General features: G+C 37.1%; 1 protein-coding gene across 2 annotated transcripts; it reads right to left on the bottom strand.

The window, feature by feature from the left end:
* Nucleotides 1–36,872: 36,872 nt before the first annotated feature.
* Nucleotides 36,873–71,467, bottom strand: TMEM244 (transmembrane protein 244). Of its 2 annotated transcripts, XM_079146727.1 has the most exons (6): nucleotides 71,334–71,467; nucleotides 53,384–53,469; nucleotides 49,522–49,595; nucleotides 45,566–45,691; nucleotides 43,989–44,033; nucleotides 36,873–37,116 (listed from the first exon to the last, which is right to left on the bottom strand). In XM_079146727.1, exons 1-6 carry the CDS (start codon nucleotides 71,364–71,366, stop codon nucleotides 37,022–37,024), a joined length of 459 nt encoding a protein of 152 aa, XP_079002853.1. In that variant the 5' UTR covers nucleotides 71,367–71,467; the 3' UTR covers nucleotides 36,873–37,021. The 2 variants fall into 2 exon arrangements, with proteins under 2 accessions (XP_079002853.1, XP_079002854.1); XM_079146728.1 differs by lacking the exon at nucleotides 43,989–44,033.
* Nucleotides 71,468–72,089: the final 622 nt, after the last annotated feature.

Here is a 72,089-nt window from a genome sequence, read left to right as displayed (position 1 = left end):
CTCTTCCCTCTCATCTCTCTCCTTCCTCCATAAGTGACCTGGCTAGTGACCAAAAGGTGAGCAAAGGGCAGGAATAAAGCTGCCCAGGGGTCCAGGCTGGAAGGAAGCCCCCAGGAGGCACTCATTAATAGCCCCTTGTTGGGAGGAACAATTCCCTGGAAGCAGGTCACCTTGACAACAGGTTGTAGCAGGAAGAAGGGCCCTGGAGATATTGTCATTTCAATACCCCAGAGGCAGTTGACTTTGGCCATGAGTAAGGGGGATGTGTCCTGAAGATATTAACATTCCATTCCCTTTGAATCACCTTTCATTTTCCCACCCTGAACTGGTTCACCTATCTTAACTCTGGGTCTTTAATTCTTGCTTCACTTCTTTCTTTGAGTCTACTGTCTTCCTCCTCTCCATTAATATGCATATTACCCCAAATTATTTTGGAAATATATATGTACATTTACACACACATTCATATGTATGTGTGTGCATATTACACATGTATATATAAGTATATATGTGTATTTAAATGTTTGAGTGTATTGAGTATATGTATACGTGTTTACATATTGGATCTATATACACACGTGTATTTCAGAAACTTTACACAGATTACACCTTATCCCTCCCTTATGCTTTTGTCACTTAGCAATTCATCTCAAATATCTTTATTCACACATTATATTACTTTCATTCTTTATTGTAAAGACAATTGTGTACTGTGCCATATTTCACTGTACTAATATAATTTATATAATACTTTTGTGGTTTTATTTTTGTAATCATGACTATAAGGAAAATTATGTATAAATTTAATATATCAAATTTACATATAAATTTCTACATATACATATATAGATAATTGAAATACGTGTGTGTGTGTGTATATATATACACACACATAGTGTAAGGGATCCCACAGAAACCACACAGGAAATCACATTAGGGAGTTTATTAAGGAAACAGAGTGTCTCCCTGCAGGGTAAGAGAGAAAATGAGAGGAAAAGAAAGGGAAAGAGAAAGGGCACACTCAAGAAAGAGTGTGAAAAGTGAGGAGGAGAAAGAAAGTGAGTCATGGGGAGAGAAAAGCAAGAGAGAAAAGATGGTGGTGGAATTCCGCAGGGCTAACAGGGGACCAATATTGGAGAAGGATACTTGCAAGCTGACTGATGAACCAATAGGTAGCTAGGATGTTCACAGACTGACAAGTGGTTGGGAGGCAGGGAAAATGGCTGCACTGGAAAGGTCAGGGGGAGCAGCTTTGTACATTACATTCCCCTGTTTCTGATTTTTTTTTTTTTTGTAAACAAATGGGATACATGTTGTTTCTCTGTTTGTACCTGGCGTAAAGGCACACCATTTGTGTAATCATAAATTTACATAGAGTAATGTTGTTTGATTCATTCTGTTATTTTTTCCCTTCCCCCTACCCCTCCCACCCCTCTTTTCCCTCTATACAGTCCTTCCTTCCTCCATACTTGCCCCCCTCCCTAACCCTAACTCTAACTCTAACACTAACCCTTCCCTCCTCCCATTATGTGTCATCATCCACTTATTAGTGATATCATTCGTCCTTTGGTTTTTTGAGATTGGCTTCTCTCACTTAGCATGATATTCTCCAATTTCATCCATTTGCCTGTAAATGCCATAATTTTATCATTCTTTATGACTGAGTAACATTCCATTGTATATATATATCACGGTTTCTTTATCCATTCATCAATTGAAGGACATCTAGGTTGGTTCCACAATCTGGCTATTGTGAATTGAGCAGCTATGAACATTGATGTGGCTGTATCTCTGTAGTATGCTGATTTTAAGTCCTTTGGGTATAGGCCAAGGAGTGGGATAGCTGGGTCAAATGGTGGTTCCATTCCAAGTTTTCTAAGGAATCTCCACACTGCTTTCCAGAGTGGCTGCACCAATTTGCAGCCCCACCAGCAATGTATGAGTGTACCTTTCTCCCCACATCCTCGCCAACACCTGTTGTTGCTTGTATTCTTGATAATCGCCACTCTAATTGGGGTGAGATGGAATCTTAGGGTGGTTTTGATTTGCATTTCTCTTTTTACTAGAGATGTTGAACATTTTTCCATATGTTTGTTTTTGATTGCTTGTAGATCTTCTGTGAAGTGTCTATTCATTTCCTTAGCCCATTTGTCGATTAGATTATTTGTATTCTTGGTGTAAAGTTTTTTGAGTTCTTTATAGATTCTGGAGATTAGTGCTCTATCTGAAGTATGATTGGCAAAGATTTTCTCCCACTCTGTAGGCTCTTTCTTCACATTGCTGATAGTTTCCTTTGCTGAGAGAAAGCTTTTTAGTTTGAATCTATCCCAGTTATTGATTCTTGCTTTTATTTCTTGTGCTATGGGAGTCCTGTTGAGGAAGTCTGGTCCTAAGCCGACATGTTGAAGATCTGGACCTACTTTTTCTTCTATAAGATGCAGGGTCTCTGGTCTGATTCCGAGGTCCTTAATCCATTTTGAGTTTAGTTTCGTGCATGGTGAGAGATATGGGTTTAGTTTCATTCTGTTGCATATGGATTTCCAATTCTCCCAGCACCATTTGTTGAAGAGGCTATCTTTTCTCCATTGCATATTTTTGGCACCTTTGTCCAGTATGAGAAAATTGTATTTATTTGGGTTTGTGTCTGTGTCCTCTATTCTGTACCATTGATCTACCTTTCTTTTTTGGTACCAATACATGCCATTTTTGTTACTATTGCTTTGTAGTAGGGTTGAAGATCTGGTATTGCGATACCCCCTGTTTCACTCTTCCTGCTAAGGATTGCTTTAGCTATTCTGGGTTTCTTATTCTTCCAGATGAATTTCATAATTGCTTGCTCTATTTCTGTAAGGTACGTCATTTGGGATTTTAATTGGAATTGCATTGAATCTGTATAGCACTTTTGGTAATATGGCCATTTTGACAATATTAATTCTGCCTATCCAAGAACATGGTAGATCTTTCCATCTTCTAAGGTTTTCTTCAATTTCTTTCTTTAGTGTTTTGTAGTTCTCATTGTAGAGGTCTTTCATCTCTTTTGTGAGATTGATTCCCAAGTATTTTATTTTTTTTGAGGCTATTGTGAATGGGGTAGTTTTCCTAATTATTCTTTCCAAAGATTCATCACTTATGTATAACTGTTTCTGTTTTTATAAGAAAATCTTTTGTTCTCCAGTTCTTTCCCAAACCTTCTATCTCCTTTCTGCCTAAGTGACTGGGGCTGGTTTTGCAGGTGAGATGTAAAAAGTCCATTTTCCTTCCAGACTTCCAAAGGCAGATGGTTTTCATGCACTTCATTTCCTCGATTTGACTGATCCCCGATCTCTATACTAACTGCCTGTCCCCAATTCTGACTTCATTCACCCCTCTAATATTAGGAACTCCTTTTCTGTAGGGAAAGGGGGTCGATGACCTCTCTGGCTTCTTCGAGCTAGAAGGGAGCAGCATGGGGCAAGCAGTTTGGAGTTCCCTTTTAAGAAATTGAGTCAATTGAGGGGTCCAAGGTAGAAGTCCGGTTGGGGAAGAGCAGGTTGTAAGGGCATCTGGGGATGGGTGCTTCTATGAGAGAAGAACAAAAAGACATGAGTACTGAAATGAGATTGATATAATATAAATGTTGCAGAATCTGGAACATGCCAATGCATATCATAAAGATGACAGAAGTCAATAATTCCTCACCAGGGTGTGGAAGAACTGAGAAGTTGTTCCCATAACAAGGCCTAGCAAAGGCTAGAGAGGATAAGGTCTTTATTTGGGAACTTTAACATTGTCCAGGTTATCAGGAATGTAAACACAACATTTAGTAGAGATCTCTATACTTCTGTTACTAGCAAACATAGATTCAGCCTACCTGTGTCTGTAGGCCTTAAACTGACTAAAACTTCTACTCTGGCAGTTTCTCTTGATAGTTATCAGGCACATTTGCCTAAGAATCTCTCTTTTGTAGCTTTTAGTCTTTATTCTAGTGAGCTAACACAAGTGTACATCTTAAGTTACATTTAAGTATTATTTCTTTTAAATGCCCAAGAATGGCTATATTTTGGTTTTAACTGTTTTGCTAGGTGTTTAAGATCAAGTTGGTCAAAGTGACCTGTTTCTGTCTGTTAAAGAGTCATTTGAGTTCCCACAGGGGTCACTCATAGAGAACTTAAGAGCAGCTTCTTAGCTCCATTAGTGCTATTGGTTAGGCAGGGTCTCCTCAATGAGGTGGCTTCCCTTGAAAGCCTTTTTCCCTTTTTCCTTGACCCTCCTCTGCAGCAGGTGCACTGAGTGGCTTTTCCTCTAGTGGCCTCATCAATCTCCTTGATCAGGAGGTTATGTGACCCAGAGTTGCAAACTTCCTTAGAGAAGTCCTCTTGTTCCCTGGGTTCAGGCTGACTTTGAGGGCAAGACCCAAATATGGAATTTTCTTGACCTCTGTGTTTAATGTCAATCTCTAAGTTTAATCTTAACCATCAAGCAAGCCAGTCTCACCAGTCATAAAGCAAGAGTACTGGACTTTAACTTCAATATATATAATTTTAGTTATTTACCCCTTTTATCTAATTGGGGTCTACATTATCTGTCCTATAGGTGATGGCTTACTATTTATTTCAAGTTAATCTGTGGTGTACTTCTGCAAAATATTAATCAGGCAACAGTTAGGGTTTAAAAGGAAAATATAAAATTGAATCACCAACAGTAAAACATTCAGTTTATGTAATAGCTATCTTGAATTTTGGCTGAGTTATTCATTACATCCCCTGTTTGAGATCACAGTAATCTTTACAACAAACATCAAACTTTTGAACACAACTTTAAATGAGTTAAAGTCTGGCTTACTTTGGAGCTATCCTAACGTGCAGCAGGGTTGTGAGGCAAAGCCTTATCTCAGGTAAGGCGGGGTTTTTCACAAATCTTAGGTAAAATGTTCTAATCCTAAAGCTAATTTTTACTCTTTGCCATGACCAGCATGACCAAATTCTCAAGTTCAGAGAGGGGCAAAGGAGTATTAGAAAATAAAGGTTTATAAACACAGATTTTGAAGATTAAGCTGAGATCAGATGGAGCTCTGTTCTCTGATGGAAATGCAGATCTAAAGAGTTAGGTTAGCAATCTTTATATATGTGCAATGTTAGGTTCCAAAGTTACTGTAAGGTGGGCAGGAACCAGAGAAGGGAGCTGATGGAAACACTGGTTATCTAGCAAAAGAATTCCTTCCTGCCCAAGAGCTGTGTGCCTGAGATCAATGTACTGCCACAGCAGTTAGGCATCTTGTGCCCCTGCACAGGAGCACTCCCAGGCACCAGGCATGCCATAGCCATGAGGTCATCAGAGACCCCAATCTCAGTCACTGTTATCCCATTTTTTGCTACTGCTCATTACACTCTTTCTTAAATGTTATTTTAAGAAGTTTACATATATTGACTCCTGAGTCTATATGAATATTAGTTAACACAATTTAACATTATATCTAAAACATGAATTAAAGAAAGGCTGAGAGAGCTTTTAAGTTTCCTTTTGTTTGGCAAAGTGGCAAAATGCTTTCATGTTTAACCTTTAAATAAATCAGGTTCTCAATAATTTTTAGAAATACATTAAACAAATTTTACATATACCCTATTGATGACAGGTCCTATAATAGAACATTAAATGATAGGTTTACCATTACAGACAAGTTTAATTTGGAGAATAGCAGCTTGATAAATTTTCTGTTTTAAAGGCTTGTATACCTGGAAAATATGAACACATTTAATATACAAAGAATAATGTTTTTAAGTATGTTACTCCATGGAATAACTTTGTAAATTAATCAGATGTCTCTAACATGTTTGAGTAATCCCATACATGTTGACTCTAATTCACTCATCTTATTGTAAAAAAAAAAACAAGATATCAGATAAGTGTAAAAAAAAAAGATATCAGACAAGTGTACCAACAGTATTTTCTGTCTCTTTCCTGTTGAAGAAAAGTCGTAGAAAAATTGATGTTAGACATTTTATAAACATCAACATTTAATGAGTTTGACCATCTAGAGTCTTGTGAGTTAATTTTAAAGTCATTTTGCTTCTATTAGTTTACCCAATTTAAATTGAACCTTTTAAGTCATGTGAATTCAAAGTATTTGGATCCATTTTTTAAAATTTTAATTTTATGCATGCTTATATTTAACACAAAAGTAAAGGCCTTGTAATGTTTATCTCCATTGCAATGTAGCAGATGTTCAAAAATAATTCTAGAGTTGGATAAAAAGAACTGATCAAAAATCATTAACCTAGCTATGTAGGATCAAAATTGTGAGCTCAAAAATATAGCATTCAAGAAACACAAAAGTCCTAGAAGAAAAATGATAATGGCCATTAATTATAGCATGAGAAAATGGGAAAGAGAAGAGCAGAGGGAAGAGGAAAAGGGAGAGATAAAGTGTTGTGTTGTGGCCAGGAGAAATTTAAAATGGACACTTTTTTTTCCTTTTGGGTTTGAGACTGGTCTTCCACTGAGCATTCTGGCTTCCTCAATTTACATTTCAAAGTAAGCCTTGACTGAGATGTGGATCTGAAAGGGGCTAAAATATTGTAACAAAAACTTGATGCTTATGGCATTTTAATCCTTTTTCCTGGTTAGTAATTAATTTAGGTTTGGATGCAGAAAATTATCAAACAATTATCTCCCACTACTTGTGGGGAATGGGGCTGCTTATATTACATGGGGGAGCAGGGGAAGATGGAGAAGCAGGGTCTGGAGGCGCTTGAGCCTGCAGGAAGAGCCAAGAAGCAAGAAAGAAGAGACTTGACGATAAGGAATCCCTTTCCATCTGCCCGCTCGCTCACGGAAGCTGTGTGCCCTTACACAAATGGATTTTGAGGGCTTTAAGTACCGGGGGTCAGACGAAGGGTTCCCAGGGTGGAATCTGCCAGATTAGAGGACCCAGATTCCATGCTGGGGACTGACACAGCTGAGTCTGTGGCCAGGGTGTCCACGGCCATTTTGGATTGATTATCTAAAGGGTACTGTGGCCAAATATAAGCCGGGAGTCAGGCAAAGTGTTCCCAGGGTTGAATCTACCAGATTGGAGGACCCAGATTCCATGGTGGGGACTGATACAGCCAAGTCTGTGTCCCGGCGTCCCGAGGCCACAGAGTAGTCGACTGGAGATGAGAAGGCGGCACATAGATGGTGTCATCACACAAACATCAATGTGGGACCAGGCAAAAGCCGAGAAGGGTTGAGGACCTGATATCAGGGTTTTCGAGTGGGAATGCGAGTACGAGATGAGCCTGAACCCTGAGAGAGAATCTCCACCATAAAATCAGGAATCCACCTGGCAGATAAGAACCACTAAGGGGGCCAGCCGTGGCTGGGGGTGAATCGGCCTAGGGGAATCCGCCCGGGGGACTCACCAATCTGAAGTCCGGTGAGAGATGCAGAGCAGAGCGTCTGGGCAGAATGGAAGGTGAGACTGTGTCCAGGGGGGCACTGGGGCTCAGATGGGGTTCCACTCGCTTAAGAGACAGTGGAAGATCACATCCGAGTCACGGCACCAATGTAAGGGATCCCACAGAAACCACACGGGACACGGGAAATCACATAAGGGAGTTTATTAAGCAAACAGAGTGTCTCCCTGCAGGGTAAGAGAGAAAATGAGAGGAAAAGAAAGGAAAGAGAAAGGGTGTGCGCTAGAGAGAGTGTGAAAGCCAGGAGGATAGAGAAAGTGAGGAGGAGAGACAGAAGGATGAGAAAAGATGGCGGGGTAGCTACAGTAAAGCAATTGAATCCTGCCGGGCTAACAGGGGACCAATATTGGAGAAGGATACTTGCAAGCTGACTGATGAGCCAATAGCTAGCTAGGATGTTCACAGACTGACAAGTGGTTGGGAGGCGGGGAAAATGGCTGCACTGGAAAGGTCAGGGGGAGCAGCTTTGTACATTACACATAGTATTTGTGTATATGAATATACAGTGTATATATAGTAAATATAGATGTATATATACACATGTGTGTATATACTATATATGTATTATACACACGTGTGTGTGTATATACTATATATGTGTGTATACACACACACACACACACACACACAGCATTTGTGTTGTTCAAAGCCACAAAGTTCATTTGTGGTAATTTGTTGAAACAACAATTAGGAAACTAAAGTGCCATCCCTGTATTCCAGGTAAGGATCCAGCTATGCCCTCTATATGAATGTGTGAGGGAATAGATTTTAAAAAACAAAACTTCCTTAGTGCCCAAGGCAGTTGAAAGTTGAGTTGGCCATGTTAACAACAGGGATGAACCTTGGGGAAGCTAAGGGAATAAGCCAGGCTTAGGAAGACCAGTGGTAAACAGAATCTAAGACAGTGAAGCTAGAAACAAAGAGTAGAATGGTTGCTGCCAGGAGCCGAGAGGGAGGGCTGAGAGGGGAAGTCTTTTTCAGAGAGTATAACTCAAGGGACAATGGGTTAACAAGACTGCGGCCATTTCTCCCCTGCCATTTTGCTGCCGCCATTATTCTGCCCCTCCACCCACCCCCCCCACACCACTTTACAACCTAGTTTGTTAGCCGTGAACTTCCTCCTCCTCAGTCAGTGGTCAGATTGTTAGCCCACAAAATTCCACATGTATCCCATTTGTTTACAATAAATAAATAAATAAAATATCTCCCCCCAACCCCCAGCATTTCCTCTCTCTCTCTCTCTCTCTCTCTCTCTCTCTCACCCTTCAGGGAGAACACTCTGCTGGTCTGCTTAATAAAATCTTCTGAGTGCTTTCAATAACATTTCAGTTTGCAGGATAAATAAGTTCTGGAAATCAACATAGGGTCTGTGATCAACAATATTGTATTAGATTCTTAAAAGTTTGCTAGAAGGGTAGATCTTATGTTAAGTGTTCTTATTGGAAAAGGAACAATAAACAAAAGACCAAAGGAAGTAGAGGCGCTTTTAAAGACAATAAGTATTTTTCACTGATTGTGATGATAGTTTTGAAGCCAGAATTAAGGACAGGTAGTTAGCGTAGAAATAGGGGATCGGGTCAATTTGAGGAAATGAAGCCATGAAGCCATCTGCCTCTGGAAGTTGGAGACTGCCCCTGGGAGAATGGAATGTCAAGGAACTCTGGAACCCATTGATTACCAAATTTACCTGCCTTTATCAAGGACTGTAACCATGGAGCTGCTAATTAATGCACCCTGGGCCCTTGCCTTGCTGTCTCACCTTGGCCCTCCCCCTGCCCATGGCTTTTCACTTTATTCAAAACCAGGCTTAGTCACTTAGACAGGAAGGAGAGATAATGGGGGAGAGAACTGGAGAACAAAATAGACTTTCACCTATAAAAGATGTAGGGTGCCCTCACTTCTAGGGATTTTAGAACATCAGCCATGGCCCCCTTCTTCCTCCTGGGAGAAGTCTGTATTATTAATTTTAAATAAAACCTGTTTAATATGCTTGCCTTGGCGTGCTTCTCTAGTGTTCAGTCTTCAACATTAGAGGGAGCAGAACTCGTCACCGGTAACGGCCGTATCAGTTTCATGGATATATCCTTATTTCTAAACATGTCAAATTGTATGCATTAAACATCTACAGTGTTTTATATACAAAGAGTTATTTGTTGTTGCTTTTTTAAGTTGAGTTATGTCTTCTGTGTTCCTAGTACAGAGGTCCCTAAGTATTTTTATGGAACTCCATAGTATCCTAAGAAGTAGATTGAAAACTAATCCTTTAGTTAATTAAATAAGCTTTCCCCTGCTATTTGAGCACATAAGTGTATTGTTATTTTTTTAAATGCATTTTCATTTAATAAGTTGTATTAGCTTTTCATCACTCTAACAAAACACCTGAGAAAACCATTACTTTGGACCTGAGGGAAGGCAAAACACCATGGTAGAAGAGCAAAACAGAGCTAAGCTGCTCACCTCATGTTGGTAAGGAAGCAGAGAGAGGCAGGAGGGGGACAAGGCCAGGGAGAAGTTGTAGTCTGCAAGGGCACAGCCCCAAGGACCCACTCTCTTCAACTGGGTCCTTCCTGCCTTCTACAGTTCCTACCCACTCCCAATAGTCCATTCAAATTATTCATCTCTCATGGTCCAATCACTTCCCCACATCCCCATCTCTGAACCATGCTGCACTGGGTACCAAGCCTTTAACATGCCTTTGGGGAACACTTTACATCCAAGCCATAACATAAGTACTTAGGGACACCCATTTGGGGGAAGCCACTATCTGATACAGGAGACACAGGGATGAACAAGAGACTTCTTACTGCCTCTTACAGTTTAAATGTGAGGTGTCCCCCGCAAAGCTCACATGTGAGACAATGCCAGAAGATTCAGAGGAGAAATGATTAGGATATAAAAGTCTTAACCCAATCAGTGAATCGATCCCTGATAGGATTAACTGAGTGGTACCTAAAGTAGTAGGGTGTGGCTGGAGGAGGTGGAAATTGGGGTGTGGCTTGGAGGTGTGTATTTGTGTCTGGTCAGTAGAGTCTCTCTGCTTCCTGATCATCATGTATGGGGGTTCCCTCTGCCACACTCTTCCATCATGATGTTCTGCCTCATCTCAAGTCCCTAGGAATGCAGTGGGCCTTCTAGGGACTAAGACCTCTGAAATTGTGAGCCCCTAAATAAATCCTCCTCTACGGGTGTGTTGGTCAGGTTGTTTAGTCACAGCATCAAAAAGGCTGACTAAAACACTGTCCTCCTGTTCTAGTGCAGTAAGGAATACAGTCAATTCCAGTGTAATGTGACAAATGCTTTGAGATAGAAACACTCAGGAGCTGCAAAGATGCACAAAGAAGGGTACTGTCCATGGTCCGACATAAGGAGGAGAAGGTAGAGATCTTCCTGAGGAAGGAAGGGAGGGAGGGAAGGAGGTGTAGGAAAAGGAAAGGGAAAGTAGAGGAAGGGAAGGGAAAGGAAAGGAAAGGAAGGACATCCTAGCTGAGAACAAGTGGAGGTACCCAGGCCAAGGATGAACCAAGGAAGGTAGAGGAAGTGATGAGGTAAGAGAGTGATACCGCTGATGATGAGGATCAGTCAGGGCCAGGTTCTGTTTTCCCAGATGTGAAGATTGAAAACGGGAGAGACACTGAGGCAAGCACAGAAAGCAAGTTTTATTTAAAGGACATGACAGAACAGAGATAGACCTAGATGTCTATCTCTGTAGTGTTCACAACTTCAGTAGTGTTCCCATCTAGGGGTGCTGGATTTGTTTTTTCAACAAAAAACTGAAGAACAGGACACAGAGAGAGCAAGCAAGCAGGAGGTTTACTGCAAAAGTGACAGAGAGAGATTTCTCCAAAGAGAAGGGGCCCCGAGCTGGGAATCCAACAGGGGGAGTTTTGGCCTGTTCTTTTTATGGTCTCTGGTCTCTCCTCCTTTTCTTCTCACCTCCCCTGTCCACATGCTCCTCACTATTATTGACCGGCACCCCTTCTGTCCACGTATCTGTTTTAGTTTTTCTATTGGAGCCCCCACTTAGGAGCATGGGTACAAAAGCGTCTGTCCTATTGGGTCCCTGCTTGGGTCACGAGCACTTTCGTCAAGCAAGAAGTTGACCTCTTCAGAAGACCCTCCCAATGCTCCTTTGTCCTGGCCCTGCCCCTGACCTCCTCACTTGCCCTGGCTGCCTAGACCTTTCTATATCTCCCTCACCATGATGGGGGCTGAAGGTTGAAAAGGGACTGGGAAAAGAGAATGGCAAAAAGTCATGTGATTCAGAGCACTGGGGAAGTCAGATGAGAGAGAGGAAAGTTGCTCCTCTGTAGGACAAGGAAAGGAAAAGGATGATGCTTTTATATCTTCATAAAGAGAATGATCTTCTGATATCTAAATTATGAGAACGGGCAGTTTGGATTTTTGAGTTGTCTCAATAAAAGCCGGACCAATGGGAACCTGCAGGAAGACTAATTTGGCTCTATCTATCTCAGGAGGAACTTGTTAATGATTATGGATACTCACAATAAAATGCAAGTGTTAGTGAATAACAAGTCCCCTGTCAGTGAGATGATTGAAACAGAGGCAACAGCTACTGCAAGGAAGAGTAAAGAACAAAATGGGGGATAGGGAACAGAAGATCAACCACATGCCCTCTATTTTCCCCGCATGTACTTGACATTCAACTCTGCAGACGACAGCAAGTGTATTATGTGTTGAGCCCCACACCTCAATTCCTTTTTGCTATAGCACTGCCTGACTGCTGGTGGTAAAAATTTCAGCCTACTGACTCAGCCTCCAGATCAGAAGCAGACCCAAATAATTTAGCAGACCTAGGAACTGCATCACCTGCAGAGTGGGGACTGGAATTAGTCTTCTGATCTGTGCTAGCTTTGAGGGTGTCTGAGTTGAGCCAACAGGTCCCTGAGTGCCCACAGCACTGCAGTTTCCTCCTGATCACAAGTACCCACCATGTCTAATTTGAACTGGGCATCTTCTCATTCATTACCAAACGTGCTACGTTCCAGGCACTGTGCTAGGTGATGGCTAGAGGAGGATGAAAGTCCATTCCCCAAGGATACAGATTCAGGACTGAAAACAGCTCACTAGTGCATTTCCTGCACCTAATACAGTGCCTGGCACAATGTGGGTCTCAATAAATATTTGTTCAGTGACTGACACAGATTCTGCATTCAAGTTGCTTGACTCTGGTGTACAAGACAATCATATAGACTGACAACTTCAGTATAATGTGGCAGGGACATTTGTGGGAAATCACACAGGAAGCATGGAAGAGGGGCATCTTCCTTAACCTGGGGTTTGGGTTTGTATTTTGGTTCCCAGCTCACATTAAAGTCCAGCCTGAACCTGCATCTTACCTACCTGGCCATCTTTGCATTTGTCTCTGCCTGAGGGCCGGATGGGACCCTTTAGCAATCAAGGTTCTGCTACTGTCATGACCATGAGTGAAAACTGTTTCTGACCAGAGGTGGCACTTCCTCCTACCAGGACAGAGTTCTTAGAGAGGCAAAGGTCAGACCAAATGCACCTTATTAGTCACTGCATCTTGGACTGCTGGACAAACTCCTGGAGGGCAAGGTACAAGGCCAAGGCAATGCCTGTAGCACTAGCCACACTGCTGCCCTGCACTGGCTGCCAAGCCACAAGCCCAGCTCAGTCCCTTCTCCAAGATAGAAATGTCCTCACACAGAGATGGGGACATGGTGAAAAGAGAAGTCTCTGCCTCTTTTGTATGACTTTGGGCAAGTCCATTAAATTCTCTGACTCTCTGTCTCTCCTTTTCTTTTCTTTCTTTCTTTCTTTCTTTCTTTTTTTTTTTTTTTTTTTTTTTTTTTTTTGGTAAAACTTTTCCCTATTTTGACATATCAGACTTACAGAAATATTGTAAGAATAGTATAAAAATTTTCCAGATACCATTCATCCAGATTCCCAAAATGTTAACAGTTTTTACAGTCATTTTATCCTTTTCTCAATGTTCCTCTGTGTCACACACACACACACACACACACACACACACACACACACACACACCATCTATATATATATCTAGATGGTGTGTGTATGTGTGTAAATATGTATGTATATTTTTATACTGGAAATTGAACCAAGGTTGCGTACCACCAAGTTGCATCCTCAGCCCTTTTTATTTTTTATTTGGAAACAGGGTCTCACTAAGTTGCTTAGGGTCTCACTAAATTGCTGAGGCTGACCTAGAACTTGTGATCTTCCTACCTTAGCCTCCCAAGTCACTGGGATTACAGCACACACCACCATGGCTAGTTTATATCATTTTTTCTTAAGAACCATGTAAGGATGGTGCAGACACATTCTCTTTTTCTCTAAATACGTCAATGTGTATTTTCTAAAAATAATTCTTTAACTACCACAGTATAATTTTCAAAATCAGGAAATTGTCATTGAAACAATACTATAATCTACAGGCTTTACTGAGATTTTGTCATTTGCTCTAAAAATGTCCTTTCTAGTGAAAGAAAATCCCCAATCTTACATTTCATTCCTCATTTTTTTTAAAGTCTCTAATCTGGAATAAAAAAATCTGAGATTTGAATCTTATGATCTTGGTATTTTTATAAAATATAGCGCAGTTGTTTTGTAGTGTCCCTAAACTGGGTTTGTCTGATGGATTCTTCAGATTGTTCACTTGGGGCAAGAATCACAGGGGTGATGCTGAATTCTCAGGGCATCATATAGGAGGTACAGAGTGCCAATTAGTCCCTTTCCAAGCATTGTTGACTCTGACTTTGTCTATGATGGTATTGAAAGAATGGACATTTTTTTAAGCTGTCTGAGGTCACCCTCCCAGTTATCTTAACTCCCTAAGGTCACCCTCCCAGTCATCTCAACTCCCTAAGGTCACCCTCCCAGTCATCTCAACTCCCTAAGGTCACCCTCCCAGGAATGGGAACAAAGCCCTTAAAGCTGTTCCAAGAAACAGCCCCAAACAGAGAATAAAAGGGTAAATTGAGCCAGATAGCCAGATAGTGATCAAACAGAATGATTACCAGAAACTATTGACCAGAATCTACGCCCTGTTGTAAAACATTGTGAAACATGTTGTATGTTATCAGCAAACCCAGACCCCCTTTGAAATTTCCCGGCAGCTTTGTCCCCCTTTTCCCTTTCATGTGCGACCCCTCCCGATGTGTGGTTTCTGCCTTTATAAACCTACAAGATTTTCTGCTAGGGACTCAACTCCTTGAGTTGGGTCCCAGCGCGCTGGAATAAACACCTCTTGCGGTTTGCATCAAGTGACGCCTCCTGCGGTTGATTGGGGTTGCCGTCCATCCATGGGACAGAGTTGGGGTTTCCTTTTTGGGGGCCTTACAGTATCCACAAAGCCAGTTCACCATTGGTAGCAGTAAAAACAGTAGTCAACTTGCTTTGTTTCTCTTCTCTTCCCGTTGAGAATGCTGGCTTTAAGGTGAAGAAATATATATGTTGTTATATTAAAAAAGTATTTAGAGCTGAAGAAATAGCTCCATTTGGAGAGCGCTCACCTAGCATGCTCAAGGACTGAGGTTCAAATCCTGGCCCCTCAAACGGGAAAAAAACAAAAAAAAAAAAAACTACAAAAAAAAAAAGTATTCATCAATTCCTATTTTCTTGAGTGTTATTATCAGAAAGGGTATTGATTTTCTGAAGAGCTTTTGTTCAGCATCCATGAAGATAATCTCATTGAAAATTCTAACATGGCATCTTATATTAATAAATGTTCCATTTCTTAAATAACCTTGCATTCCTGAGGTAAATTCTACTTGGTCATGCTATATATATATATATATATATTTTTTTTTTTTTTTAATGTCGAGATAATTTCTTTTTCTAATATTTAGAATTTTTCATTAATATTCATAAGTTCTAGGACTGTGTAAGTCCTAGAATAGGTAAAAAGTAGTTTCAGAATTATTAACCAATTTGTTTTTTCTTCTTGTACTGTCAGGGTTAAGTGTTCATGTTATACTTGCTTTATTGTTTCTCTTCATTTATGATGCTCTGTGACACGTAGCGTTGTGACTATCTGATCTCTGAAGGTTTGATAGTGATTTTCAGTGTCTGTAGTATAAAATGGCAACAATTATAGTATTTCCCTTTAGGGAGTTGTTGGATCAGTTGAGTTGATGGACTTGGAAGTGCTTTATAAACAGCACTCACTAGTCATATGTTAAAAATTATTATAGAGTTAAGAAAAAAGTATAGTGCAGAATGAAAAATGAAATATACCTCAGTTGGGAAAGAGATCGATACCTGGGAAGATTTCACAGACATTTTTAGTTCCATTTTGAATGAGGAGTAGGATTTTACTTAACTAAGAAGTAAATATCCAAGTAATGCAAAGAACATAAATAAGGATATTAAAGCTTTAGATTGCAAAATTTACCATATTCACATAAAGATGCACAGTTTATACTTTTGTCATTTATTAATCCCTTTGATTCTTTGAGGAAGGTAGAGTGGGTGTTATTCCCATCTTGAGATCAGAGAAGGCAAGGACTTCACAGGAAATTGAGAGCCTAGTCGAGTCCTGGTAGAGTAGGTGCTTGATAGACATACACAATAGAATCTGTTTCTCTTGTCCTTCCACTGTTCCTCCATTACTTTTGTGCATTAGGTAACTTCAATTTATCAACTTAAAGTTATTAAACATATTATTACCAATGTATGGTGTTTCTTATAATGCTGTATGGCCTACTCATTATTTTATTTATGTTTCTCTTATTTTCCCAACCAGACTGCAGCTCCTTTTGAGAGGTGGAGTAGACATTTGTCACTAAAATTGAGTGTCTGGACTTGTTATTATAGAAACCCAGTTTTCATTCTTGTATTCTGCTTCCTTCTGGCAGTTCACAGGTTTAGTGGGAAGCTCACACTCTTCTGCCCTGCCACTCTCCAGGCAGGGGTGAGTATTAAGAGCTGCCATAAGCCAATTAGCACTTCTCACTGCCCTGGCCACAGTGATTGGCTCAGGATCCAGTGTGAGCCAAGTAAAACCAGAACCTTCTGGAAAAGAATCATCCTTATTCTTTCTCACTGGTTCTAAAAAGATATATGAGCAACCAAATAGAAAATGAGAGAGGTGAAACTCCCCAAAATGGAACCCCTCCAAAGAAGTAGATTGGAAAATAAACAAAAATAAACCAAATCCTGAGCCACCATGTTAAGCCTTACCTAAAACAAACTTTCTTCTGGGTTTTCAAATAAATAAGTCTATAAATGCCTTTATTCTTAAAATCAGCTTCTGCCATTTTCAACCAAAGGTCCTAACTGATAAAATGTAGACAATGCTGCTTAATCTGAGTAGCTATTGATAGTAAGAAAGCAGGTAAAAATCATTTATTAAGTTTTTGTGGGTAACTTAAACATAGTATTTATTCATTCAGGGAGCATCCACAATATCATTGGCACATAGTTTTTACACATAAACATTTTACAATTGGTTTATCATGATATTGAGTTTAGATTTATTTTCCTACTAGATTTTTGCAAATGATCATTTATTCATTCATTAATTCAATTCAACAAGTATTTTCGAATACAACTGAAGCTAGAATTGGGGACAGGCAAAAATGTGTAAAAATGGAAGGTCGGGTCAGATGGAGGAAATGAAGGCCAAGAAAGCCATCTGACTCTGGAAGTTGGAACCCCTGGGAGAATGGAATGTCAAGGATCTCCAGAGCTCATTGATTACCAAATATACCTGCCATTGTTTGGAACTACAGGCAAGGAGCTGCTAATTAATGCCCCCTGGGCCCTTACCTAGCTGAATCACTTTGGCCCTCCCCCTGCCCATCTGCTTCTCACTTTTTGCATCTCACCTGCAAAACCAGGCCTAGTCACTAGGCAGGAAGGAGAGATAAGGGGGGAGAGAACTGGAGAACAAGAGACCTTAACCTATAAAAGCTGTAGGGTGTGCTCACTTCTTGGGACTCTAGAACATCGGCCCCTTCCACCTCCTGGGAGAAGTCCATATTATTACCTTTAAATAAAACCTGTTTAATATGCTTGCCTTGGCATGCTTCTCTGATGTTATACTTCAACATCTGAAGAAGCAGAACTCGTCACCGGTAAACAGCAGTATCACTACCACATGTTGGTCTTATATTCTCAGTCTATTTCCCTCTTGAGCAGCAGAAAACATTAGTAAATTACAATGAAAGTGAACTCTCATTGCCAGTCTGAATGATAAAGCCAAAACTGCACCACTTGCCCAATCCTTTTTACTATAAAGTAGAACCTCAAAAAAAGAAAAATGAACATATTAAATTTTCATGTAATTTTTGAGGGGTAGTGGGGGTTAAAACCAGGGGTCACATCCCCAGTCCTTTTTTTATTTTTAAGTTTTAAACAGAATCTTGCTAACTTGCTGAGGCTGGTCTCTAACTTGCAGTTTTCCTGCCTCAAACTCCCCAAATCACTGGCATTACAAGTGTGCACCTGATATCACCGTTTACCAGTGACGAGTCCTGCTTCCTCAGGTGTTGAAGTAAAATGCCAGAGAAGCACACCGAGGCAAGTGTAGAGTAGAAAGTAAGCTTTATTATAGAAAAGTAAAAGCAGACTTCTCCCGGGTGGAAGAAGGGGACTCAAACGCAGAATTCATGTATGAGCAAATCTTGTCCTTTTTATAGGTTTTATTCTCCTTCTTTCCCCCTTATCTCTCCTTCCTGCCTAGGTGAGCAGGCCTGGTTTTGCAGGTGAGATGCATAAAGTGAGAAGCAATGGGCAGGGGGAGGGCCAAGGTGGTTCAGGCAGGTAAGGGCCCAGGGGGCATTAATTAGCTAGCAGCTCCTCGCCTGCAATCCCAGACAAGAGCAGGTAAATTTGGTCATCAATGGGCTCTGCAGGTCCTTGACATTCCATTCTCCCAGGGCAGTCTCCAACTTCCAGAAGTAGATGGCTTTCATGCCCCTATTTCCAGGATCTGACCTGATCCCCTATTTGTACACCAACTGCCTGTCCCCAATTCTGGCTTCACACCAATATGCCTGGCTAAATTTTCATATAATTATGATACCACCGTTTACTGGTGACGAGTTCTGCTCCCTCTAATGTTGAAGACTGAACACTAGAGAAGCACGCCAAGGCAAGCATATTAAGCAGGTTTTATTTAAAATTAATAACACAGACTTCTCCCGGGAGGGAAAAAGGGGCCATGGCTGATGTTCTAAAATCCCAAGAAGTGAGAGCACCCTACATCTTTTTATAGGTTCAAGTCTCTTTTGTTCTCCAGTTCTCTCCCCCATTATCTCTCCTTCCTGCCTAGCCTGGTTTTGCATAAAGTGAAAAGCCATGGGCAGGGGGAGGGCCAAGGTGATTCAGCCAGGCAAGGGCCCAGGGGGCATTAATTAGCAGCTCCATGCTTGCAGTCCTTGGTAAAGGCAGGTAAATTTGGTAATCAATGGGCTCCGGAGTTCTTTGACATTCTATTCTTCCAGGGGCAGTCTCCAACTTCCAGAGGCAGATGGCTTCATGGCTTCATTTCCTCAATTTGACCTGATCCTTATTTCTACACTAACTACCTGTCCTTAATTCTGGCTTCAATTATTATATGAAATCATATAATTTCATATAATTATCGACTCAGAGTGTTCAAACTTTATAAGTGATAAGAAACACAGCTTTGTATTTAAGCGTTCTAATTCCTGATCATACAAATATATCCTGTATAAAGTTTAAACCTGACTTTAAAAGTCCAAGTACATGGGTCAACACAATGTTTGTCTTCATGTCACAAAAGAACCATGCGATGATAATGAACAGAAACCTAAATTCACCTATGTTCATTTTTAAAATTTTTAAATTCATTTTAGATCTATATGACAGTAGGGTGTCTTTTGACATATTATATACATGGAATAACTTCCCAGTCTTGTGGTTGCACATGATATGGAGTTATACTGGTCATGTATTTATATATGAACATAGAAAAGTTATGTCCGATTCATTCTACTGTCTTTACTATTCTTATTCCCCCTTCCTTCCCTTTGTTCCTCTTTGACCAATCCAGTGAATTCTCTTCCCCTCCTTTATTGTGTGTTCGCATCTGCTATCAGAGAGAACATTCAGCCTTTGGTGGTTTTCACCTATGTTCATTTTAAACTGTACGATATGTGATCCATTATATTTGCAGCACAATATTTTGAAGCTACATTTGGAACTGAAATTCCTAAGGATTGGAAATTTAAGTTCATTTATGACTTTAGTAACCCTTCAAATAATGATAACTACATGCATATTGTCTTTTTATAATAGTTTCATCAATCAGTCATTCATTTTAGGTATGATGCTTTTTAGAGCTGGTCATGCCTATAATCTCAGCTACTCAGGAAGTTGAGGCAGGAGGATGACAAGTGCAAGCCCAGTTTGGGTAACTTAGTGAAACCCTGTTTCAAAATAAAAGATAAAAAGGTCTGAGGTTGTAACTTTGAGATAAAGCACCCCTGGTTCGATCCCCAGTACTATCCCCAACCCCCCCAAAATGCTCTTTACAACAGACTTCCTGAGACCTTGTTTCATCTGCTCAATTGCCAAATAGATATTTCCATTTGAAAATTCTATTATCAGTTCAAAGTTAACATCTCCAATACGTAATTAATCTTTCTCTGTTGCATTCCCAGCCTCTCGGTGCAACTTGTATCTAGTAAAATGCAAAACTATACATTGATTTTATCAAGTCTTTATTTTATCCAAACTCATTTAGTAAAAAGTAATATTTTATAACCAATTTGAATTAAATTTTCTTTATTTCTAAAATGTAGTTGGACATTTTTTCACAGGTTTATTGGCCTTCTGCTTTATAGTTTGAATCTGAAATGTCCTCTGAAAGCTTATGTGATAAGGCTTGGTCCCCATTGCAGCAGTGCTCAGAAGTAGGGCCTTGGGAGAATCACAGTCTCTGGGGGCAGGTCTGTGTTTCTCCTTTCCTAGCCAAGCAATAAAATATCTTTTTCCTTTTTCTCAAAACTTGATCCACATTATTGGATTGGCATAAGAGCCAAGGACCAAGTTTTCAGTAACAAAATTGGTACCCCAGATGGAACCTGAGAGCACCCCTGCTCCCGTTTTCTTTGGCAGAGGCTCTCCAAGGAACCCCACTTCTATGCTGAGGATTCAAGGTGCTGGTGAACTTGTTGAGAGCCAACTATAGGAGAGGTAGGAGACAGGTGAGTTGGCCTCGGATTGAACAGAAGGAGCTTTTCCTGTGAGTAAAGGGAGGGAATGAGGGACCATGCCAGGAGCTGCTGATGTTCCTTTTGCTTTGGGGAATGCTCACCTTCTCTTCCTGAATGGTACAGGTTGCTCCATCATGGTGCATTTTGAGAAAAAGGAAACTGAACTCAGGAAATTTACAACACCGTTGGCCATCTAATAAGTTCCATGGTGTGCACACCAAGAACCTTGATTCCACACATCTAGTTCTTCTTCATGGGAAGATCTGATCCCTCTTTGTGGTGATATCTATGGCACCATTGGTGTAGGAGTCATGGTTAAGCAGGACTCGAGAACCCAGTCTATTCTGGTCTATTCTAGGTTCTCATCTGTTTGTTGGTCTTGGGCTTGGGAATTCCCTCTGGTTGTCTATGTTCTGTGTGTGTGTGTGTGTGTTTGTGTGTGTATCTGTTTCTCACTCTTTAAGACACGAGTCATGCTGCATTGACCTATTGATCTTACTGGTAGTCTTTGTTTTTGTTGGTTTTTTTTTTTTTTTTTTTTTTTTGGTACTACTAGGGATGCTTAATCATTGAGCCATATTACCAGTCTATGGGTAGTCTCTTGAGCAGAAAGATCTGGACTGAATGGGCTACCTATCCTTATAAACCTGTCTAAGAGAAAGACAGTTTACTATAACACAATCTGGGCTTTAAATGGTTTTTCTGGATTAGCATACATCTTGAAGTTGAAGTTGTTCTCTCAGGGTTTAAAATATATGAGAGAGATTCTGTATGTACAGACATTTGGGCAGTTCCATGATAAGGGTCTGAACAGTCAGGAACTAAGTTGAAGGTGCCAAAAGGCAGTGCCTTTGGTGTGCAAAGATGAGCACACCAGAAGAAAAGGTTAAAAAAGATTTAAATCTTTTAAACCCAGTGGGGCCCTCTCACCACTGTTTCTCAGTCTGGCCCCGGGCAGCTGCAGATCATCTCACTCAAGGGCAAAAGCCCTAAGCTGGGGTGGAGGGATCCTAGAAAATCTGCCTGGGCTGTAGAAAAATGGCCAAAGAGAACCTGGCCTCTGTCCTGACTTCCAGCCCCTCTGCCCATGGTGTGTGGAGACTGCTGGACACAATGGATGTGGCAGTAGATTCCAGCATGGTCACTTTATGACCTAAAGACAGGACTAGTCTCCCCTTTTAAGATCTGATAGGAAACCCCATTTGGCCAGGGGATATTCTTCACTGGGCAAAGCAATTCTTTTGCTATAGCAGTATCCCATCAAACTAACTGCGTGGGGAGAATGGCAGAATAAATAACTGCACCCATAAAAGAAAAAGACAGAAACTAAGGCCAAACGATGTTTCGTAGGAGCCTCTGCAAAGGGATCATCAAGGAAGCCTAAAGAAAAGGATGGAAAGGGCCTCCTCCATTGAATATCAGTATGCTTAGTGTAGGGAAAAGGTTCAAAAGGAGGCTCTGGGTACAATCAACAGTAGGGAACTCATTTAAAGTTGATGGCATTGTGATAATGATAAGGGAGACAGGTCAGGCTCAGAATATCCTGTGCTCCAACCCCTTGAAAAAAGATTAAGGCACAGTTTTTGTATATGCTGGTTTATCCAACCCTATCCTGGGGTGAAATTTGTTGTGTAAATTAAATGCACAGATAACATTCATAAGGATTGTTTCAGAATATAAATTTAAGAAAGGGTCTGAAACTAGAAAATATAAAAGAAAGTTATAGGTATGAAAATGTCTTTTAGTATTAAAAATTAGAAGGTAAAAAAAATACTTCTGGATAAGAAAGTATTTTGTCTGATAAAATAATATTATCGTGTAAAGTCCAAGATGAAAGAAAAGACAAAAATGAGGATGTAATCAAGTTGTGAATGTCTAAGTCACAGAAGGTTTAAGGAAGGTAAATCTCAAAAAGTTTGTGTTTGTGATTAAATTGGCTATAATTAGCACAATCAGTCAATTATTTGAATTTTAATGTCTTGATATGAAACAAAGTCTGAAACATTGATCTGCTCTTACAGATCTTACAGATTATTTTCTTGTATCTCTTAGGTTTTATTACTTAGGGAAACAGTTTTAAAGGCATTAGGATTTGTACCTGTTTTAGTCTTAAATGATTACTTTGTAACTGGTTAAACAACTATTAATTTAGGTTATAACAATCTAGTTGACACCCTAAATAAATGTGAGTAGATATAAGTATATATCTAAGAACTATATCTATCTGAGCCTTGTCTAAGTGTCATGTAAATATTTATAAAATGAAAGTTTATCCAGGTTTACTGGCAAGGTAATCAATAAGTGCTCTCCTTTATACGTGTCTGACACAGAAGAGCCATACTGTCATTTAAAAACTTGTCTTATCTGTTTGCTAAATCTATTTCTGATCATTAACACTGTTTCCTAAATATATAAGAGATTTAAGGCTATTCTTTGATTTTTTTGCTAGTACTGCTAACCCATGCACACAAGTGATAATTGTTACCATCCACTATGGGTTCTATATTGTACTTTAAAAGCTAAACTTACTTAAATGTGAAACTTAGAAGAGCATGTTACCAAGTTGGTGTTCTCCAAACTAAAATTATTTGCATCAACAATCTCCTTCAGATTTATATAGAAATAACAAATTTAGTTAGTATTTATTCATGTTATTTGATGTTTTATAGCTGGATAAAGTAACATCTTCTCAGTAAGTTCTATATACAATTTTGTTTTACTCTTCACACTGGAATAGGAATTTAAATGTATTTTTGGAAGGTAATAAGGAGAGCTTGATCTCTCTAAAGATGACACTGTAAAACCTGGGAGAAATTTACTACTTTTTCCACAAAAAGAAAGTTAAAAGCTCTCTTAGCTTTTGTTTGAGTCATGTTTCAGATCTAATATTGTATTGGGTTATTTGTCAAGAGCACTGCCTTACCTGAGATAAGGCTCTGCCTCTCACCTTACTTCATGTTAGAATGGTTCCAAAATAGGCTAGACTTCACCTCATGTAGAGTTGGGTTCTAAAGATTGGTTTTTGTTATAAAGATTACTATGATCTCAAAATAAACAGGGATATAATGTATAACAAAGTAAAAGTTTAAGATTATAAAAATCATTTTTCTTGTTTCATAGCTGTTACATAAACTGAGTTTTTTTTTTTTTTTTTGGCTCTGTTAATTTTATTTTGTATTTTCCTTTGTAAACTTTATAACTGTTGTCTGCTAGTGTTTTGCAGAGGCACTGCATCTAATAAAACATATTGAGTTAATTTGAGATAATATACCATCACCCATTGTGATGGGCTGACAGAGCTGATTCCATGAGAATATTATAGGCCAGACTATAAGGGAAGTGACTAAACAGACTCCATTTTGCTCTGAGACTCCATGTTATGTAGGAAATAAGCTTCTCCCATAGGAACACCCCGCCTCTGTACCCATCGTCAGTTACTTGGTATGACAAGTTTAACAATACAGAATGATAATTCCTATGTAAAGAAAAATTGCTGTCTTTTGATTCCTATTGCTCCTAAACAATGTACCATGTAAACAGTGATTGTGTGGATGTTAGTAACCATTCTTTAATTTGTACTAGGTAAGGGTCATTTTGACCTACTTCCCCCTCTGTTGATGATCTCATGATGTTAGTTTGTAATTTCAAATCATAGCAACAGACACTTTACTGGTGAAACTGGCTTGGTGGGTGTTTAAAACCCAAAACTTGGAGACCAAAGTCAAGGAAGTAAAAGGATCAAGGAAAAAGCAGCCAACATTTTTGCCCTTGCTTTCTAAGGTGAGCCAGGACTCAGAGAATGATGGGACCCCTCTCTGGGCCCTGTTGTTCTGGTGAGTCACCTGATCTGCTGATCAGGGAGATTGAGAGAACCCTAAAGAATTGGAAGCCAACCAATGCACATTCAGCAAAGAGGAGGGTCATTGGAGAGGAAAATGTCCCTGATGCTTCCAAGAAAAGCCATGTATGGTAACAAGACCCTGAGCCATCCTGGCAGATGGCATCGCTGGTAAAGAAAAGCTAAAGGAGCCAAGAGGTTTTGCACACATCCCCAAGAGTGATCTCTGAGGAATCTCAGCTGACTCTTAAGAGTAGATAGGAGGCTGGAGATATACCTTAGTGGTAGATCACTTGCATAACATGTACAAAGTCCTGGGTTCAATCCCTGACACTACAGAAAAAAAAAAAAAAAAAAAAAAAAAAAGAGAGAGGGGGGGGGGGGAGAGATAGGAATAAGGTTGATTAACCAACTTGGTTTTAAACACCTGGCAGGAAAGTATAGCCTAAGCACAGTCCTACATGGACATTTAAAAGGAAAGGAAAAAAATAAATGTTTTTTCAATGTAACTTAAGATATACCCTGTGTCAGCCCTACCAAAATTAAGTAGAGCTAGAGGTTATAAAGGAAGGGTTCTTGGGTAGGAGTGCCTAATAATAATGATCACAAAGGACTCTAGTCACAAGTTTGTCCTGAGTTAATTTGATCTCATAGACCTACAGATCTTCCTAACCTCTTACACTGATAAACTTGATCTGTTTTTCACTGAGATGACTATGAGTCACTGTCTTTATGGTTTTCAGAGACTGGTTGAAATACTAATTGCTTTTATACTGATTGTTTACAAAAGAGTAATGCTTTGCTATCTTGTTTATTATTATCTTAGCATGATCCCTGCCCTACCTATGCCTTGTCCAGTCACCTGCCATCTGTTATCTGTGGGCCTCTGGACTGCTTTAATGCTGAATGCCCTTAACTGTCCATGCCCCACCTGATAGAGAACAAGGACTTTGGGTTACTTCTCTCAACTTTGCCCTCTTTCAGCAGAAAGCAGCTTGGAGATGTTGTCACCCATTTTCCCATAGAAATGTAGAAATTGACAGTGGTAAAATGTAACAGTAGTCCACTTGATGGTTTGAATTTATCCCTTATTGCTCTGCCACTACCATTTAATTTTAAAATGGACATGTTTCTTTATCTTCTTCTCTTTCTACTCCTCCCTAATATCTCCCCTCTGTAATCTCAAAGGGGAACAGGATAACTTTCTTCCCCATTTTAGGCAGATTTGTCTGTCCTTGAGCACATACCCACCATAGGAACAAAGTAATCCAAACACTGGGGATGATACCAAAAGATCTTGGAAATGATTATCTCCCAAATTAACAAGTGAATTACAACTCCAACTGAGAATACATGGAATGCAGCTTTTGAACCACCTCTTTAAAAGCCCTTATTCCTGCTGATGGGTAGACGCACAGCCTCAGGAACAGCAGTACCCTGTGTTTCTCCTTTGCTAGCAAAGCAATAAAACTTCCTTTACCTTTTTCTAAAAAAAAAGAAAAAAGAAAAAAAAAAGGTAGGGCCTTGGGTAAGTGGTTTGATGATGGGTTCTCTGACTTCATTGGTGGATTAATCCATCGATAGATTCATAACTTAAAGGACTATTGAGAGGTGTGGGTGGAAACTTCAGGAGGCACAACCTAGTAGGAGGAAGTAGGTCACTGGAGGCATGCCATTGAAGGGTATATTTTTGCCCCCTTCATATCTCTCTCTGTCTCTCTCTCTCTCTCTCTGTCTCTCTCTCTCTCTCTCTCTCTCTCTCTCTCTTTATGCTTCCTGGTTGGCATGAGTTGAACAGCTTTGTACCACCATCCACTCCCTGCTATGATGTTTTGCCTCATCATAACCCAGAAACAACAGAGCCAGCCAACCATGGACTGAACCCTCTGAAACCTTGAACCAAAATAAATTTTTCCTTCTTTAAGTTGACTTTCTTAGTATTTTGTCACAACAATAAAAGGTTAACACACTCTGTATGCATCCTTTTTTTCTTTTCTTTTTCTCTTTTGCAATACAGGAGATTAAACCGAGGGTCTTGAACATGCTAGGAAAGCCCTCTACCACTGAGCTATAACCCATATATTACCTTTATTTGTTTTCTTTCTTTTTATTTTTTCCTGGTTCATAGTGTTTGTTCATTTGCCTTTTGAATTGTTTATATTTTCTTACTTATATATAACAGTACTTTATTCAGGTCACTATTTCTTTGTATGTTATATAGATTGCAAAAAAATTCACTTTGTATAGATGTCTTTTAATTTTGGTCATGTCTTTTTTTGGCTTGATACTTTCTTCTTGTTATAAAACATTGTTCTTTTTTAAATTTAGATTTTTATACAATCTGTAATTTTGTATGATATAAAGAAAAATCCTAATTTGTTTTTTTTCCATGTGAAAAATTATTTATTGAATTATATCTATTTCTCTACCAATTTATGTTGCCTGTATCTTACACTGTTTCAAAACCTAGTTGGGATTGTGCATACTTTATTCTCTCCAATTGATCTATTTGTTTCAAAACCATTATCACATTGTTTTAATTCTATAGTTCAACACTAATTTTGATATTAAGCACAGCAATTCCTTTCACTTCCTTTCAAAATTATCTGGGCTATTCTGGGAATTCTATTCTTTTATATGCACACTGGTATCAGTTTAGTGGAATTTGTTGAAATTCCATTGGGAGTATTTTTTGAATAAAAATTGATTTTAGGAATCAATATTGGAAAAAATTGACTTTTTTTTTTTAACAACATTATATCTCTCCATCCATGGATAGCTATTTAATCACCCAGTGTCTATTTAATGTATTTCATTATAGTTTTACAAGATTTACACATAAACAAGCAGTTTTATTCATTGTAACTTAAGATTTTGCTGCTATTTTAAGTAAAATCTTTGTTTAATTGGGATACTTTTCTAATTGACTGTTGAAGAGGGATGTTATCAATTTTTGTACATTATTTTTCCCCACAACCTTGCTATACTTTCTTATTGATTCTAATTATAATCAATCAGTTCTTCATGTTATACCTCATGCCATCTGCCAATAAAAACCTATTAACTTTCTATTTGTTATTTATTTCTTAATTAACTAAAATTATCAGTAGAATATTAAATCATAGGAGAGGGATAGTAGATATTCTTGTCTTGTTATTGATGTTATTACTTGCAAAGTAAATGTTTTTGTTTTGTTTTGTTTTGTCAATTTTTCCAATATTGAAATTTTGTTTTGTTTTGTTTTCAGGGTTGGGTAGACCCAGAGTCATTTTACCATTGAGCTTACCTTGCTCTGGTTTCCACACAGAGGGAGAACATTCTATCCTTGATTTTCTGAGTCTGGCTTATTTCACTTAGCATGATGTTCTCCATTTCCATCCATTTGCCAGCAAATGTCATAATTTCATTCTTCTATGACTGAGTAAAACTCCGATGTGTCTATATACTACAGTTTCTTAATTCATTCATCTATTGACAAGCATCTGGGCTAGATCTATAATTTGTCCATCATGAATTGTGCTGCTATAAATTTGATGTGTCCATATCATTATAGTATGCTGATTTTAGTTCTTTGGGATAAATATTGATGAGTGGAATAGCTAAGTCATGTGGTGGTTCCATTCCTAATTTTTGGAAGAATCTTCATATCTTTCCCAGAGTGGTTGTACTAATTTGCAATCACACCAACAATGTACCAGTGAAACTTTTTTCTTTTGAGAAATGTCTGTTTGATTCTTTTGCCCATTTATTGATTTGGGCTATTTGTTTTTCCTGGTGTTTTTAAGTTATTCATATATTCTGGATATTAACTCCCTGTCAGACGAGCAGCTGGCAAATGCTTTCTCTCATTCTGTAGGCTCTCTCTTCATGCTTCATATCATTTCCTTTGGTGTGCAGAAGCTCTATAATTTGATGTCTCTCATGTTAAGTGAAACAAACCAGACTCAGACAATCAAGAGTCAAATATTTTCTCTCAAACATGGAAGCTAGAGCAAAATAAGGAAAAGAAGGCAGTGGGACAGGGAGGATCAGATATCATAAATATATAGGGAAGATCAGTGGAGTAGAAGAGGAATGAGAAGGAGGGAGGGAGGATGCAAAAGGAAAGGAAATATGAATGAACTTAATAAATTCATGTCATATGTATATGTCAATGTACCAAAGAGAATTTCACCTTTATGTATGTATGTATAAAGTATCAATAAAAAGTAAACAAATGAACAAAAGGATAACCAGTAGAGGAAAGAGAACAGGGGGAGGGAAATGGGGAGGGAAAAGGGGTAAATGGGGTTCAAAATAAAATTATTTGCATTTATAATTTTGTCAGAATAAACCCAACTGCTATGTATAACTACAATGCTCTAATAAAAAATTATAATTTCATGTTTCTTAATGTTATGGTTTCGATGTGAATTGTCTCCCAAAAGCTCACTTGTGAGACAATGCAAAAAGGTCCAGAGAAGAAATGTTTGGATTTCTAGAGCCTTAACCCAAACAATAATTTAATCACCTGATGGGATTAAGTGCACTGAGGGAGGTAGAGTCACTCTCTCTGCCCTCTGATCATCACGTGAGCTGCTTCCTTCTGCCACACTTTCCCACCATGATGTTTAGCCTGACCTGGAGCCCCTGGGGAATGGAACTGACTGTATATGGACCGAGACCTCTGAAACTGTAAGCCCTCAAATAAATTTTTTCTCCTCTACAATTGTTCTGGTTTGGTCTTTAAATCACAGCAGCAAAAACACTGTCTAAAACAATTTCTATTAAGAAAATCAGTTTTCTCCTTTAATCTGATATATGGTACTTCACATTGATAGAGTGTCAAGTGCTTAAATTTTTTTTTTTTTTTTTTTTTTTTTTTTGTACTGAGGATTGAACTCAGGGCACTTTGCACTGAGCTATATTCCCATTCATCCTTTTAAAAATTGTTTTTTTTTTTTTAAATTTTGAGACAAAGTCTCATGAAATTGCTGAGAGCCTATATCACTGAGCCTGGCCTTGAACCTACTGCCTCCTGCCTCAACTTCTTGAGTCACTGGAATTACAGGTGTGCACCACTACTCCTGGCTCAAGTGCTGAATTTCTGTATTCAACCCTTTTGTGCTGCTATCTACAGAATAACTGATGCTAGATACTTTATATAGAAAAGAGATTGATTTAGCTCACAGTTCCAGGATTCAAGAACCCAGTGCCGGCATCTACTTGGTTTTGGTGAGAGTTTCATTCATGGTAGATGGCATCACAATGAGGTGTGTGTGTGTGTGAGAGAGAGAGAAAGAGAGAAATAAAGGGGCAGGTGGCACCCATTAAAAAAAGGATTCAAAGGAGGTATCAACTCCTTACAACAACCCATTCTCTCAGAAACGTATCAAGTTCTCAAGATTGGCATTAATCCTTTCCAAGGGTGGTGCCCCATGACCTAACCACCTTCCCTGGGCCCACTTCTGAAAGGGTTCATCACCTCAGCATGGCAAAGCTGGGGACCAAGATTCTTGCACGTGAACCTTTTGAGGGACACACACAAACCATATCCAAACCACAGTAACTCTCCTTGCATTCTTGGAATAAACTTATGGAGATGAGTTAATATCTTTAAAAGTGCATAATTGGGATTAGTTTGATAATGTTTATTTTGATATTCAAATATATTTTCATAAATGAGATCAATCTGCTCTTTTTCTCTTTAATTGTATTTGTGCAGTTTTGGTATCAATTTTATACCAAATTTGAAAACTAATTGAATTCTTTTTTCCTTTTTCTATTTTCTAATGTAATTGATCTATGAAAGGGATTATCTGAACTTTGACAGTTTGATATAATTTACAATCAAGACTGATATACTTTTTTCCTTTTTTAATTATTATTATTTTTTTCATTCTACATGACAGCAGAATCCATTCTGATATAATTAATTATATAAGCATGGAATATATCTTATCTAGTTAGTGTTCCATTCTTTTGGATATATATGAAGGTGGGATTCATGTTTTCATATATGTACATAGGAAAATTATGTCAGATCCATTCCACTGTCTTTTCTTTGTAGGCTAATATACTTTTAGAAAAAGGATTTTTTAAAATTTTTACTACCAAATTAAGTTTCTTTAATAATTACTGATTTCTTTAGGTTTATTTATTTATCTTCTAATTTGTTTATTATTCATTTTATCAAGTTCTCAATTTTAATTATGTGATTTCTAAAATCCTCCATTCTGTCTGAATTATTTCTTTTTATTCATAATATTTTTATTTGTGCCTTCTCTGTTGATCAGCAGTACCTTATACACAAAGTGGATGTTTCTCAAATCTGGAGAGATCAATTTCTTCCAGAATCAATTTCCCTTTTATATTTAGGGATTGCAGTGTCATTCAAAATAAATTTACACTAACAACCTATTTTCTTCCTTTAAGGGAATCTTAGGATATACCAGGATTTGTTTATGAACAATCTTTACACCATGGAGAAGTTGGGGTACAGATGGCTGGGAGAAGGCAGAATCAGTACCAGATCTGCCTGGAAAATCTCCCTCCTCAAGCTGGCCAGCATTCTGGAAAGTCTACTTTACTCTATTGGATAAACTATTTCTTATCTTGGGTTATTTCTAAGAATTTAATATTTATTACTATTACTTTTCAATTTCTGTATGCTTTGTCGAGGTCTGGGTTATGTCATTGATCTGGTTTGTCATTGGTTAAGGACTTTTAATCTGGAAACATTTAGGTCTCTGCAGTTCCACAAACTTTTCAGCCTTTGTATCCACATATTTTCTCTTCCTCATTCTTTTTTGTAGACTCTAATTAAATGGGTGTTAGGGCTTCTCAATCTATCTTTCATATCTCCATATATCTTTCATATTTTCCACCTTTTTTTCCCACAGTGAATTTTGAGTGAATTTCTCAGTTATTTCTTCATGTCATTAATCTGTCTCTTCAGTTGTATTTAGATCACTGATTATTTTCTCTACTTAGCTTTTTATAGCAGCAACTATATTTTCATTTCTATGATTTCTAAATACACACACACACACACACGCACACACACATATATATATATAAGCTGCTTTTGTATGATTACCAACTGTTCTCATTGCAGAGATGGTATTTCACTAATAGAAGGAGAATATGAAGTATTTATATATTTGTCTTTAAGTCGTTGCCTTATTCTTATCTGTGAGACTGAAATTCTTCCATATCGTGAATGGTCTGTCTTCCACAGAGGAATATTTTCTCAATTTGAAGTGTCTGTTTTGAAAGGTATGTGTTGTGTAGGAATGTTTCCATGTGTGCTATGCTCTGATTGGTGGGATTGTTTTCCTCTAACTGTTTTGCATAGCCTGATCGAGTCTCCAGTAGAGTTAGGAAGGATCCTCAATGTGGTGAGGGGAGGGGGTGGTGATGGAGCAGAGGGAGTCAAGGAGGTGCCCCTTAGAGATGCCTTTCACAGAGGGCACTGTCTGGTATCTCACCATTTCCTGTAGACTCTGTATTTCTCTCCAAGCTGTGGGGTTCCTGGAAAATGAAAAGTCCTTCACTCACTTCAGGTTTTCAGGGAGATCTGAAATATTCCCCCAAAGTGGGGCCAGGAGTGATGGGAATAGTTATATTATCTCTTCCAGAGGATGGAGCAAGAAGGCAGGTCAAGGCCATCAGGAGGCATTGCCTACAACAGTACCCAGGAAGAGAGCACCTTCTAGGTAAAGTGAGACTGTTGAGATGGGAGGCAACTGCATTGATCTGAAATCTTATCAAGTCCTTCACCAACCTGGACTGGTCTGAGGGCAGCTTGTTTAATGGTATGTTCCTAATGATCACAGTCTCTTTTGTAGTGGAAACTTCCATGGTCTCTGAGATCTTGTGCTGGCTTTGGCAAAAAGCTTCCTGGCATTTGGCAGGAATTAAACTATTTTCAAAGGAATGATCTTGCCCAAAGACCTGGCACAAAGGAATGGAGGAACTCAGCAGTGGTCAAATAAACATAAATTCATAGTGGAAGCATGTTAATAGTTGTACCTGTCTAGAAACAAATACTGTGTCTCAGTGCATTTATAGAATAGCATGTTATTATGCAGTGCTTAACATATTACACCATACTATAGTTAACAGAAAAATCTTGGAGTTTTTCAGAGGGCACCAAATTTTTCTGCCTAACACCAGAAAAAAATTTTATTAGCATCCTAGGCATCTTATGATAGCAGTTTTCTAGAAGGAGATGCTTATAATTCACAACCCAGTACCACTGATACACTCATTAGAGGACTTGCTGACTACTTGGATTTTGCCAGAAAACAAACTGCAAGTCCAACTGGATAACTCCTGTATAAATCTTTATTACTAAAATTATATTTAGTGTCAAATAAAAGACTGAAACCTGAAATTTTTTGAGAATAAAAGAATGGCAAACTAAGAAAAAACCATAAAATATTTTAGGAGAAAGCAAAGGAGGTAGCTATTAGAATAGGAGTAAATATATTTGTCATTGCCTTCTGGAAGTGATCAAATATTGCCCAATCCAGGGATAGGGGTGTAGTTCAGTGGAGTGTACCTAGCATGCACGAGACCCTGGCTTCCATTTCTAGCACCACAAAATAAATAAATAAGTAAATAAATAAAATGTAATTTATTCTCAGAGTTACCGAGACTCAGAAGTTATCCTTAGGTTCTCAAAACATTCAAGGCATAGAATGATACTCCATGGTGAAAGCCATCATGACCATTAAAATTGTCATATAGTATAGTAGACACCTCATTAAATTCCTGTGGTTTGGAATACACTGCCATTTAGTAGTCCTCCTAGACTGCAAATTTGGTGTTAGTTGTCCAGGGGAAGACTAAGAGGCCTATAAAGGAAAGGGAAAGAGGAAGTAGATTTCTGCAAGATTACAAATCTTCATGATTATTTATTGGGTATTTTTTTCTCTCTTTTTAAAGCAGGACAAGCTCATTTTCACATTTAAGAGTCATCAATACAAGATATTCATGAAAGAAAAAACAATCAAGTTGCAGTTATAGCTCCAAGGTATATGTTACATTTTTCATATAAAAGAAAAGAAAGATACCAGCACACTGTGCATTGCTGGACAATGTCCACATAGAACGTATGCACTGTGGCCTGCATGAGAGTCTCTGGGTTTTCTTTGGAGAAAGAAGAAGGTCAGACAGTAACTAACTGTTTTTTTAAGATATATTGGGTCCTGTCATTACTGAACTACCAGGAAATTTTATTAAGAAGAAAAGAAAATTGAAAAGAAATCGCTAAATTAAGAAATAGTGAATGAAAAAAATTTAATGTTATTGTTCTGTATTAAAATTGTGCAATATTCTCAAAATTTTACCATCTTCTATGAGGACCTTTTTTCTACAGTAGTAATTTTATTTAGAAGAATGACATTATATGAACCAAACTGCATTTCCTTCCTTTTTTGATAATATTCAGCACAGCCACATCTTTGGATTCTTTTGTTAGGTTTATATTTTCCTTTCAATTCATTTTCCTAAAGTTTATAGAGCAACAACTTTTTTTTTTTTTAATTGGTTTATTCATTGTTTTAGAGCAACAACTTTTGAAAGTGGTTTTATTTTTCCTTGGGATGTTTGCCATAAACAAAACTCTCTATCTCATTGTATATAAGTTCTCACTTTTTAAAGAATAATTTCTGTAGGTTTAGTAATTCTAAATAGTTCCAGAACGTATTAGTTCAGTTACTAAGGTAAATTGATTGAATAAAATCCACAATATTTTAGATAGGATTCTAATCTTCAGACAGCAAATGTGTAAATAGTGTTGATGTGTATTTTGGAATCATTGTCAGCACAATTCTTTTAAACATCATTCTTTTAAGTAAAGCACTATTAGAGAATGTAAATGGATTTAAACCATAAAATAACACAAAGGCATAATAACTTCAAAGTATATTTATGAAAAGTTATACATAATATAAAAGTATTATCTTTTTTAAAAATATAAAAATGTTAGTCCTAAAAAATATGCAAAATCCTGGATAGGATTCTACCAATTTGTGATTCCTTATGGGACACTGGAAAAATAAATGGGCATGATACTTGGCCTTTGAGAAAGTTATATATAGTTTAGGGCAAGTGGATTATTAGTTGGTATGTTTAATGTATAATTTTTTGTGCTAAAATTTGCACTCATTGTATTTTTAATTATTGTGTGTCAAGAGGTACCATCAAGTAGATAATAGTAATCATTTTAATGAGGGAAAAAAGAAAACCACAGATTATTCTTGTGCTTAGAAGAAAAAATAAAGAGTAGGATTAACACAATAGTAATTACCTGAGCAGATGGATTTCTAATCCTAGAAATAAACATGCTAATTAAGCTGCACTACAGAATGACAAGATATTAAGATCCTCTGAGTCTGGAAATATTGTTATTCTAATTTACTAGTGATATTCAATTCTCATTATATTAAAAAATACTTAATCAACCAAATCTTTTTTAATTAACAAATTTATTTAGGCAGTTTTAACATTTCTGTAAATTTCTTCCATGGGTGTGAGTTGTACAGAGCACATTCCCTTATCAGTAGATTCATGGTTTATATGGTCTTTGCACTTCTAGAACAGGACTGAGTTCTATCTAATCTCTAACAAGATGCTTTCTTGTGTGCTGTCAGTAGGGTTTTAACTGGGGACTCAAAGATCATCATTAGGGAGTTTTCATAACTACCTATGTTGCCTTCCTTTAAAGATGAAAAAAGCTTATTAATAATTGAAATTCAGAGTTTCTTGATTGATCCAGATGAGTTACAGATTTTTTTTTTTTTTTTTTTTGTGGTGCTGGGGACTGAACCTAGGGCCTTGTGCTTGCAAGGTAAACACTCTACCAACTGAGCTATATGAGCTATATCCCCAGCCTGAGTTACAGATTTTGATACCTCCATGACCAAACATTTTGGAATAATTAACAGGAAGAACAGGAATAATAGATGGGACACAAATGGTCATGTGAGTGAATAATGAGAGAAAGAAGCAGAAGAGACAGTATCATTATTTTTGTACTTACAGTTTCCCAATAAGTTCAAATTTTCTAACCCAGTTACTGATCAATACAACATAGCTTTTGGAAGGTCATCTGAAATATATAAAATTGCACAGCACTTCTTTGTAGGTGAATGGATGTCTTTATGAAAGAAATGGATTTTTAGGGTAAAAAGTCTCATCAGGGAGAAAATTCTAAAAGATGGTCTAGTTTAGTTGCTAATTGTTTCCTCAAATGTCTAAGTATCAATGTGTGGGACTGTCCCTTTTTTGTATGTTCATATTATAGTATTATATCACCAGATAAGTTTAACTATATTGAAAGTGGTAAATATTTACCACAATTATATAAATTAACTTACCTCAGTTTAAATTCAAACTAATAAGTACTTACTGCATGACAATAATTTAAGAACTATCAAATAGAACTATACATACTCAAAAAAATATAATTCAAACCATTTAGATCCTTGCTACTCAAAGTGTGGTCCATAGACCTATAGTGCTAGCATTTCCTGGAAACTGTTTTAGAAGTACATGATCTTGAATTCCATCCTTTTCTGAACCAAAATCTGCACTGTAACAAGATCCCCAGACAAATCAAATGCACATTAAATTTTGAGAAGCACTTTGTTAGAAGACCACAGTCTGAAGAAAGAAATAGATACAGATGTTAAAAAAATCAGTAATTTCATAAGAAATGCTCTAACCCAGAATAAATAATGTGGGACAATAATAGAATCTAATTCTGGTTGCAAAGATTGGCAGCAGTTTTGAATCTTCCCTTTTCTGTGTTACACTTTCCATACTATCTACCAGCATTTTCTAAAATGTGTCACTGTTCAAATACATTGGAGAAACAGTACATAATGTGTATTATACGTAAATGTTTCTAAATCAGTGATCGATCAAAACAACAAAGGCCAGGTTGTGGCTCAGTGCACTTACCTAGTATGTGTGAGGCACTGGGTTCAATTTTCAGCACCACATTAAAAAAATAAAGATGTCGTGTCCATCTTCAGTTAAAATATTAAATAAAAGACATAGTTTTTGGAAGGGTACGAGGAATACATAATACTAGCATGATATTTGGTATTCATTTCTTTATCAAAGAAATGAATTCAGTAATTTCATAAATGATTTCATAAAGAAATGAATTTCTTTATCAAAGAAAAGAATTCATTTCTTTATCAAAGAAATGAATGACTTGTCAAAGATTCCTGGAATGTGCTGAAATAAGTAAGTTTTGTTCTACTTAAACCCAGGATTCACAAATATACTTAAACATGAAACTTTCCCCCCTTGTACAGCATTATTAATGTTCTTCATAACCTGTGTTCTAAGGAACACACTTTAGGAAACACTGCATTTTATAAGTTTGCAACACTTTGCTCTTAGATTGTTTATTAGAATTGTTCTGCTCTCCATTTAGTTCTCTTTTATTGTTATAAAGTATACAAAACAAATTCAACCTTGATTATAAACAAAAAGTAAAATTTAGCCCTGAAATATGTTACAGTATAGAAACTCTGAGGCAAATTAATCCATCTGTATTCTTAAAAATTATCCAGATCTGGATATATAAAGTTGTCTTTGAATAAACAGTATGCTAAAGTCTGGCCTCCACATATCATTGAAATTAAGCCGGATCCTGCAAGTAAACAAAACGAAAGTTTTGGTTAACTACCAGTAATGAATAATTCATAGGTAGGATTATGAATAAGAACAATTGCCATGACTTAAATAATATTCTTGTAACTGACATCGCATTTGAAATAGAGTAGTTTATAGATTCAGCTAAGAGAGGGGCGGTATATATTCCAAAGCTGATAAACTGTTAAAATTCAGAACTTCCTTTGGAGAGTATGTGCAGATCAATAGTAAGGAACTCAAACTCAGATGTTCAAAGACAATGAAGTCGAAGCACATGCCAAGGAATTCACAATTCCCAATTCTTTCTGTGGGTCAATGTGTGGTTAATTTGTATTGTTACTGTGTGTGTGTGTGTGTGTGTGTATACAAATTAAGGTATTTTCCCTCTAATTATAAGAGAAAGCATGCTTGCTAACTTTTAAGTATAGAAAAGATTTTCAAAACCAGAATTCTACCTCTCTGAGCTACTTAGTTTTATGAAAATGCCTTTAGTTCTGGTTTCATTGGCCCAGTGATTCTTGTTTGTTTTAAAATATTGATCCAACCAATATTGATCCAATTACAGAGCTTTCATAAATCTGTTGTTCCTTGTGTGGCAGTAGCAGCATAATGCCGTTGAAAAGGAGAGCTCCCTGAGGTAAGAATGCTGACAGGATTGCTAACTTCCTCTCAGAAAGACCCACGTCCAATGGAAGACCATGAGACAGCATTTTGAAGATGGCTAACCATTGGTCTCTTACATCTAATTTTTTTTTGCTCAAAGAACAACAAGGCTATGTCAGATGTCATGTGGTGCCTGTACTTGGAGTAATTCAACCCCGGTTACTGAAACTAAAATAGTCACTCCATCTAATCCTCTCGGCCATTCCATCATGTCTATGATGACTCTCCTTGCCATCCAGGTGGCCTCCGTCATGTGACTGCTTCAGCGAGGGCAGGGTAAATTGTCTGGTATTGCCTATATAATCCAAAGAGACAGGTTCTTAATTTTTAGAAAGAAAAGATAATTTCTTCTTATAGTTCAGGTAATATTTCTTTTAGAACCTTTTCCTAATATATTAAAAGTTTACATTTTTGAAGGACTCACACCAAAGAAAACATCAGTACTTTCTACATGTGTACTGGTGTACTGAACAAAACTGGAGAAAAATTCACATCCAAGACTGATGGGATGTGGAGAATTAAACACTCTGTGAAGGGACTGATGGTAACAGAAATTACACTGGAAGAGATAACTCAGTATTGTGGTTAATATCTGACTGAAGCTAAACAAGAAGCTTTTACTTGGTTATTTTTTGTACTAGAAATATGATCGATGGATTCATTTCAATCTGTGAGAAGAAAAAAAATAACTGAAGTATTTTCACTTCTTCTTGTACTACTCTAAAGACAGTGGTACCAGCCATGAAGAAAAGAGAATGTGTCACAAACATATGTCCAGTGTTTTACTCCCCATAATTTTAGAATGATAGTCTTTGAGCAGTCTTCTGGTTTAACTACCCGGTCCACACACAAAAAAATATTTTTATACCACCATTTTATATGTGTATGCTTATATTTACATTATATAAATATTTTATATAATATAAATAATATGATACAATAACGTTATACTATATAGTATTTGCATAAATATAAAATGACATACAACAAATAATGTGTTTGTTTTGGGTTCTTTTGGATTTATTTTAATTTTTTGATTTTTTAAATTTTCTGTTTCATTTTTTAACCCTCTCAGGGTAAAGATTAAACAGACTCTCTTGGTAGTCCACTGGAGTGTGTTCTCTGTCAGGAGCCCGAATATACTTATTACATGCCAAGAAAACCTCTGCTACTTCATTTCATCCCATTTAATTCTCTGCATGCCGACATAACAAATGCTTACTGACACTCTACTACCGGCTACTAGTACTGTGCCGGGGACTGAAGTTTTCTTATGAACATGGTAGCTTTTTAAATTTTATTTTAAATATTGAAAAATGAAATATAGCCATTCTATAATTTACTTTTCCAAAAGATAAGCAGCAGCCTTGTGCTATTTCCAACTGAGTTTAGACACAAATACTTTGACCTTTTGTATGCGTGTTCTTTCTATGTTACGTCTTACACGTTCACTTTGTTTGATGTGAAAACATCGTCATAGAACTAGAAAGCAATGGCGAAGTCCTTTCAGAACTTGTGATTCCACTTGATCTGTCTATATTCTCTTCAGTTTCCGTTTACCCTTTCCATTGCCTAAATGGTGGCTATTTCCCAAAATTTTTTAAGTTTTGCTATTTACCTGGTGTATTTTCTAACTTAGTGAATCTACTTATCCCAGAGGCAGCAACCACCACCCCCCTCCAGGTGTGAGAGCTCCAGGATTAATACTTAGGAGTATCTCTGGGTAGCAATCTAAGTCAGAAGAATATGCTAGTTACAGGGCCCACTTAGTGACTGCAGGAACCCTACCAAATCATCCAATTCAATAAACTTTGGTTTCCACATTTGCGGAATTAGAATATAATAGTTATCTCACAGAATTGTAATAAAAGTTAGTGAGATAAAAACAATGTGTCTGGTTCATATTAACTGATCAATAAATATAAGTATTATTAATATTGTTGGAGTCATTAAAATTGAGTGGCAAAGCCAGGCATGGTGTTGAAGGCCTATAATCACCACTATTCAGAAGGCTGAAGCAGAAGGATGGCAAGTAAGAGATCAACCTTGGCAATTTGGTGAGACCTCATCTCAAAAAAGGGCCAGAGATATAGCTCAGTGAGTGGTAAAGCAACCATGAGTAGTTCAATCCCCAGCACCACAGGGGTGGGGGAAGCACTTGAGAGGCATTACTAGAACATGCTTGGGTTTGTTTTCAAAACAGATTGAAGATATTAGACAAGACTAGTATTGCCAAATCAAGAAGAACAAAAAATTTAAATATTATATAATCTTTATATTTGGAAACCAAAGGCAACAGATTTATAAATAAATAGTTTCCATACTTGGCAAATATTGAAATCTGTTTAGAAGCATCCAGCCTTTCTTTATTAGCACAAATAAATAGTAATGTTGTAATGCTGCTTTTGCTTCCTAAATTTCTAATTATTACATAATATGATTAAGAAAGAATATAAATAAAATGGTATTGTAACAATCTCATTTCCTTTATCTTTGCTGTTTCTCATCTTGATTTCCTATTTCATAAAAGAATAATCTAAGGAAAACAACATTTAGATTGGATATTTATAACTAAGAATGAGCAAAATGTGGATGGCTGTTTTACTTCTAGGAAAGGATGTATCAGGACACAATAAGGGAGATTAGATGTAGATGCCTTGAAGAACTTCTCAATTTTAAGAACTGAAGTCATAAAATGTATTGACTTTGCTTCAAATTAGATATTATGTAAGAATTTTAAAAGTTCAGAATGTTCTCTGTATCACTGCTACTCAAAGTATATTCCTGAACCAGCAATGTCCTGCATTACCTGGGACCTACCAGGTAGAACCTCATGATGGGCACACGTGAGAAATTCTACGCTAGGTCACGATTCTAGGCCATTTGTATTAATAGGCGGCAAAAAGGGACAGAAGCTAATTGGCTTTTGTATATTTTTACGTTCTTTTTTTCTTTATATAAAAGCTATTTTCACACTTCACTACTTTCAATACATAGTCATTTTTAAATTCTCACTCTCTTCACTGTAATTTTGTCTTTAGATAGAACATATCTTGGGTCTTTTGTTTATCATGGAAGGATTTTATTTCATCGTCAAATCTGAAGGTAAGTTTTGCTGGGTATAAGATTCTTAGTTGGCATCCATTTTCTTTCAGGGCTTGAAAAATGTTGTTCCAGGCCCTTCTAGCTTTTAGGGTCTGGATTGAAAAATCTGCTGATATCTGTATTGGTTTCTCCCTGAATGTAATTTGGTTCTTTTCTCTCACAGCCTTTAAAATTCTGTCTTTATTTTGTATGTTAGGTATTTTCATTATAATGTGCCTTGGTGTGGGTCTGTTGTAATTTTGTGATTTGGAGTCCTATAAGCCTCTTGTACTTGATTTTCCATTTCATTCTTCAGATTTGGGAAATTTTCTGATATTATTTCATTGAATAGATTGTTCATTCCTTTGGTTTGTTTCTCTAAGCCTTCCTCAATCCCGATAATTCTTAAATTTGGCCTTTTCATGATATCCCATAATTCTTGTAGATTCTGTTCATGATTTCTTACCATCGTCTCTGTTTGGTCAACTTTGTTTTCAAGATTAACTATTTTGTCTTCAATATCTGAGGTTCTGTCTTCCAGGTGTTCTATCCTATTGGTTATGCTTTCTATGGAGTTTTTAATTTGGTTTATCGTTTCCTTCATTTCAAGGATTTGTTTGTTTTTTTTTTTCAATATCTCTAACTCTTTATTGAAATGATCTTTTGCTTCCTGTATTTGCTCTTTTAACTGTTGATTGGTGCGATCATTCAATGCCTGCATTTGCTCTTTCATCTCATCGTTTGCTTCCCTGATCATTTTAATTATGTACATTCTGAAGTCCCTTTTTGTCATTTCTTCTGCCATGCTGTCATTGGATTTTATTGATGTAACATCTAGATTTGTTTGGGGCATTTTCTTCTCTCGTTTTCTCAATTGTTCAGGTATCAGTGGATCACTGAGATATTGCAGATTTTCTCTATTGACTTATAATGTCCCTGAAGATTTCTAGTATATCACCTCCTAGCCTTGAGTAGCCTGAAGTCTTGGAGTGCTCCACAAGGAAGCTGCCTCTCTAGGGGTGGTGGCCTTCAGGTGGGGTATATTCCCTGCTAGTGGGCAGAGGCACCTCCACTTGTTGACCAATGGTCATCCAAAGGGGAACTAGGCTACGGGCTGAGGTAAGGCCTGTTTGGGCCTGTGTCTCTGGTTTTACTGTCTTTGTGGGAAAGCCTCGCCCGGCAGGGAAGACTCACCTGGTGAGCAGGTCTTGCTGGTCAGCTCCCGTCCTAGAAGTTCCCCTCAACCCACAAATACCGCCTGGGCTGGGCAGCCTTCCTCTGCAACGTTCCCAGGGGCCCGGACCTACCTCCTGGGCCTGGGAGCCTTGCCTTGCATGGAAGAGTCTCCTTAGGCTGCTCTTCCTCAGAGGAGAAGTGTCTCTCTGTGCGGCTCCTCCACCAAGAAGCCACCTAGGGTCCTGGGACCATGCTCTGCACCTAATCTTCTGGCTGTGCGGCCCCTCCTCCAAGCAGCTGCCTGGAGCCCTGGTGCCATTGCTCTGAGTCCAAGCAACTCGCTGAGCGCCTCCTCCTTCGAGTAGTCACCTGGAGCCGGGGCAGTTGTTGAGAGTCCCAGCGTTGCGCTGAGCGGCCTCCTCTGCAATGCTCCCAGTTGTCGGAGTTTACCGCTCCAGGGCCGGGGGGGGGGGGGGGGGGGGAAGGGGTGTCTCGTTGGGCAACTCTACTTCACAAAGTTCCCTGCAATCCGGGACTACCGCCCCATCTGGGATGCCTCCCCAATGGGAGAGACTCACCTGGCAGCTTTGAGTTGGTTCCAAGTTTCTCAAAACCTCGTCTTCTTGAATCCTGAGTCCTGGAGCAATGTGAAATGCAGCCACCCTTTAGTCCACCATATTGAAAACCCCTCTTGGGTCTTGACTATTTCGCTTGAATCATCCCATAGAAGGCAGGTCTCTCCAATGATGTATACATCAGTTTTGAGCTTCTTTGTCCCACTAAAAGTTCGACCTTTCGAGGATTTATGAGTGTTGAAAGAGGATTTATTTTAATAACTTGTGTCCAATAAGGAGTTAAAGGGAGCTGTGTCTCAGACATAAGAATAAACGAAGGATGGTTCCATGATGGAACATGAAGATCTGCACGAAGTGTCGAGTTCTGAGAACAGACTCCACATCAGAGAAGGAAAAAGGCAGAACTGCATAGTTTGTCCTCAGGCCTTGCGTGCACCGGGGTCTGCTTTTGGGTCTGCCAGCTGGCTCACTTGTACAGTCGAAGAGTTGAGGCACCTATGTGTGTGCGTGTGTGTGTGTGTGTGTGTGTGTGTGTGTGTGATCAAGAGTCTGTGGATTCCAATAAAAGGCAAAATGTGTCCTTGAAATGCTTTTTCAGAATAAGTAGATTGATTCTGGTTTCCCTACTTATAGTGGCTCAGTACTTACTACCTGCTGCGAGGGGAAAATAATGGAGAAAGAAAGGGAGAGAAAAATAGCGTAAGTCTGACTTGGAGGCAAGCTAAGGAAATCTACAGCTTAATGAAAATTTTGCCAGAGGTCTTTTGGGCTTTCATGTCCTTCCACTTTATATATTGCTCAATATATAAAGTAAAATCCATGTCGTTCCTTCATAAATTCAAATTTTATCTCAAGGAGAAGCTGAGTATAAGAAATTTCTTTTTCTTTTTTTTCTTTTCTGTTTTTTTTTTTTTTTTTTTTTTTTTTGTGACAGGGACTTGCTAAGTTGCTGAGGCTGACTCTGAACATGCCATCCTCTACCTCAACATCCTGAGCTGTGAGGATTACAGGTGTGTGCCACCGTGCCCGTCTAGGAAATTTTGTTTTATGTCTATGTACTGATCTACTTTTGGTCTCAAACACATACTAAGATGGCAGTACCTCTGCTGTGGATTGTTTTTAAGGTTGCCCCAAAAGTATATTTGGGCCAAAGAGGCAACCAGTAGAGTCCATCTTCAGTAAAACTGAGAGGTTTTTATTGACTTAAACATTATCATCATCATCATCATCATCATCATCATCATCATCATCATCATCTTAGGAAGAGAATAATATAATGAACTCTATGTCTAAATAATAAAATCTATTTTCTAAATTTACTCCAGTTAACATTGTACATTAGAGAATCTAAACTACAACAATTCCAATATACCTAAAGCAGCCCACCAATGTGATGTCAAGGGGAATTCCAACATGACTGCAACAGGGAAAAAAAATAAAATAAAATATAAATAAATAAATAGCTGTTGCATATTTTCAAAGCATGCCTTATTTTCTCAAAGAGAAAGTAATACTTATTTCTGTTTAGTCAAATCATACCCATATAACAAAGAAAAATTTTACCCACATTCGTGAAATCAGGTAGTCCTGAATTTGTTTTGAAGTCATGGTCTAAAAAGTCGTTTGTTAGGAATGCTTCTAAAAATGGTGCTCTGAATTGTCAAAGTCTCAGGTCAGCTCACAAAGTTGATTTGAAGTAGCCTGCAGCTGTCTCATTCTTGTTTAGGCATCAAATCCTCAATGCCTGGCTCTCTCTGGAATTATGAATCACTTTACTCTGAACTCAGTTCTGTCAAGCAATTATTTGTTAAGTATTTTCTGCATGCCATGTGTTAGACTATTAACTAATAACTTCTGCATCCAAAACCTATGGTTTATTTCAACCTTGAGGGGTGGACTACTTTATGCCCCCAAACAGATATCCTGTGGCTGTCTTGCAGGAAAACTTGAGCCCTAAAGTAAAACAGATAATCTGAAGTGGGGGGAGGGGATCAGTGATTCTCTGAGTTACTGGGGGGTCGGGGTTTGTGTCTGAGGAAATTGATGCTAGAGGATCAATATACTGGCATTCTCTAATAGCAGTGAAGCTGGGAAGTAGCAATTCATTTGGAAATTGTATGCTTCTAAGGGCACTAAAAATATGAGTGATTTAAATTGGTAGTAGCAATAATAAATACTGAATTCTACCTTGAGCTTGATATCACTCATACCTTGACTAGTATGTTTTTTCAAAAATAAATAAATACATAAATAAATAATGTTGGATAGTAAGAGAGAAAAAGTTAGACTGGAAGAATAAATTTTGAATGATCAGATAAATGGGTGGATAATGAGTTGCTGCTGCTATACTCTAGATGCCATTTCATACAATTTCATGACTTCATTGAAACTGTACCAGGTTCCCCACTTTTGTAGTGAAAAGAACTGATGGAAGAGATGTGACTTGTTGAAGACTACACTCCTAGCAAAAGGTAAAACTGAAATTACAATGCATTTTCTTCTGACTCTAAAGATCACAGGTACAGAGTAAAAACTTCTTAGAACTTGTATTTTTGTTAAAATAACCATTGTTGGCAAGCTCCCAGGCTTGCAAACAGTCTAGGGTTCCTTGTGTCCTACGTCCCAGTCTTTGGTCAATTTTTACCTGAATGAGGAATTAGGACGAAAAATATTCCTTACAGAGGGCAAACAGACCCTTTAATAGTGAATGGCAAGTTGAATGTGAAAAGAGAATTGGAAACATTTCAGTAGGGCTCCAAATCAGAAGATGGAGCTGTCAAAGCTCTCTAAGAAAGGTGGTAGGGGAACTGGGTGGGGAGAAGGAGGAGCAGAGGGAGGAACCTTCATCATCATAGGAGTTTATGTGTATAGCAAAGTTCTACTCTTAGAAGTGATTTAGAGACAACATCAGATTTAGTACATTTTCTGTTTCCATTCTATTTTGCTTACCAGTTGAAGTGATGGCAACATGAAGAATAGTTACTGAAATAGCGTAATCCCAAACCCACTCTTCCACAACTAGAACAAAAAGCAATCCACAAACAAAGTAGGTGACCTCTGTTGAGAATAAAAGAACTGCAAATAAAAGGAAGAATATCACTACTTGGAATTAGAGTGATTAACAGTTCTGAACTACAACTACGAATGAGAACATGAAAATGTATTCTGTTTTTGGTAAGGACTTTTGTGATATTCCTTCTCTTACCCAATCCTCAAATAGGGCTAACACATTCTATCTGTTAATCAAATTTAGACTTACAGAAAAATAGCTAAGAATATACAATTTGCTTCATATTCTTTGTACTTGGCATTTTAGAAGGTAAAATACCATAAAGAAAAGTTATGATATATGCTATACATGCTGATCTATTATTGTATTGCAAATCTCATTTCAAGAGACACTAAAAATTAATGAAATTAATGAAAAAATTTGTTCTGAATTATTAGAAATAAATTCTATATAGGAGTTTATTGAATTGTAACCTTTCTTTGGTACCACGCTGTGCCAAATTTAGAAATAAGCTCCTTTGTGTTTTTTGTAATAATTTGATTTGCTCAGATAGTCATATCTGGGACACATAACTGATCACCATGAATGAAAGAAAGCCTCATAAACGACAGGTGTGGGTGGAAACACTTCTAAATTCACCGGTTGTCACAGAGTGGTAGTTATTTACAGATCAGGACCACAAATCTCTAAGAGCCCCGAACACGAGAAGGGTCAAACTTTTGCCTCTTGTCTTTTATATTGCTCTTTAAAACTACATAGTTTCAAAGGAGAAATTCATCAAACTTTAAAGTGACAAGTATATGTGATATACCACCAAAGTCCCTTTGTAAATAATTCCACTTTCCATAAAAGTTACTTTTCTTTCCTTTTCAAACAGCAAATGATTGGTATGTTCATATAATTCAGGAACCAATAAATCTAGGCAGGAAAACTATATTTTTCAAAGCAGAAAATAAAATCATCACCTTATTTCCTATTGTGCAGAAGTAATTTATTAACCAGCAAACCAGAGATTGCCTAGTGGTTAAGCAAGACATCAAGCAAGCAAGTTCCAGGCACCATCTTTTTAAAGGCATCATGCTTGTTTCTCTTCAATTGTATTAACAGGTTTCAAAAGTCGAATGGAGAATTCATACTGACATTCTTTTGACCAATACTGATCAGTTCAGCATGTTATGCTCCCTAAAATCAAGGAAGGAGCTCTTTTGCCGTATCACAGTGACATCACCCCACCTGTCACCCTCTACTCCTTTCTCTAAACATGGTTCACAGAGCCTCCACATTACTATAAGAAAATAAAGATACCCTTTCTGTCAGCATTTAGGAATTTTTTAGGTTAACTAACAGCTCCTTGGAGATAGTAATTTTAGTCTTGCACAAGTTGTATTTGCATATATTGATAGAGAATATGCATGTAAACTTTGTTTATAATATGAAAGAAAGCATGGTTTAAAGGACACAGTACAGAATTTGAGGTAAGGATACCAGTAATCTGGTCTCATGTTTACGATTTAAGCGTTCTAAGCAAGGTTTTAACCTCTGGATCAATCTGTTTCCTTCCCCATAAATTGGAAATGGATTACTACCTTATCTACCTCAAAAAATTGTTGGAAGGTTTTTAGTTTAAAATGAAAGAACTTGATAAGCTATTCTCTGCCATGCAAAGGAAAGAATTAGAAATCAAAATAGTGTAACTGGGCAGTTCTAGTGTCCTTGCTCAAAGTGCTCTCCTGAGTGACAAAATTATCAAGAGAAAGAAACCTGAACCTAAATTCGAGCCTGAGGCTCAGAGATTCCTCTTATATTTTATCTCCAAGATGAAACAAGTAGTCTAGATTCTCAAAGCAAAAACCCTCAAGAGTCAGGGCACTTATCACCCGAAGCCCAAAATTAAAGATGTAATAGGCTAAGGTCTTATTGATATCTTTGTACAAATGTTCATGTTTCATAACAGAAAAAGCAATGTAAACTGAGCCAGACTTCCTGAGGATCTTCACTAATCTCTGCTATGTATAAACATAGCCTTCTCCAAAAAATTGGGACGTCCTGTCTTCATGGGCTGCCTCAAAGGCAAAGATTAAAGAAATAAAAGGAGTTTTAAATCTCTCCCTGTATCCAACACACACACATGGCCCACACTTGACTCTACTATAACTATTTCCTTATCATTTGAGGAGAGTCTTGATTTTAAAAAATGTTAATTTAGTCTTCAGTAGTGAAAAGCATGAAGAGAGGGTTAAGATAAAATGTTAGACCCCTTGTCTCTCCTCACAATAAGCATCTCTTGTTCTCACATATTTATTTGATATTCTAAATTGAATGAATAATGGCACCAAACAAGGCTCTTCATTTGAGGAGGATGTTTTAAAGTTTTTTTGTCTGAATTCAGTGACTTTTAACTGACCAAGTTTCCTATGCAAATCATATTTAAAATCTTGTTTCTTCAGGGAATAAAACAGGGTATTTTTCCTGATGACAGAGACTTGTTTATCATTTAATCCCTAGTCTTAATTAGCAAAGTTCATAATACATTGATATTCAATAAATATATGCTGAATTAATTTATAGAAATAATGGAATGGGGGAAGCAAGAAGTAGGGAAACAAATCAAAAAGCAATTATAATAACAGGCAGAAAATGTGGGGCTTATAATGATCACCTAAACTTATCACTATTTATAAAAAATAAAATAAAATAATATAATAAAAATAAAATCTGAATTCTTTGGCCTCGGGTAATCTTGAATATTTGCATATTTTCCCCAAGAAAAGATTATCCCATGGTTTTCTAATGAATTTTAATGTTTAAAGAATTGACAGTTCATCTTTTAAAAAGAGTAGGGAGAAATTTAACAGATTATTGAGAATATACATAGAAAGTAAGTTTGTGATTTACTTTTTCTTCCTTCTACTTATATTTTCTAAGCTATCATTAATGTGTATTATTTTATAATGGAAAATGACATTAAAATTTTACTTTAAAAATGGGACAAATTCACCATGAATACCCCTCAAATAAGTATGACATATATTCAATACAAATAGGTGTTTTCATTAACATACACATGGCTTATGAACATATGAGGTTTTAGCTAATTATAAATTCAGCAAAAATACTAAATTTAAAAGATAAGTTTTGTCTTACTTGGCATATTCTTTCTTACTGTTTTTCCTGTGCAGTGAATTATTTATATACTCTTATTTGTTAATTGACACATAGTAACTGCACATATTTATGGGGCACAGTGTAATATTTAAATACATGTATAGAATGTGTAATGGTCAGTTCAGGGTAACTGCTGCATCTAGCACCTGAGACATTATGATTTCTTTGTATGGGAACATTCCAAATCCTCTGTACTAGCTATTTTTCAATATTCAATTAGTTGTCAACCTTAGCTGTCTTCCTGTGCTCTCAAACATTTCCTCTGCAACAAATTCTATACTATTTTGGGAAGAAAAGTAAAACAAAACAGAAATGTGCAAGTAGAAAAATGAAAGTCCTCTGTCATCCCAGATGGGAGGTAACAGTCTGTTGTATAATTTTCCAGACTGGTACCATGCATTTTACCCTACTCCTCACAAATAAAATTACACTGTACAAACCCCTTTGTAGTCTTTATTTTCTATTCATATCTCAGGAACAAATTTTCCTACATCAGTATATTGTCATTCTTTTTTTCTTTAAAATATTTATTGCACACAACTTTACCCATAATACCAGGAAATAAAAATTCATAAATGAATTCTAATTCCTTTTCTTCACTTATGTCATCCTACCCTATGTCCTAGGAATAGCCATTTAAACATTTCCTGATGGTACTTTTCCTAATTAATTTTTGAAGTCAGAAATAATATACAGATGATGGATAAGGATTAGCATTTAAAATAATTACCTTTATAATTTGTGTCGTGCCATGAAGGATTTGTTTTGAAATCAAATGGTGCCAGGACATCCAGTTCATACACCCTGAGATGTTACAAAGGAAAATGTTTACTCTGGAGACAGTTCATAACTGCACATCACAGCTTTGCACACCACTATTCACATACGAGTATATGTCATTATATTTACTGAGGATGAGCACATTTAGAAACTTGTCAATTTGGATGGCCACCCACAAAATAATATTTTGTTCATGTTGTCTTCCTTGTCTAATTAAGTTCATTTAATCCACCAATGGACTTAATTGCCTTTGAAGACTCAGCTGTAATCTTGATGGTCCCTTCCACTGCATGTTTGAGGGGAGGGAACTCACACCTGGGAAGAGCAGGGTTCAGAAGCCATGAGACCTAGGTTCTAAACCTGGTGGTGTTTTTACTGTGAACTTGGACAAATCAGTTAACCTCTCAGGGCTTCAGTTTCTTAACTGTAAATTGAAGAGATAAATCTCTAAGATCCCTTCCTGTCTAAAACATGAGTCTATAAAATACATACTTGGACTTTCTACTGTGCCCAAGTTTATAATTATGTGCAGTTGGTCAACCAGTTAGCTGCCACCTGGAGTTTTAAGGTCCAGTTATTTCAAATTTCTCACCACTGACTCACGTTAACTACAAACTTTGAAATTTCATGCTCAGAGAGCCCTGAAGAGTCTTTCCTCTTCCCTGCTCCAGGCATTGTCTCATCATCTCCAGTGTCAGGCAGCACGTGAGACTGCGTGGAAGCCCTAGAAGCTTCCTCATTGAGTTCACCTGCAAGCATGCTGAATGACATTCTTTCTCTTGCACAATTCAGAATAATTATTTGGTGGTATTAATTTACATATTAAAATGGAGATTCCTTGTTTGCACAATGAAATTAAATTATATGAACACTCAGTTTGTAGGAAATGATTGACAAATATCCACAATCTATTTCAAGGCAATGAATGTGTTGGCAACCTAAATTTGTAGAGAAAAATTTCAGTCATCATGACACAAAAAATTACCTGAAAAATACCTCATACTTACGTAGAAATGATATCATTAAAAACGTGTATTATCTCATTTTGTCCTAATGATAATCCCTTTTTTGGATTATTATTTCCATTTAACAAAAGAAGACACCGAAATAAGAGAAACTCTATTGTTCAGTCAAAATGATTCAAGAAATTAGTAAGAACCCGTGCCAGAACACAATCTCTGACTTACAGTCCAAAGCTACTTCCTCTATATCTGGGAAAATATTTACATTGAATGTAGGTTTTCTCTAGGCTCATTCTAGTCCAAACCTGTTCTGATTCCATACATTCGATTGCCATGTATAACCAATTAAAACAAATATAAATAATTTTTTAAAAAACTTCATTTTCTTTCCATGACTCTCCTTAAAGGGATAAGAACCATCCTGCCTGATTCTATCTATTACATTTCACAATGGTGATAATTTTCAAGATGGAACATTTATTTTTTAAAGACAACAGTGAAAAAATACACTATTAAAATATCTTCAGAATCATATGATTATCTCAATAGATGCAGGAAAAGCATTTGACAAAATACATCACCCTTTCATGCTCAAAACACTAGAAAAACTAGGAATTGTAGGAACATGCCTCCCTCAACATTATAAAAGCTACATGTGCTAAATCCAAGGCCAACATCATTCTAAATGGAAAAAATTGAAAGTATTCCCTCTAAGAACTGGAACAAGACAAAGATGCCCTCTTTTACCACTTTTATTCAACATATCCTTGAAACTCTAGCCAGAACAATTAGAAGAAAGAAATTAAAGGGATATAAATAGGAAAAGAAGAACTCAAACTATCATTATTTGCCAATGACATGATTCTATATTTAGAAGATCCAAAAAATTCCACCAGAAAACTTCTAGAACTAATAAATGAACTCAGCAAAGTAGCAGAATATAAAATTAACACCCATAAATCAATTGCATTCCTATACATCAGTGATGAATCCACTGAAAGAGAAATTAGGAAAACTACCCCATTCACAATAGCCTAAAAAATAAATAAAATATTTGGGAATCAATCTAACAAAAGAGGTAAAAGACCTCTATAATGAAAAATACAGAACACTAAAGAAAGAAATTGAGGAAGACCTTAGAAGATGGAAAGAGCTCCCAAGGTCCTGGATAGGCATAATTAACATTGTCAAAATGGCCATACTACCAAAAGTGTTATACAGATTTAATGCAATTCCTATTAAAATCCCAATGGCATTCTTCATAGAAATAGCAAAATCAATCATGAAATTCATCTGAAAAAATTAGAGACCCAAAATAGCCAAAGCAAACCTTAGCAAGAAGAGTGAAGCAGGAGGCATCACAATACCAGACCTTAAACTATACTACAGAGCCATAGTAATAAAAGTGGCATAGCATTGGCACCAAAACAGACATGTAGATCAATGGTACAGAATAGAAGAAGATAGAGACAAACCCACATAAATACAGTTTTCTCATATTAGACAAAGGTGCCAAAAACATACATTGGAGGAAAGATAGCCTTTTCAACAAATGGTACTGGGGAAACTGGCAATCCATATGTAATAAAATGAAATTAAAACCCTATCTCTCACCCTGCACAAAAATCAACTCAAAAAAGTGGATCAGAGATTTAGGCACTACAATAGAGAACCTGTGCCTAATAGAAGCAAAAGTAGGCCCACATCTCCACTATGTCAGCTTAGGAACTGACTTCCTTAACAAGACCCCTAAAGAACAAGTAAAATCAAGAGTCAATAAATGGGATGGAATCAAACTAAAAAGCTTCTTTTTAGCAAAAGAAACAATGGAGAATGTGAAGAGAGAGCCTACAGAATGGGAGAATATCTTTACCACATTCACCTCAGATAGAACACTAATCTTTCCACTGTGGAAAGCAGTATGGAGATTCCTCAGAAAACTTGGAATGGAACCATCATTATCACACTCCTCTGTTTATATTCAAAGGACTTAAAATCAGGAGACAACAGTGAAACAGCCACATCAATGTTATAGCAGTTCAATTCACAATAGCTGTGAAATAACTATGGAACCAACCTAGGTGTCCTTCATCAGATGAATGGATAAAAAAAAATATGGTATAGATTCCCAATGGAATATTAATCAGCCTTAAAGAAGAACGAAATCATGGATCTGGAGAATATCATGCTAAGTGAAATAAATCAATCTCAAAGAACCCATGGCTGAATGTTTTCTCTGATATGTGGACACTAATTCACAATGGCAGTCGGGCTAGAGAAGAACAGAGGTACTTTGGATTAAACAGAGAGGAGTGAAAAACGAGGGGTATGGGGATAAGAAGGACAGCAGAATGAATCACATATATGATTATAAGACTGGAGTAATTCTACATCATGTACAACCAGATGAATGAAAAGTTATACTCCATTTATGTATGATATGTCAAAATGCATTCTACTGTCATGTATAACTAATTAGAACAAATAAAAAGGATTTTAAAAATGGTCCAAACTATAGTAGGGCCTGTCTCCTCAAACAGGAATACTGTTTCTCCCCTTCCTTCCTTCCTTCCTTCCTTCCTTCCTTCCCTCCCTCCCTCCCTCCCTCCCTCCCTCCTTCCTTCCTTCCTTCCTTCCTTCCTTCCTTCCTCCTTCCACATATTCTCAACAGTTGTAAACAAGTTTCCGACATTTAAAAACCATATTCCAATTACAACCATTTTAATAAATTGTTAAGCTAAAAAAAAAAAAACCCTCATTTTCTCATCCATAGAGATGTATCAAATATTAAATACCAACTCCTTTCATATTCAATATTAACTCTTTAATTACAGAGAACATGCTACTTACTGTAGTGTCAGGCAGCACATGCTCAGAGACACATAGTACACAGTGTAGAACAGGATGAGGCACGTGAGAAGGTTCTGTAGAACAACCTGTGGAGAAGACAAGCATGTGGTCCCAGAGCCTGCGCTGTCTCATGTGGTTGTCATTAGTGACTCTGACAAACAAAATATCATGAATGAATTCTACACAGGGCTGACCAGCCTTGTGTTGGATGGGGACCCATGAGGTGGGAAGGACTTCAAGGTGCACAATGAAAGTATCACTGACCAAACACGCTGGTATATTATACGTGCATTTGCACCAAGGATTAATGCAATACACAATTCCATGTCATTAACCTCCATCCACTAGAACAAACTCCCGAAATGCCAATATTTATATCTTCATTTGATAAAATTAGTCCAAATGTCAGCTACAATAATAATAAAAATAGGAGAACTGGTGGGAAATTTTGAAATGCAAAAAATCTACAGAATAATACAACGATTAGGTCTGCATGCAAGAATTTCCAGAGCAATTGGCTGAAACACAATAGATGATCCTGAAATGGACTCTTCCTCATCTGAGACTTAAGCACTGCAGATGAATGAGACCAGATGGATTCTTCAACAAAGGTGGTGTGAAAATTGTCTGATTTCTAAATGGGAAAAAATTCCATTAGATTTCGGTCTTGTGCCAGATACCACGATCAATTTTAAATGGATTAAATACTTAATGCCAAGGAAGAGGTTGGAAGAAAATATTTGCAACATATATGTCACAGGCAAAGGTTGATATATATAATATATAAACTCATACAAATAAAAAAGGTAAACAAACCAAGAGAAAAGTGAGCAAGTTATATAAATATATCAGTATTTCATGTGAAGAAACACTTAAAAAGTCAATAGATAATCAAGAGCATATTGAACTTCACTATTAATCTTGTAAAATATATTCTTATGAAGATAACAAAATGTCTGTATTTTGCATGGGAATTACTCAATTTATTTTGATCATTTTTGAACCTTTTTAAAAGTCGTTTTTGTTTAACCAACACTCTTAACACTTTAGGATGATTTACTGACTCTGAATGACCAATTCACCAAATTCACAAGTCCTTGAATGGCTTGGGGTGCAGAAGTTGCTCTCCACTAGAAGCAAGACAAGATCATTAGCACAGAGCACCCCACATCCAGGTGCCTGAATAAAACACATCACAGATTTACCAAGAATTTACTTCCTTCGACTACTTAAAAATGGGTGAATTGTGCTGAGGTGTGACTCGGTGGTAGAATGCTTGCCTAGCACACCACCAGGATGTTTTCCATCCCTACAAAGAAAAAAGAACAAGAAAAGGGTGAACTGTCAGAGCAAGAGGATCATGGGAAACAAGAACTGTCAGATGCCGGCATCTTTGGAATCTTCCCACACCCCACCCACCAGCATCCTCAGCTCCTCCTAGCCTCTGTCGTATAATCGCTCTCTCCCCACCCACACCCCCGTTCTCATCTTTCCCCTTTTCTCTCAGTACCTCCTTGCCTTATCTTCTGATCTCCCCTCCCTTGGAGTCCTCAACTTCTCTTCCCTCATCTCTTCATTTTCTTTTATCCTCTTTATCTCCCTACGACCTTGTGGCTTCAACATGGCTGACACTAAATGTTCTAAAAGAAGATATAAAAGAATGGGGGCTGGAGCTGTAGCTCAGTGGCAGAGTGCTTGCCTGGCATGTGTGAATCACTGGGTTCGATCCTTAGCACCATGTGAAAATAAATAAAATAAAGGCATTCGATCCACCTACAAGTGCAAAAAATAAAAATAGAAAAGAATGAGTGCAAAAGGCTCTTTCTTTTATTAGAAAATAAAAAATCCTTTCTAGAAGTCCCTATCAGGCTTCTCATTATACCTTATTGACCTTCCCCATGCCAGGTGACCATGTACTAAACAATCACAGGCAAAGAGGCAGGGGGGCTGCCAGAATGGGTTTGCAGTACTGTGACTTCTTTGCTCCTGGGGATGGACAGCTACTGCCTCAATTAAAAAAAAAAATGAAGTTCTATTAGCAAGGCAAAAGAAATGGGCACTGCAACAAGCAGTGTCTTCCGGATGAAGGAATCAAGGTGGAAAGAGCTAAAAGCCCTTATTTTGTAGAGATTATTCAGAGCTCAGGAGAAAATGGGAAAGCTTTACTTGAGTTGAAGGTTCAAACATGCCCACAAATAAACTTACTCAATTTCTCCCCAACTCTTGGGAAGAGAATCTGCTGATGACAGATGGGTATGTGATATGGAAAAGCTTCTTCAGCCTTATAATTATCTAAAGAGTCATGGATCTTTGGGTTTCCTTTACTCTTTATGCTATGTGTTAATATCAGTTAGTTTTTCTATTAATCTGAGCATTAGTATCCTCTAAGTTGAAATATTTCTAGATGATTGGTTTATTTCAATTCAAAATAAGATGAGTAACATAGTCTCTATACTAATATATACTTTTAAACAAACAGAACTATTTTTATTTCTATATTAATATTGAACTTTAAATGTTATTTTAAGTCTTAATACCCATACTTTCCGTAAAATTTTATTTTTTAAATCCAGAGAATTGTGCTACATACTTAGAAAACTCAGAAATACTAGATCTGTTCAAGATTTTAGAACTATTTTTGAAAATGAAGTCATAATTTGTAAGAATATATTTATTGATGGATTTCACATGTATACCTACTTTTCGCAACAAGTTCATAAAACACTTCACATAATTATGATGTTAAAATAATATATTTAAGTTTATAAGGAATATTATTAAAAGGAAGGCATACTTTTTATAAAATTACTTTTTTCTACCTGAAGTGTAAATCCAGATTTTCAAATGATGTTTGGTCTGTTGTTCCTGTGATCACACTTTGAGAACCACTGATCCAGAGGCAAGAATGGTGAGTAAGCAGATGACTACAACACAGAGAGAGGAGTTTTGATCGAGGAGAGTTCAGAATGCCGTGGAGCCCAAGAGAGAAACCAGCGGAGGATGCACAGGGCGCATGTGCTGTGGGGAAGGGTAAGGAACTTTTTTCCAGGAAACCCTGAGCAATAACATTTATCATAGGTTTACGACGCATCAGGAACCATATGTGCCTTACCTCCTTTGTTCCTTATAATAAGTGAGTGGCAGGTTCTATCAGTAATCCTTTTTCAGGGAGAATAAAAATGAAGCTCAGAGATGTTCAATGACTTTTTCAGTTTGAGGATAAATTACAGAGCTAGGGCTGGAATCTTGCTTTCTGACTTGACCATCATGCTATTTGTGATGAATCGGGGCAAGGGTGAGGGCTTGCTACAGGCAGGAGAAACACTTGTGAAGACTTGACTGAAGCTAAGCTGGAGGGGAAGTAAGAGTATTTAAAAAGAGGAGGTCAATTGTGAAGAGAATTTTATGCCTTGATGAAGAATTCTGAATGTCTCTAAAGGCCACGGGGAGTCTGAACGATTGAAGGAGCAGTGTGGATCGGAGGGGCCATTAGGTAAGGAAATCATTTAAATGGGATTTTAATAACCTGGGCAAGCAGGGGAGCTGGAAAAGAGGACAGATGCGTGAGCGACTAAGGAAACAGCTGACAAGTGGCCCGTGTTAAGGGACGGGGGGTCATTGATTATATGTCCCAACCTGCTTGACTAGATGAACAGTAGGAAAAAGAGTAAGATCAGTTTTGAATGGTAGAAATGGCAATTTCTGATCTAACCCAGGGCTCTCTGAAGGAAATATAATGCAAGCCATATATATAATTTTAAATTTTCTAGTAACCACATTCCTAAATGAAATTGATACTTATTTAACCCAATATATCCAGAATATAATAATTTCAACATGTACTAAAAACTAACAATTGTTAATGAGATGTTTTCCATCTTTTGTCATACTGTGTCTTAGAGATCTGGAGTGCATTTTACTATAACACAGCTCAGTTTGGATGAGCCATATTTCAAGAGTTCAGTTGCCCCGTGTGGCTAGTGAAGAACATATTGGATAACAGATCTAAGCTCTGCTGACCCCTCATCTTCTGCTCCCAACAGTCTACAGTCTAATTATATTGACTGTTTATTGAGGGATTACTATTTAACAATCCTTGGACTCACATTTTCTTAATCTATTCAGCCTTCTCTATACCCTACTACTATGTACATACACTTAAAAAAAAAAAAAAAAAACTTTGGTTTTTTTCTAGGTTTGGTTGACTATTGTCTGCATTTCATAGATTCAGAAACCAAGGAAGAGAGAAGTTAACAAACTTATTCCAGTTCATGTGGCCTGGATGTCAGCCCTCTTCTTAACCTTGTGCTGGCTTGCCTCCCACTCGGAAAGTAAAACAATCAATTCTATTACAACACATTCTTTTTAATAGGATTTCAGAAACTACAATTTAGGTTGAGTTAATGGTCCAATGGTATACTTTTATTTAGTGGCAGAATTGAGATTAGAGAAAAAATTGTATCAGTTACCAAAGGAAAGACATTTAGTAATGCTGTCCAAATGACTGAACACATGACTTCATTATGATATGAATATCATTATGGCACTCTAAGAAAATCCAAATATATGTGAATCAGAATTCATAGCAATCTAGATATTCATGTACTGCCAAAATTTTTATTGTTCTTTCAGATAGATATTTGGATCCTGGACCAAACAAACTGTAAAAAAATTATGACATTTATGAGACATTTGGCTATTTAAACTTGACTGGATATTTAATGATACTAAAGAATTATCGCTAAGTTTTTAAGGTGTGATAATTGTGGTGTGTGTGTGGTTTTAAAGTCCTTCAACTCTGGATTAGCTTCAAAATAAAAAGCTGGAATAAAGGTGGAAATAAAATTGAACATGAATTAATAATTGTGAGGGTAGGTGACAGTTAATAGGAATTCATTATGTTGTTTTATTTTAATTGTGCACATTTTACTTTTTTCATTTTTAAAATACTCTTAATTTCTTTAAACACTGACTATCTTTTTGATCTTCTTCTCCCTCCTCCTCCTCCTCCTCCTCCTCCTCCTCCTCCTCCTCCTCCTCCTCCTCCTCTTCTTCTTCTTCTTCTTCTTCATGGGTCTCACTAAGGATTACAGGATTATATGCATGTGCCATTGTTGTTGTTGTTGTTTTACAAACTTTAAAATGTGGCTTTATTAATGAGAAATAGGATAAGGGGTAACTTGTTTAGGGCCTATGCACACAAATTGCCAAGTTCTCCACTTCGTAAACCTTGTCCCCTTTCATCCTCACAACAATGCTGCCAGATAGGAATTGTGATCCATATTTGTAATAAGAAAACTTGCCAGTGCTTCTGTGCCCAGGGCACATGATTTCAGGGCATTGCAAGTGTTCTGGGCCATTGAAACGAGGTGGGAGTGAGGGAGGAGGATAACTGGGCAGTTCCAAGTTTTCGGTAAAGTGTCAGGGACCAGAGGGCATGTTGTTCTGTTGGACCATACAAGGGCAACGAGGAGGCCCTTGGCTACGCCTACCAGGCAACAGGAACCTGCCTTCCATGGCCACATAGCACAACAGTGGAGATCTGTGAAGGATTCGTCTCCATCCTGGAACTCGTCTTCCTTTTGGCCCTCTGGAGCCAGTGATAGAGTTCTGGGTGGTCTTTCTCTATGGACTTTGCTCTTCTCTGTGCATCCCACCCTTGCAACTCCATCTCACACTTTTCCCTCTGCTACCACCTCATCTTCTCCCTCTTCTCTCCTTCCAGATCTGCTGCCCCTCAGCTAGAGTCCTGTGGAGGGGAGCCAAACTCTCTCTGGTCTCTGCTTGTCAGTCTACTGCTGGAACACACTTTGGAAGCCAAAAAAAGCAAATACCCCCAACTCCGAACGTTCCTTTTCATTGCCTTCTTTCTGCAGCAAACCTAATCTTCCAAGACAATGTCACCTCTAACAGAAGAACTGGTGGAAAAGAAAGACAGAAAAACATTTCACAGTAGTATCTGTATGCAGATGAAGGTCATTCCTGGGTTCTGCTGCTTGCTTTGTGTTTGCCCTCCTTTTTGGCATGCCAGTCATGCTTAAGTACTTTCTATTCCTGGGAAAGGTCATTGCCACTCCTCCTGTCTAGAACTAATGCTCCTTTCTTTGGAAGGCTAACTCCCACTCATCATTATAGGTCTCAGCTGACACCTCACTAACTTCAGAAGTTTTCCTGACTTCTTATTCTCTATTGGGAACTCTCTAATTCTCTTTTCTTCCTAATATAGTCCTCATTAGTCTGGCTATGGGGAGTAATTAATGGTAACCAAAGATTTATTATATTCTCATAAAGATCATTATAAATGCAATTTCTTTTTAAAAAAGCTTCCACTCATTCTTGTTTGTGCACAGTTACAAAACTATTCTGAAAGTGGAATAAACATGCACAAGTCTGCAACTTATGCGTATTTAAGATATGACAAATGCTTTACAAGTTGCTTTCCCAAAATTGTCAGCTACAACTGGTCTTTACATTGTCATCTCTTTTGATCAAAAATATTTTGATGCCAGCCTTCCTTCTACTGCCCTAAACAATAAAGAATTTTTAATGAGGTTACTGTACTTATGTGGATATGTCTCTGTGTCTTCTATCCTGTACCATTGATCTACCTGTCTGTTTTCATGCCAGTACCATGCCTTTTTTGTTACTTTTGCTCTATAGTAGAGTTTAAGGTCTGGTATAGTGATACCTCCTGCATCTCTCTTCCTGTCCAGGATTGCTTTGGCTATTCTGGGTCTTTTGTTCTTCTAGATGAATTTCATGATTGCTTTTTCTGCTTCTATGAGGAATATTACAGGGATTTTAATTGGAATTGTTTTAAATCTGGATAGTGACTTTGGATATATGACCATTTTGATAATATTAATTCTGCCTATCCAAGAACATGGGAAATCATTCCATCTTCTAAGTTCTTCTCAATTTCTTTCTTCAGTGTTTTGTAGTTTTCATTGTAGAGATCTTTCACCTCTTTGGTTAGATTGATTCCCAAGTTTTTTTTTTGTTTTTTTTTGTTTTTTTTTTTTTTTTGAGGCTATTGCAAATGGAGTTGTTTTCCTCATTTTCCTTTCAGATGTTTCATCGCTTATGTATAAAAATGCTTTAGATTTATGCATGTTGATTTTATATACTGCTATTTTGCTGAATTCATTTATGAGGTCTAGAAGTTTTCTGGTGGAGTTTTTTGGATCCTCTAAATAGAGAACCATGTCATCAGCAAATAGTGACAGCTTGAGTTCCTCTTTTCCTATTTGTATCCCTTTAATTTCTTTAGTCTGTCTAGTTGCTCTGGCTAGTATTTCCAGGACAATGTTGAATAGAAGTGGTAAAAGAGGGCATCCCTGTCTTGTTCCAGTTTTTAAAGGGAATGCTTTCAGTTTTTCTCCATTAAGAATGATGTTGGCAGTGGGCTTGAAATTAAGAAAAGACCAAATCTACACAAATAGAGGAAAAGTTGATTAGTTTGCAGTTTCAGAACCTCCTCCAACCAAGAACAGTATCTTTGTAAGGGCTAGACTGGGACCCAGAATGAGTAGGAGTATGGGCAGGTGACATCCCTGAGGATTCAGAGCTTCAGAGGACCTGGAATACTTCAGTTGGCATGATTCACTCAACTGTCTTTTCAGTTTCTAAGCTGACTTGATTGGGAATAATTCAAAAAGGAAAGGTTTATATTCGTTCCATTCTTCTGGAGATCTCTTCATTTATCACTCTTGTGGCATTTAATAATGTAAATTGTGATGTCTTGCACATATTGTTTTATGGTTCTTCAAATAATGGCTACAAATACAGGGTCTAATTGTATCTTAGAAGGGATTGGAAGGGAAGAGGTATGTGCCTTCGGCTCACTGATACCGGTGTAGTGTCTTGTGTAGTTCCTGGAGATATTCAGTAAAAATAAGTTGAATGACTCAGCATAGTTCAAGAACTGAAAGAAGCATGACCTTCCAGGACATTCTAGCTCTTTTAGCAGTAGCTCTTATGATTGGTCAGAGCCCCAGCCACACCTAATACCACCCCATATAAAAGCAATCTTTTATATAATCACCACAAAATTGGTGTAATAATTACCACAAAATTAGCAAATATTAACATTCTTTTCAAAACTGTTTCAGTCTTTTTTAGGATACAAAGGAAGAAGTAAATTAAGATTTAAAAAAATCACACGGTAAATAATGAGAAAAGGCAAGTATATCCTATATTTATATGAACATTTAAAGTATACTGGTGTAGATTAGAACACCCTTCAAAACAAATTCACAGACTAAGATTATAATGCCCTCTTTGTTAATGTAGAAACAGAGGCTTAGAGAAATTAAGTCATTTTCACAAAGCCAATCATTAAAAGAAGTATTGCAGTATTATATCGGGTTTATTGACTCTCGATAGAAAGTAAACTTTGTGATTCTGATTATAAGGGCAAATGACCTCATCAAGAAGAGATAACTTGACTTCATAAAGATTTAGGCTCTTGCAAAACTCATAATAGTTCATACACTTCATATTTAGGATCAGTCTAAATATCATTTGAGAGCTTCTCAAACTTTATTACTCTTAACCCTGGTATCTACATTTTAACAAATCTCTCATTGACTACAATACAAAGACCTACTGAGGACCTAGGAACTAGTCTGGGTGATAAACAGGAACAGGCTTCTCTAGAGTTACTCTCTGAGGCAGAATTTCTGTATGAGAATTGTATGGATGGTTGGGATATTGGAGTTCTAAACTAAAAAGGAAAGCCACAAATTTCCTATTGAAATGAACAAATATAATATTTTATTTTACTACAAATAAAGAAATGCATGTTAAAACAAAAATGGGACACCCTTGCTCTCCTATTAAATTAGACAAGATACTTTTCCTTTCAGAAATTGAATAACTTGTTCTGAAAAATGAAGTAAGACATGGTTGTAGACTGCTGGTATTAGTAGAATTTGATTCAAGTCTGTGAGAAAGCAATATATTAGCAATATATTAATCTGCATTTTAAAACTGTGGTTCTGAATCCAAAAATATGTATTTCTGGTAGGAAATAGAAAAATCTTAATGATCTTTACGGGGTGAAATCATGCTTTCAATTTTGTAGTGAAAGAGAGAGAAACCGACTCCTTAGTAGTTAAAGCTTGCATGACTTTGGGCAAGATTTTCTGAGTAATGTTTTTATCTGGTGTTTTTAACCCTTTCTTGCTCATTTTCTTTTTGCATATTAAATGTAAAATGTGGAATGGGTAGAAAAATTCATATACTCACAAATACACAGTGTGCAATTTCAGTGTTTTCAGAGAAACTGTAAGGCCCATCCATGGATCCTAGATTAAGAATCTCAAATCTTACAGGATAATTCCAACTCTAATTACATGGATTCCATGTAGAGCACATTTAAAATTCTGCAGGGAAAGATTATCCTCATTCTCATGTACATGCATGACAATGTGATCTTGCAATACTTATAATCAGAAAAATGAGAGATTACACTCTCAGATTTATGTATGATCTATCAAAATGTATGAAAGCATTCTACTGTCATGTACAATTAATTAGGACAAAGAAAATTTTACAATTTTTTAAAAAATTAAAGATTTAGTCATTCTATCTACAACTATGGCATGTGCTGAAAGTTGCATAAATATTGTTCGTAGGGCTAGTATTTTAAATTATCTTTCAAATTTCAATGTGTTCATTAGACTCTTTTAAGTTGTAGGGAATACAAAATTCACTCTACCTCAATGGAGATAATAGAAAATTTCAGAATCCATTAAGACAACTGTCTCAGCAGCCACTCAGCTTCACTCTGCCACCATTCAAGATTCACAATAACTCAATGGTTAGGTGCATAGTGGTGCTGGTGACCTAGGGGCGATTGCAATAATCTTTCATGCTAGGACTGAATTTTTCCAGTCTCAGATTTTCTGTTTGTCTTTCCTTCCAACTCTACTACAAATTGACCAACTCTTTCTCTTATGCAAATGCACAAGAAGAGAGAATTTCATTGAATAAACCAATCACTATCTGGTATTTGATACCATGTTAGATGGAGTTCTATTAACAGGTGCTAGTGGGCAGTTGACAGGATCATGGATGGCTGCCTTTGAGTCAAATATACTTCTGTAAAGCAAACAGGTGGGTCTCCATATCAGAGTTCATCAGATACAAGACATGGTGACCAAAGCAAAAGATACTCCTTTGAAAGTGCTAAGGTAAGGAACAGTACTCAGAAAATCTCAGAAAGAGCCAGAATAACAGACCAGTTTTCTGTTATATTTGGTGCTGTTAAACTATGAATAAGACAAACATCAGAAAAACAAGTTCAGATATTTGGTTCATTAAAACTAATATGATTGAATTGGTCATGAAGGTTGAAGTAGCTCTGGGAAGTGAGGGGGAAAGTGAAATAAATATTCCTGTTTTCAGCTACTGATTAGTCATTTCCAGTCAATTCGGGACTTTGAAATTTCTTCCCCAACCTGTAAAGTTCAAAAAAGTCTAAAATACCTTAGAGAACTAATTGCCTCTTTGATTTTCTAAAGTCTCAAAATAATATAAGTTCATTAATTCAATTCTCAAAGCATTCAATAAAAGTTAAGAATGTAAAAAGTATAAAACATGAAATAAAACAATAAAAATAATTCATAACCTCAATACTCACTACTGGTCTCTTTATTAAAATAAACCCAAGTTAAACTACTATTAATTATCAGATTCTTCTGTTCAACATATTTAGCTTTCAAAAACCAGAATCAAATGGGAACTTTACCTCCCTCCCCTTACTTTGGTATCTAAAAAGATGTGTCTTAATGGTGTTTGTTTTTAAAGGTTGAAATTATGGCTATGCCTTTCCCTCTTTTATGTATTTTGTAAGTTTTAATCCAAGAAAGAGAAAGACTAGGTATTTTATTTTATGTTATAATAATAGCGAGTCCTACTTAAAATTGTACCAAATGCAAATTATTAGCAAACAGACAAAAATATTTGTACAAACTGCTCTTAAAAACTTAGTGAAGTCCCCGTTTCTGACCTGTACCACTTTGACAACTATCTTCCCTAAAGTCAGCATCAAACATCCTGGCAAGATGACTGACACATTTTTTCCATAAAGTTGAGGAATAGCCCAAGAGCATGGAGTTTGAGATCTCGGAATCTTCTCTAATGGTATTTAAGTTACTGGACTTTCCAAATTCTTGTAATTTGTTCATATAAGAGACCTGATCAATTTTTCATGTTTGGAACAAAATTAATTTCTTCAGTGAAAAATATAACTTGTTTCTGATGTTCATTAACAAAGTCTTTAGTATACTTTTCAATAATATTTTTTGAACTGCCTGAGAACCTAGTCAAGTATGAATTCCTAATAAGGGTACTTTAGATGTTAATCAACAGCTCCTGGGGTATAGATTAACATTAATTTATGTACACATATTTTACACTATATTATGATAAAGTATTTTGTACTTCACACAAAAATGTATTTCCAAAGTAGATCGGATTTTTATATTAATATTCATTTGTTTCCCTTTTAAAAGATATATAATTTAATAAAAGTCTTTGCAAGAATATGACTAGGTATAATATGTAAAGTTAATGTGAGATCGTAACACATTTGTTTTTTAGTGGCAGAAAATGAAGACGAAACTTTTGTTTCCCACAAAGTCTCACAAAAGCAAGTCCAATTTCCTAGAAAACAACCACAGGAAATTTTATATGGATATGAAATATAACTGCTACAGAGTCCATATTCAAATTTCCTCAGTTATCTTCAAAATCCGAGAATCCTGGAACCAAATTTTCCTGTGTTGCATTCTGCTGTCATATCTGTACTGTGTAACTTGAAATTTTTCTGATAGTTTCCTCATAATTAGATTCTTTGGGGAAGAATTCTACAAAGGTAAAATTGTGTATCTCCCATTGCTTCTCATAAGGAGATGCATAATATGACTTTGTTTTGTTATTAGTGATGGTCAGTTTGATCCTTTGATAAAAGTGATAAAAGTGATGTATTTTCTTATAAATGAAAGGTACCTGGTAGAGATGTGTTGTGGGAAGGTCAGTAAAAGGATGGAATAAGATATTCTGTTCCCCAACATAACATCAATCTGTGACCATGTGACTTTTCCCTGTTGAATGTTTTTGAAAATTAAATTTGATCCTACATAGAAAAAAAAAGTGATGTCTATCAGATCTTTGTATTTTGTACTATTAATTACTGATGTCGTACTTGAGATTTAGTGAATGTCCTGTTCCCCTGAAACATTTTGCCCAATGCTTTTAGCATCCATTAACAGATCTTGTCTGAATCAATTATTTACATTGATGATGCAGACTGATGACTTCATCATTTCACTTTTTTCTACTTTTCAGTAGCCATTCTTCCATTAAAAGATTTCCTCTTTTACTCTTGATTTAGGTATTAATTTATACGTTTGTTATTTATTCATTTATTTTTGATAACCTATCCATTATTTTTTGTATCATAATGTATCATAATCCATTGGTATCATGACCTTTGGGACTGGGAGTGTAGCTCATTGGTAGAACACTTGCTTAGCATGCATGAGGCCCTGAGTTCAATCCCCAACACTGAAAAACACAAAATAAACCACAAAAATCATGATTCTTATTGATGAGAAAATGGTTCCAAATTTGACCAGTTGGAAAACTTTCAAGACACCACCTGTGTTCCTTTGACATGGCCTCATCAATGGCTTGCTTTCTGTGGCAACCTGACATTCCCAGGGAGCTGTACCTTTTTTTTTTTATATTTCTTTATGCATTTTTGTCTGTTCCTATTCTCTAATTTCTCCTGTTCTCTTTCTATGATTCATGAATCTATACCACACTGTGTTAGTTGTAGAAGCTTTATACTATGTTTTTTATTCGTTCGTTTATTTTTGGTACCAGGGATTGAATCCAGGGGCACTCAATCATGGAGCCACATCCCTAGCCCTTTTTTTGGTGTACTTTTTATTTTGAGACAGGGTCTTGCTGAGTTAAGGCCTCGCTAAGTCGCTGAGGCTGACTTTGAACACACCATCCTTCTGCCTCCTTCTGCCTCAGGTTCCTGAGCTGCTGAGCTTGTGCCACTGCAGCTGGCTTATAGTATGTTTTAATACCTGACAAGGCATGTGTTAAGAGGTTGAGCTCAGGTTAAGTATTCTTACCACACATGCGCAGACTGACAAAGAGGCCCAAGGACAACTTAGGGGGTGATGAGTATGTCTAATACCTTGATTATGATGATGGTTTCACAAGAGTTTGCATCTGTCCATATTCATCAAATTGTACACATTAAACTTGTTCCATGTTTTAAATTTATACCTCAACAGAGTTATTTTTTAAATAATTGAAAATGCTAGTCCCCTCTCATCTCTTTGTTTTAGGGTTCTCACAAGTATATGTAAACTTCAAAATCTACTGCAATGGCTTCATAAAACAATTATGTTTTTTTTGTGTGTGATTATGCTAAATTCACTACTAAGATAGGAATAAGTGACAGCTTTATAATGTTTACTCATACAATCTAAAACCAAGAAAAATCTCCAACTCTATTTAAGTCTACTTTTGTATCAATCGGGCATTCTTTAATCTTTTCTCATACAGCTTTCATATACTTCCTGTTAAGTTTATTATTAAATTACCTTCTTGGTACTAAGTTTTACCTTTCCTAACATCATCTAACTAGCTACCATTTGTGTCTAGCAAGTCAACTGAATTTTGTATTTTAAGTTCATATCTAATTAACATACTGAAATGTTTTATTGTTTGTGTTAGCATTTTCATTGATTTTCTTTTTTTTCCAAAATAGTTATCTTTATTTAAGATTTATTTTATGTTATACCAAATTTAGCTGCTGCCAAATCACAGGATTACCTTTTTTTAGAACTCAATATGTATTTTACAAAAATTTTAAATGTATCTTCACAGTAGTAAATTTTTTGAACATACACCCTAATAAATATGTACTAGTTAATTTATAAATGATGCATGTAAATGTGATATGAATATATTACCATACTACCGTGGGATCACATTATAAAATACACACAAAAATAAAATTTTAAAAGAATGAGATACATTCCTCATGATTCAGGGGCTGGGACTGGGGACTGAACCCAGGGGTGCTTTACCACTGAGCCACACTCCTAGCTCTTTTTATTTTTTATTTTGAGACAGGGTCTCCCTAGGTTGCTCTTACTAGCATCAAACTTGTGATCCTCCTGCCTCAGCCTCCCAAGTCACTGAGATTATAGGTGTGTGCCACTGTACCCAGCCAAAAATCAGAATTTTTTTGTTTGTTCTTTTTAGTTATACATGACAGTAAAGTATATTTTGATATATTCATACAAACATGGAGTACATCTTATTCTAATTAGGATCCCAGTCTCGTGTACATGATGTGAAAATTCACTGTTATATTTATATATGTACATAAGAAAGTTAAGTCAGATTCATTCCATTGTCTTTCCTATTCCTGTTCCCCTTCCCTTCCCTTCATTCCCTTTGTCTAATCTACTAAGCTCCTGTTCTTCCCTAACCCACCTTGTTATGTGTTAGCATTCACATATCAAAAAGAACATTCAAACTTTGGTTTTAGGGGATTGGCTTTTTTGGCTTAATTTTACATATATCTATAAAAAAGAGTTAGTTTCATTTCAGTTCCAATTCTTGTGGCTGTTTTGTTTATTATGGTCTAATTGGATTGACTGGTATCTCCAGTATATTTTAAAATAATAGTGGATTTAATTTATATCCTTGCCTGTTTCTTTGCCTTTCTGAGACTGTTCCTGGTTTTCTCCACTGAGTAATATACCCACTTTAGGACTGTGTGTGTGTGTGTGTGTGTTTGTGTTTACCAATCTTCTTTAATACTAAAGAAAAAAATCAGTTCCTACTTTATTGAGTATTGTAACAAAGAATGACTGTCAATTTTAGTCAAAGACCATTTAATCATCTATGAAGATGACCATATGATTTTCTACTTAAATTTTATATATATGGTTAATTATGCTAGTAGATTACCTAATACTAAACCATCTTTACATATTTAGGATAAATATAATTTGGCCATGATGCTTTATTTGTATGATGTCTTCTTAGATTCTGTTTGCTTATATGTTTATTTAGATTTTTACCCTTACACTCATGAGTGAGATCAATCTTTATTTTTTGTGCTCTTTAATTTCTGTTCTGTTAAAATGTCTTGTTTTTTTGTTTTTTTTTTTTTTCTTTTTCGATACTCAGAAACACTTTAAGTAGCATTGGGAGTGTGTGAACTTCGAAAGTTTAGGGGAATTCCCCTGTGAAATCTGAGCCTGTTCCTTTTATAACAACCTTCTCCATTTATCCTACAGAAACTGGAGGCCCCTATGTGATTTTGCAGAGCAGAATGCTCCTGTTGCCTACAATAGCTTTACTCTTAGAGCAAATAGTTGTACATTCTCAAGGTCTGGTTCATTGCCATCTTCCCACTCCATCCCCCACTCCAGCACAAAATCAGTCTTTCCCTTTTTTTCCTTTTTCTCTCTCCCTTTCTCTCTCCCTCCTTCTCTCCTCCCTTCCTCCTTCCTCCTCCACTTTCTCTCTCCTTCCTCCTTCTTTTTCCTTCCCTCCTTCCTTCTTTCCTTTTCTCCTTCTTCCCTCCCTTCCTCCCTCCTTCCTTCTTTCCTTCCATTACATTATGCATATGCTTTACAGATCTGACCACATTTGTGCAGTAACACACTTATTTATGGAGGTGCTCCTATCTTCAGCCTCTCTGAGACGTGGATCTAGTCATGTTTAATTCCTCCGCTCCCCAAGTAACTGTTTATTCCTTGGTAGATATTCCATAACCACATTTCGAATACTAATGAAGAAAGGAAGAAAAAAAAAATAATGAAAGCCCAGCCCAGTGGGAACCATAGTTCATTAATGAAAAACATGGACTCTAATGTCAGATATGCTGGAGTTTCTCTCCTAGGTCCTCCCCAGCAGGTGCGGGCCATCAGTCAGTTACTTTCTGAGTTTTTCTTCTACTTATCTGTGAAACATAGGAAAGCTTTCACAGGGGTTCTGTGTTCAGAACATGTGTAAACTTCCTAGTATCCAGGACTGCATGTGATCAACAGACAATCCTTGCCCTGTCACTTTTCTCCGTGGAAAGCCTGCCTTTGAGTTCTTATGGCAATTCCTAGACAAACCATCTGCTGTTGGTCCATAGCTCAGGATCCAGCCTCCTGATAGTAGTTCCCGTGGAAAGGGCTTCTTCCAAGGACAAAATTCCCTGGTCCAAGGAAATTCCCAACTGAGTTGTGCCTCTGAAATCTTTCCATCCATTCATTTTACAGAGGAAAATTTACATTAGTTTAATGTAGGAATGAAAAGTGCATTTTGAACATCAAAACACTGTATTCTGAACAACAAATCAGCAGTCCTCATACCTGGGCTTTCTTCCCAGTTTTTTTTTTTTTCTTTTTTGTGCTATTTTCCCAGACAGCAAATTAATTAAATGGGCTTTGGCTACAACTCTTTCCCTTATGTCAGCTTTTCTCTCTTTTAACACATAGAGATGGGGGATGTCATTAGCCCAATGCCTGGCACACTGTGTGCACTCAATATGTTTGTTGAGTCTTGGACTGATCTTCAGATGAAGGTCACTTTTGCTATTACTATTAATTTATGAGCATATAAGCAATTCTTGTGATGATAATACTGATGATAAGCAAAGACTGAAGAAAAGTTAACTCATAACCCACAGAGATGTGCCCTGAGAATTCAGATTGTCATCAACTTACCTGTATTGAACATATTCACAAGGTGTAATGTTCTAGGGCTGCGATTCTACACATAAATTCTGGTATTCTAAAAGACTGAAGATCTGTACCAACTACCTACATATTTCTGCTGCAAGGAATACGTGTGTATTTGTGTGATGTGTGTGTGTGTGTGTGTGTGTGTGTGTGTGTGTGTGTGTAAAGCCAGACTAAATATAGAGTCCCTGTTCTTTGTGTAAGCTACTTAAGACAAAGGTTATTATCTCTTAATTTTTTTCTCTCTAGCAAGTTATTATTGCTAGTTGTATCCCAAAACTATGTATAAATTATGAACCATTTATGAACCATTTTTAAATCCTCTTAAAAACAAGTTTCTTAAAAAATATTTTCCTTGAAATAATGTTTTCACTGACCTAGAAAATTTTTCTTAGCTGTTGCCATATTCAACATTTCTCACTGATGATGTATGTGGTGATGAGGGCATTGAGCAGAAAAAAACTTGAGGAAATACACATGGTGTTGATATTTTACTAAAGTGAATGTAGCACTAACTTATAATCATAAATTAATTTTTAAGTAAAAATCTGATTTTCCAGTGTCATTCCCTTAATCTGCTCCTTTGTAGTCCCAAAGTCTATATGAATTTACACGGCTGCTTTGAAGCCATGCATATTTCCTTATTTTAGGTTCTTTGATTTTTTTTAAAAGGGGTATTTTTATACTGAAATAAAAACTATTAACACTAGCCTCAGGGGAAAAAAGAAACTAACAACCCTACAGCTTATAATGCTTCAATGCTGTCCCTTTAAAATCTTGCACGTCCTTTAGAAGTTACAAAAATAAAAGCCACCCTCTGCAAAAAAGAAAGGAAAAAAAAAAAAAAAAGACTGAGGACAAACTGTCAAGATTTCAGAAAATGATAGTGGAAGTACAGGTGTTAATTCTGGAGAGATTGCTTCTATGTAAAATGATGCTCCTAAACAGCCACTGTTTAAATGTTTTAGAATCCTGTCTTGGGCACAGGCGCCTCACTATTGCCACCATTACCACAAGATGCAAGCAGTATAGCAGAATGTTTTCTGCATGGTACCCAGCCAAAAGTGAAACAAGTTGCCTACTGACAGAGAAGCCATTTATAGAACATACTCATTTACAGGAGTGCGAGGCAGCAGCGAAAGCAATGCAAAAAAGTAACGTCTCTTTACCTTGCTTGGAGCAACTCTGACCTGGAGAGCCATGCGCACATCCTACTTCAAGGAGGTGATGAGAGCGGTGCTCCTTATACTGATGACATCTGGAAGAAGAGACAATTGTCACCGTGAGCTTTTCAATTACTCCTGGAGACTAAGTGTGAGACGCAGTAGTGCAGGATGATTGGATTACACAAAATGAGACAGAAGCCATCTGTGAGCCATGCGTAAGCCGCTGCGTGCCAAAATGAACATCCTTATTAGACGACTGAGTTCTCATACCATTTGTAGTTTGGTCAAATTTGAAGGATGAGTTGATTGTTTTTAAACAGTGCTGCAAATAGGCAGGGATGTGGAATTGTCCCTGGCTGCATGAGCAATTACTGCCTCATATTCGAACTAGAAACATGGGTTTTTTCAGTTAGGAGGTCTTGAGATTGTCCCCAAAGATTGCTGCTGCCATTCATGAGAAAGCATGGCATGTACTTTGACTTGCAAGGGCCACAGACTTCTGGAGAAAGGAATCACTGCTTCTTTTCACACTCTGGCAACAACAACAACAACAACAACAACTAACTTTGGCATTCTGTTAGGATGCAGGACTGAGCTCTATGTACCTCAAGGCTCCAGAACCAATCCTTCATTTACCACTGTTCATTCCCAGGCTTTTGACTGATGCTGACATAAGACAGGAATTTGCCTGTGTTTCGTCATTCTTTTCTCATCACAACACCATTTTAACCTCCATAAAGAACACATTCTGAAAACCAA

Source organism: Sciurus vulgaris (assembly GCF_902686455.1).
Source record: "Sciurus vulgaris genome assembly, chromosome: 7".
Lineage (NCBI taxonomy): Eukaryota > Metazoa > Chordata > Mammalia > Rodentia > Sciuridae > Sciurus > Sciurus vulgaris.
This window is presented reverse-complemented; position numbering and strand designations above follow the sequence as displayed.

Bases quoted from the DNA above. Each gene is read 5' to 3' on its own strand.
- TMEM244 (XM_079146727.1), bottom strand. From the start codon at position 71,366: ATGGCTCTCCAGGTCAGAGTTGCTCCAAGCAAG. The intron at 53,470-71,333 runs GTAAAGAGACGT...TCTTCTCCACAG, and splicing joins TCAGAGTTGCTCCAAGCAAG to GTTGTTCTACAGAACCTTCT. The intron at 44,034-45,565 runs GTAAGCAAAATA...TCCCTGTTGCAG, and splicing joins TGTTGCCATCACTTCAACTG to TCATGTTGGAATTCCCCTTG.